This window comes from Tyto alba, unplaced genomic scaffold (genome assembly GCF_018691265.1).
Source record: "Tyto alba isolate M040663 unplaced genomic scaffold, T.alba_DEE_v4.0 Super-Scaffold_16, whole genome shotgun sequence".
Taxonomy (NCBI): Eukaryota; Metazoa; Chordata; class Aves; order Strigiformes; family Tytonidae; genus Tyto; species Tyto alba.
The window spans coordinates 26177181-26248068 of NW_024881278.1; the positions used below are offsets into that span (position 1 = coordinate 26177181).

Here is a 70888-nt window from a genome sequence, read left to right on the forward strand (position 1 = left end):
TTAGGGAGGACAAGAAGAGAGAGATTTGGCTGCCCAGCTGCCTCGTGTTTTGCCGCTTCATATGGCCAGCTCATAACCCAGCAGCCTGCTCTGCTCTGCTCAGATGGCAAACATACCTCCTGCCCAGGACAGCTGCCAGTTTGGGAGACAACCCTTTGGATTGACTCCTGGCAGAGGGAAGCACACAGCCTACAGACACAGGCTGGGCCTGGAGTTAAACCAGGCAACACTGGATTTAGCCAGAGATACTGACCACTTGGTTCTGTACCTGAAGGACCCACAAAAAAGGCTCCCAAAGAAAAGGGGCAGCAGGAAGACAGGTGCCCAACAACAAAAATAAAGATTGGTTCAGGTTCCACTGGAACTGGAAGCCCCACTCAAAACTTTGAAATACAGATTCAGATTCAGTTTCTGCTTGGGGGAAGGAGAAAATTGTGGTTCAGGCTGGTTTCTGGTTAAGTTCAACTCCCAGCAGAACCACTTGTGCAACTCAGGAGCGGGACAAAAGTTTGAAGAGGATGCTTTGGGGTACAGGTAAGGTGGACGTGGGCTTGAGGATGAAGATGGACAGAGGAAGAGGCTCATCACAAGGATGTTCTGCCCCATGGGGAACAATGAAGCTTGAACTGGACTCAACATACAGGAGAAGCAATGGCAGAACAGAGGAGTGCCAGCAGCATCAAAACAGACCCAACCAAGTCTGGTGGGAGAAAATATACAAGATCAAATTAAAGCGGGAAAAGCTACTGTTAAGGGACGTCTTCAAAAGGGGTCTGCTAGTCCCTGGCTTCTGCATGAAGAGAAAATAATCAATTGCCAAACAGAAGAAAGCGTAAGAAGCTGTTGGGTAAACTTTTCCATTTTGTAACTGCCCTTTTGAAGCAGCCTCTGCTCTGCTTGTATTATGTACATCAGCTCTTAAAAATTTCCTTATGTATGAAGATTTTTGCAGTTCACATGAACATCGATTTTTGTCAGAGTCCGTGTGTTGCATTTAAACCAAAGCACTGCACACATTTCATGCTGACCATATGGTCAAGACTTCAGCAGGTATATCTGTGTATTCAGGGGTATAAACATGATCCCTACAAAAAAGGGGGCTTAGTGACTTTGCCTCGAGTCTGGGGGAGCTCGTGAGCCTTCTGCGGTGTGTCCAAGCCCTCTCACCACTTGGGCCAGCACAGGTGAGATCTGATCTGCTCTTCCATGAGCCTAATCTCAGTTGGACTTCCCTTGAGCAATCACCTGCAGGTGGATTCATATCATATGCTATTCTTAGCCTGCATATCTCATTTCTAGGTGTTACAAGAAACTGGATTTGAAATAGGTACTCAGCATAAACAGTCAAGTCGCTCAAAATGCGCTAAGACTGACGTTTCAGCAGACTGCAGCCAGCAAAAGCATAAACTTGAGTTTCAAGTGCTTTAACAGGTCAAAGCAGAGAAACAAAGCAATATATTCATGGTTGAAAGTGTGCCTACACCTGCATATACATCCACACAGCTGCACAACCAACAAAACACTTCCACAATTTAAAAGCATAATTAAGCAAATTGGGCTGATATATAGACCTTTCCTTTAACTTAAAGAATGTTTTTCACATCTTACCTCACATTCACTTTGAAAATGAAACTCAGAGCTCCTAAGACAGCACTTTGTTTTCAGAATATAAAAAATAAACCTAAAAATGCACCCCCCATATCATGTCTACAGCTAAGCTGAGTGTGTAAGTATAATTCTGTGCCCCAGAACAGCAGAATGTGTTGCTATACAGGTATCAAAATATATATTGCTTTATGCATAGAACTGCAAACCAAAATATCTCGCATCCAGCTGCCCAAATATTAGGTGCTTATGGGCCTTAAGGCATTGATGCCCCATAAATTTAAGAGTATTTATTAGGTGAATACAGAACTGGAAGTTTTGTAGCAGTGGAAAGTAAGTATGATAATGAGGTAAACATATGTTGCAAAGAAAATACCAACTAATCATGTGCTCTGTGCAGGAAATAGCAGCTTTAAACAATCACTTCTTGAATGCTGGAGCAAGGCGACAGGATGGTCTACTTGTTAATTGACATCTCTCTGTGTCCTGCAGCTTTTTACAGTGCTGTAAACCCAGTTCGACAAGTAGGTAACCAAATAGATGTTAGGCTCTTTTGAATGCTTTGAAGGACCTTATGAATGCTCCTTTCCATTCCAGAAAAGTGAAGTGTTACACGTGGCTTCAGTTTTCCTTAGATAAGCAAGAGGAAGCATTCTTCAGGGGACAGTACCCACAGATACAGCTGGGATTCCCTCCTTGCAGTTGGAGGCTTAAGGTACGGTGAGGTCTGTGCATCATGAGCTCCATCTGGAGGCTGTTCACTCCGATCTGTGGTTTGAAAGAAGTGAAGAGAAAATGCAGTAGTACCGGGTCAAAATCCCCAAGCCCCAGGGGCATCTGGAAAAAAATTACCTTGCAAACCAGAAGAGCTGGCTGATGTGGAGGTGTCATACAGAGAATGGTGGGTGGTGGGATGAGCAACATTTGCACATGTTGGTGGGGAACCCAGCTACACTGGAGATGCAGCCCTTGCTGTATACTTTTTTTTTATCCATTGGTCAGTACATCAGAGGCAGAAAACCCAGCACGCAGTCAAGATTGTCCTGTTAGACAGCTTATGGTGGAGGCAGCTCCCCTCCCAAGTCCCCAGGGTGTGTATTTGAAAGTCTGTCTTTACCTGCACCCTTTAGATGTAAGGGGGGTGGTGGAGGGGACATCAGCCCAACCCATGACTTCCACAGAGCACACACAGCAGTAGGATCCAGAGGTTCAGGGCTAGGCAGGATGTGGAAAAGTACAGGTTTGTTAATTTGGATGAGGTACTGCTGCATGAAGCTCACAAACCACTTGTCTGGGGTGAAGAGTAAGTTTCTGATGGCTTATGCCAGATGTTCGATCCTGGTGATTTTGCTCAGCTCTGTCTTGAAGTGGTCTGCATGCACAGCTTCAACTGGAGTCTTCCACTGGTAATTTAAGCACTATGAATTCAGAAAAAAATTTCAGACTGGGGCAGTACGCTCGTAAAAAATCAGAGAGAGCTGAGATGTGATCAGGCTCTCCGCCTGGCTACTCTTATTGTAAAAGCTGTTGGGAGTGGGGTACGTAAGACCCTGCAACCTGTCTCTGTTCTAATGTTACAGGCAAAAAGTGGTGCTGTATGATTGAGCTAAAACCTACCAGTGATGGTTTCCTCTGTTTTGCTGGAGGTGTCACAGCACTTACAGCAGCAGCAAGGGGCCTGACTGATGCAGAACTGTTGAGCAGAGCAAGAGTTCCATGAAAAACTGGAGTGGTCTGGGCATAGGAAGGGCGTGCTGAGTGGGATCCCCTTGTTCAAGGACCTGCTGCATGTTAATATACTCATTGTCCTTTTACCTGCGTGGAAAAAAATGCTGGGGTATTCTTAAGCCAAGCAACAGTCCTAGATAGCCCAAGACCCCTTTCCTCTGACACAGTGAACATCATTATGGTGTTAAGGAGGTCAGGAAAGGTATCTAGGGTAAGAAATCTTTGTGAGCTTGGTCATACATACTATAATCACACCCACAGCTGTAAATATTATTGCTGGCTCTGCTCGCTGCGTGACTGTGCACTTACCACCACCATGAGAAGAAGGTGCCCCAGCTGCAGACTGCTGCGCAGGTCTGGGGAGCCCAGATTGTTTGGCTCTGATTTTATGTGAAAAAGTGCAAGATCTGTGTGAAAAAGCATCTCAAACGTAGAGGCTGGAAGTGCAGTCTGTGCCATGAGCAGACCCGTAACATGAGCCAGCGGCAGCGCTCCGTGCCCATGATCAAATCCCCAGACGCAGGGCAGGGCTCTCCCCTCCGAGGTGGGACACATGCAGGAAACTGGGCGAACGGCCCAAATTACATTTTTGCTATGGAGTTAGTGCCAGATGCCCTGTGGGATGAAGGAGTGGAAAGGAAAACTGAAGAACAGGAGCTTAAGGGAACATGTGGACTTTGGTCAGCTCCTTAATGACCCAAAGTTTCAGAGCTACGCTTCTCTAATGCTGAAGGCTACAATGGCTGCTCAGTTGTCAGTCAGCTTCTGAAAGAAAAAAATGGGTGTGTAATTAATCACCCAGGGTGCTAAACTAGAGTTTTTGTGTTCATAGACTCCTTACATTTTTTACCCATTAAACTAAGCAGTCTTCCCTAAGTGCTGGGTATCAAGTGCTGCAAAAGTGATTTCCTCATTTTTTTTTCAATGCTGCTGAGAATCAGTTACGTAGGCTCTTTTCCACAACAGGATTATGACTGGGTACACATCATGGTGCTTACAGAAAAAAAAAAAAAAGCAATTCTTGACATGTACACAGACCATCAGATCTTTGGTGTGCATTAAGAAATGAGTTACTATTGCCATCAAGATGTAAAAGTTTTGAGAGAGGCCTGCAGGTCATACAGAAATGATTATGGTGATGGCCCTTCACAGAGCAGATGAGAGAGAGAGCGATGAACAGCTGAAGGTTTATTGCTGTGTAGCTCCCTTTCTGTGTAATATGGTGACCTCTACTTGCATGCCCACATACTGGTTTATGGCTATCATTGGAGGAAAAAATAGATATTTGACCAACGACATATATACCTGGCCAAAAAGGAAAAATATTCAAACCTGTCATGTGTTACATGGCTGTGATTATCAAGTGGGAACCTACTTCAGGGATGGCTAAGTGACCATTGATGGGATGACAACAACTTTCAAATATAATAGGTGCTTTTTCCACAGTTGTATTGAATGCTACCATGAAAATGACTGGAACCATCCAGTGGGGACCACCTCTGGGAATTCATATTACACAATGCAACATGATGGGCCGCTTAGCGAGCAGGTTTTACCATCAGATCTGTATGGGAGCACAAGTGAGCCACTAGAAAAAGAAACAGATGGCGAGCTCATGGTCTTAGCCAGGACCAAACAGCCCAGTCCCTGATCCCCATAGATGTGCTTTTTGGCAGCAGGACAAATACCATTTGTCTGTACTACAAAGCAGCCCCTGATGAAAAGATACATTGCTATGATTTTGCTAACCTCTATCCTTTCATCAGCAAAATTAAAAAATACTGTCTTGGGAACCCAGAAGTCCTTTTTTTTTTGAGAATTTTGACACACTGACCACCTACTTTGGGATGGTCAAAGTAAAGGTTTACTCACCTTGTGGGCTCTTTTTCCCTGTGCTTCCCACGAGCATAAATGGCCAACTGTTGTCTCCCTTGTGCTGTACTTTGAAACCTTCCAGGCTCTCTGCACCCACAGCAATGAACACAAGTCCCTTGCAGATGCCTGGTGCACCCTGGAACTGAACAAGGCTCTGGAGAAAGGCTACAGTCTGTGAAAGCTAGGAGGTCTGGCACTTTGAATGGAGGGGCAACAGCCTTTCCTGGGATTATGTAAAGATATGCCTCTGCCAGAAGCAGGAAGCTTCAGGCTGCCCAGCCTGGTGCACAGATGCTGACAAAAAAAAAAAAAAAAAAGCTAAATATGTTGAAGATTTCAGGCAGAAAGAAGATATTGTTTTGCAGCTTGAGCATATTAAGTAAAACCCTACAAAATGCCAAGCTGCCGAACTGTTTTATATTCTCTGTGGGGTAAAACTGGAGTGAGCTCCATTGTTCCAACACCACCATTGTGAGAACCAGAGGATTTGTATGGTTATCCCTTCTCTCCAGCTTCTGACGTGCCCTCCTGCCATTTATCCACGAGGATGTGGCCACTGTCTGGTGGAAGCGTGCCAAAGGACGTGTGACCTTGGAGTGCAACGGTAGCATTTCTACAGCTTTCCTCGTCCCCATATGCTCCTACCTAGAGCTTTACAATCCCTCAGATGTCCTGTGTGACCCTTGCCTTTACCACAACACAGACTGTGGGACATCTGTGAGTCATCCAGGGGACAGGATTCCGCCAGGCGGTGACTATTTAGGTAATCTGAGGAGTGATGACCACACTACGAGTTGGTCTTCAGGTCCCAAATCCTACCACTACTTGCAGTTTGGAGGAAAGTACTGCTTAAAAGTTAAAGGCATGACTCCAAGTGCAACAAAAAGATCCATTTTTCTCCAAGAGCTCAGGGGTGCAGGGACAGGGACACCTGGCAGTGACCCAATGGCCCCGGCAGGCCCTTGGCAGCCTCCTTGGAAGGGTCCATAGCCCTGGGGCTGTGGTCCAGCTTAAATCACACTCCCCTGCCCTCTTTAACTTCCCCCACAAACCAAACAGGGCTTGATCTTCAGCCTCAGAAAATAGGGGGCATGAACCTGCCCTTTGCTTTTGTTTAATTACTTCCATTCACATTTAAACTTCCATTGTTCATAGCATTAGCTCTTATGAAAGAGTGTTTATCCAATTTATACCCACGCTTTTATGGATGTATATTTAAATTATAGACTTTTTAAATATATAGCCTATATTAAAAAAACAGGCACATATATAAATATATGTAGGAAGTGGATCCACAAATAAATAACAAATATTTATAAATATTTGTTCCTCCTTCAGATATATATATTCATATATGAGACAGAAAAGCCTATACTGTTATACTTGAGCACTTCCTGGTACAAAGGAAGTGGGCAGCCAATCAGAGGGTGTTCTGGGATCATGTGAGTAGGACCGTCTCAGAAATCAAGTGGCAAGCAGCCAATCACAGAGCAGCATGAAAAGAGGTGGGGCCTGGCCTTGTGCTATGGGACTGACACGGCTATGGCAGGAAGGGGTTTCCTGCACTGGTGTACTCTGGAGTATGGGGGAAAATATTAGGTCCTTCCAATAAACCATTGCAGCACAGTCACTGCTTTATAAAAAGATGCCGGTTTGCTCTTTAAGCCTTAGTTTAGTCGTAGCTTGAACAACCTTTGATGGCAAAGAAGATCATAGCCCAATTATACAGACATTCAAAACTATATTAGTGATAAGTTAACAGCATTAAAATGCACTAAGATGGTGCTTTGCTCTTGAGTTGTGACAGAAGAACAGGCTTCATTATAAGCTTACCCAGGATATCCTTTCATTGTTTTGTTGCCCTCTGATTCAAGATATGCAGCACCAGCCCTTCCCTTCTTTGGTGTTTCTACACCTTTATAACACTGTACGCTCACCCTTTCCACTCCACTCCATACCAAGTACTACAGCAACTACATGAGGAGAAGTAAAAAAAGTTTTCTTTTCAAAGTAGAAGTTTTTTTCCATAGGAAAGTAAAAAAAAACAAAACCCAAACCCAACCTCAACTTTTAGGTTGTATTTACCATGACAGTATTTTCAAACAGCAGCCACAGAAGCAAACCAGTAGTGTTTCTCATTTTAATTGCATAAAACCAACATGAATAAATTTTATCAAGCCTGTAAGTATACAAAGGTGTATTTTTTTTTTTAAATAGTTTTTGTATACTTTTATTTACAAAAGGAAAAATAACCCTACAGTTTCAAGCCAAATAAAACTGACAAGGCTAAATGTGAAAGACAGGGCAAAAGAATGCAGGGGCTTTTACTTTTAAAAAAGTATCTGGAAGACAAACAGAGGACACACAGGGAGAGCTAACTGACAGAATGACTGCTGATGCCCTAGAATTTGGAACAGCATCTGAAAAACTAACTCTTTTAACCCTCACTTAACATATGGTGAAAGAGTCCGAAGTAGAGCAGTCCTTCAAACCTCAGGTGTACTCTGGGGCACTTGAAGCTTAGTAGCCATATTTTTCATTGAGATGAGTCTTGCCATCACCACTTTGACCTAGTGGACAAAGAAGAAGAGCTGAATTATTTTCCTGCCCTCATCCAAGATAAACGTGTATCCAAGTATGAAACAGTCTCTAGGCGCCACCAGCCAGACAAGCACAAAAAGGATAAAGTCAGACTGAATATTACAATTCAAATCATCTTTTGATTTATCCTTATAATTCCTCTTAACCTTACTAATAGTGTCAAGATTACATCATTTATTCCTGGTTTTTGTTTTTTGTTGTTTTTTTCTGGTGTTCTCATTCTGCCAGCTCAGAAAGTATATCTGATTATTGGCAGGCAGAGACAGAAAAAGGAGCTCCCTCTTATGGACACAGCTCGCTTGGCCATCCCAGATCAGACCTCTGAGAGTTACTGAGTTGGGTATTTTGTTCCAGAGGATTAATATGGCAGAGAAGTGCTGTCTTTTCATTGAAGGATGATTCACCAGATTATAGTTTTCTTCACTGAAATTTATTCTCATTTTTCTTATAATATAGATAGGCTCCAAAGTGAATAAGCCTTATAAAAATTACGGTAATGAATCAACCAAACGAAAGCTAAGCTTTGAACTTACTATGAAAACCTCAATGCATGAAAATGAATTTTCCATTTCAGAGAAACTGAAAATTAATTACACTGTTTAAGAATAACCTCACTTAGCTAAAAACACTCTGGAACTAAAGTAAAAAAAATTGTTCAACTTTAACATATATTAGATGCATGCGTCGATTATTCAGTGCCTTCAGCAAAGCATTACCAAGACTTCTCGCCAAATCACATGACACAAAGTTTGTATTCCAATGATTTTTCCAAAAATCTGTGAAGATTTTCAGATTTCACAGACTTCTATGAAAACTGAGAATAGTAAGATTGCTGGAGCATTTATCCCTAGTGAAGGTTTGAGCTTATCTTTCAACTAGATCATCATATCACTATGTGTGAATGGAGTTAGCGCTCTCAGGTGTTACAAAAGTGAAAAACTTCAGGTGTATTTGTCCACTGAGATAAATCTACTACAGACATGGCCTGTACTTCACTGCAAGACTTGCATGGCAAGTACAACAAATATGGGGCATAACATAACAGAAAACATCAGGTTCTGGGTAAAGTGTTCCTGGATTACTTTTTTCCTCAAGATGTTACAAGGACACCCTGACTACTTATTAGGTAGATTCTTGAGTTATAAGACTAAAAATGGTAAGGAAATAGTTGATACCTGCAGGAGGAATCCATATGCAGTAATCTGGGTCATCATCTGGGTACTGTGAGGAAAAAAAAGGTTGTTGGACCTGCAAAAGGAGATAAGATTTTTAAGGTGCTGCACTCCTCCAGCAATGTGTCACTCTCATTAATTTAGAGACAAATATTGAAAGGTGAGGGTTATTTCTACAGGAGTCAGGGATGAAAACAGTAATACAGAGAAAGAAGAAATGCAAAACCCTCAAATAGATCCAGCTTATTCCCAGTACAGTCACAGAATAATAGAAATGCTGGTTAAATGGGACTCTGCAGGTCATGGAGTCCAATCGCCCCCTTAAAACAGAACCATTGCCAGCTGTCCGCTTCTGGACAGTTTAATCTTGTCATGCTACTGTTTGGTAGTGTCGTTTGACACAATTCCTTTATGTAGGGTAAAGCTTTAGAGTAAGATTTTCAATAAGTGCTTTACTGGTTTCAACACACAATCCCATTAGAAACTTTCAGTTAAGGTGACTTTCAAACTGGAGCATATAAAAGTTCAGCTCTTATATAAGGAAACCCGTTTTTAAAAAGAGAAGAAACCCCAATTTTTTCAGGTCTCACTGGCATCACTGAAATGTTTAAAGCAAACCAAAACAGGTCACTTGCAATTTAAATGTTGACACAGCAATGTGTTTCTGTCCCTAGATTTTTAAGTTTTGCCATATCAGCATAATTTTCTCAATAAACTTTTGTTTTCAACAATTGCAGGTAGCTATAAAAAAAAATTAATACAACTGCAGAGCGCAAGACTTAAGAGCTCAAAATGTAGCCAAGTTACTCAGCACTGATTTGCATTACTCCATAGTGTCATGACACAGTCTTAAGTTATGCAGTTGAAGCAATGTTTCATTCCCTCAAACTTCCCTTCTCCAAATTAACCTCTAAAACAGTTCTTTTGGAAGACTAAAGTTTTCCAAAACATCAGACTGCAGAGTTGAACAGTTCTTAAATATGGCTTGTGAACAGTCATTTTAGAATTGTTTTTCCAGTTTTACATGATTCAAAGTTATTCCTCAAATATTAAGATAGTTAAAAAAAAAAAAAATAGAAGCTGACTTCTGGTTGATATTTTCCATGCAAGATCTGAGCCCAAAGGCAGAGACAGCATGTGGAAAAAAGTGATTTGTGATAGGAGAGAGAATATAGCTAAGCCATCTGGCATTTGGAGAATGCTCAGTGTTAGAGCGAGCTCTGTGCTGATGAGAGGCACTGACTTGACTGCCTCAGCATGAGAAGCTGCCTTGTTCTCCCATATTCATAGAAATGGTATAACTTGGACTTTAAGAGTATAAATTTACTCTTGCTTTCTTTATAGGCCAGCAACAAAGGAGAATTCTAAAGGCTGTGCCTACCCAATCCTTAGGTCCTTTGCCAGGACTAACAATGCAGCAGTTAGCACACACAGGCTGCAGGGAGTTAAGTTTCTTTAAGTAAGTGGTGCAGGACTAAAATTAGATGGTCACCACAAAGAAATCGTCATAATGGTCAGATCTCATGGCCTACCAAGTACAGTAATCTTTGATGGCAGTCAGCAGAAGGGTGGGATGCACTCTAAAGGGAAGAGCCTCACAATAATCATTAGGCTAAGAGCATGCTGTTCCTCTCCAGCTCCAGGAAGGCAACAGTTGCCTGTGTCCCAAGATGTGCAATGCTCATATACTCTACATTTTATTACAAACCTTATGCACAGTAGGAACATCATCTGGTACATCCACTCAAATTTAGTAATAATTTGGTTGCATAAACAATAATCTCTTAGATTTACCTCTTTCCACATCTTACAGAGAAGGATGAGGTTTGATAATGGCAATACAGACTAGCTACAACTTTAGTGCAGCATGTTCTGTGTCAGACAGTGCATGCTTCCCAAGCTGCTTTCTCCAAGGAAAGTTTTGCAATGCTATCCCACAGCCCAGAGAGCACCTATGTTCTACAACACTTGTGATACAGGAGAAGCAGCAATTAGCAGAGGCTAACTGCCAAGTGAAAAGGTGAAAAAAAAAAAAAATTGTGATGGAATTGAGAGCCTTTATTGTGCTCGAAATGCTGTGCTTTACCTTTTTGTAGGAGACTCCAAAATCTGTGTCCAATGGCAGTGTGTGGTTCTACATTTGTGTCTTAGCAGAAAATCACTAAGCACCAAGTTGTACTCAATCAAATTGATACCATTTCACTAAAAAAAGAGCCTGCTAAATGATTTCCTGAAACTCTTAAGCTGAAGGAATCATGGTGTCATAACTCAGGCTGAAAGAGTTGGGGCCTGGAGAAGAGAAGGCTCCAGGGAGACCTTATAGTGGCTTTCCAGTACTTAAAGGGGGCTACAGAAAAGATGGAAAGGGACTCCTTATCACGGAAGGTAGGGATAGAACAAAGGGTAATGCTTTTAAACTGAAAGAAGAGAGATTTAGATTAGATGTAAGGGAGAAGTTCTCTACTGCAAGGGTGTTGAGACACTGGCACAAGTTGCCCAGAGCAGCTGTGGCTGCCCCCTCCCTGGAAGGGTTCAAAGCCAGGTTGGACAGGGCTTTGAGCAACCTGGTTTAGTGGAAGGTGACCCTGCCCGGGTCAGGGGGGTTGGAACTGGATGATCAATAAGGTCTCTTCCAACCCAAACCATTCTATGATTCTATAACTGACCTTGCTTGAGCTATTGATTTTCTTGACTTTCTCAGATGTCTCTTCAGGTTCCTTATATACTGCCTCAGATTCTGGGAAGAAATAAGATTTGTTTTATAACATCACAAATGACCAATTCTATCAGAAGTAAGCTTACAAGAAGTTGACATAAAAAGGGATATATCCAGAAAGAAATCCAAGACAGCTCAGTGCAACAAAATTCATACTTAAGACTGATGAGCATCTTTTTGTTTTTCTTAGATTTACTAATTTATGTTTAATACACTGTCAGTCACCAACCTGAATGCAGTTTAATAAGGCTATCTATTTGAGATTCTGTAACACACTTCAGTTAATGGGAGATGTTTATCTTCTAGAAGATATTCTCTAACTGTAATCACTGCAGTGATTGATTTAGAAGGAAACGGTAGGAAATGCACAGGACCAACATGCTTTTTTTCTTAAAAAAACCCAACTTCATGGTAACATAGGTGAGACGGATGCAGAAGAGAGAAGTATGTCTTGTTTTTCTGCCACTTAAACTTCAAAATATTGAGACTCTTGTGGCTTAAGTCTATAGTTGAGATGATGAGGACAGGACAATATTCTTAAGTGTGAGTAATGAAAAAATAGAAAATTCATGCAGATGTCCTCCATGTTCAGTACACCAAACAGTCTTCATTTTGAAGGTCTGATTTTTTTTTTTTTATTGATTTTGTTGTGCAAGTAGAGGGGATGTCTGGGTCCTTAACTGATTATTAGCTAACATTATGTAGTATTTGTCACTTTCTTTTATAAAGTTCTGTCCTCCTTTAGTGGTAGGAGCTACTGCAAGAGAATAACAGGGAAAAAAGCATTATGTTTATGCTCCCGAATTAAAATAATTTTTCTTCTTCTCATGCAATTTTCTAAAAACAAAAGATCTCAAGGCAGTTAATGACTATGAAAAGCAAGAACTGAAACACTGTCGAAGTGACCTGTCTTCACCATACACTTACCAAGCAAAACACAATCCTTCATTCTAGATTAGGTTTAGTTTCCGTCTACTGACAGAAGACAATAAGTCCTTTAGATAGTTTCTAAACCTACATGCCACTGCACAATAGAGTCTAAGTTGTACTGCTCACCTTGAGATTTGTCTTGTGAGGATCCCATCTGAGATTTCTTTCTCAGTATCTTTGGCTCAGGCAGAAAATGAATCCCTTTAAAACAAAAAATAAAGGGCTAGGTGAGCTATCTGCTGTAACTCTGATGAGTAGAGTGCTAACATCCCTGAGACAAAATACAAAAGGGAACTCTTAGCTACATTTGTCTCAGGAAGAATTCTCTCAAAAGTCCTCCAAATTATTTCATTCACCAAGTCCATCACAGTACAATATTAAAGAAAAACTTGTGATCAGTTAAAGCATACTTTTCAAGAGCAACCTGTCCAGCATTAAGACAAAAATTTAGAATTAGGTTTCTCTCATCAAACACATCATTTACTGAGAAACATCATTACCGAGTTTTCAAATGCATAAAGCTGATATAGAAAAGGAGGAACTGGATCTAAACTACACAGGTACAAGGAAGATACCTCTCCATTACCACTTTAAAAATTATTTTTCCTCCTTATAAGTAGATCTGAAGCTTTACACAGACATTGGTTTTCTTAAGTCACTTTCCCTGCCACCAACACATTGTAGCCATTTTCATATGGACAGTCAATCTAATGAAAGCTTATCAAAAGGCTTATTAAAATAGAACCTTTCTCGAGTCCAAGAGATTTCTTCTAATTCACCAAAAGCATGAAAACTGACTGCCAACCAGATCTTCAATTAGAACTACATGAAACTCAGCAGCTGACACAAAGACTCTGGATTCATGGCAAAAATCTATGGAAAAGAAATCTGCTGGAGAACCTGTGACCCAAACCTTACAAGATTCACATAGCTCTGAAAAATGCAGCAGTAACAGACTCAGCTTCATACTGGAAAAATCAAAACCAACGGTTTACCATCCTGAAGGGATTCCTGATTCCTGTTATTGCAAGGAGAACCACTGGGAGCATTAGTTTCTTCCTCTGTTGTCATTTTAAGTTCCTGATTGGAGGCTTTGCTGTTTATTGCATCTACTTCTTGCTTCTCTTCCACTTCTTCCTCCTCCTCCTCCTCCTCCTCCTCTTCTGGTCCATCATCTTTCATTTTTAACAAGCTTTCAGGGATGTCCGGACGCTTAACAGGCAACTTCTGTGGGCAAAAGACTTGTGCATCAGTGCCAAGATAAATGGAGGCAGAGGTCACAGATATTCATTACAGGAGAAAGCACACATATTACTGTCAGAGACAGCTGGTAGGGAAACGCTCTCAGGATGAAGAATAGTTAGGTTTTAAGGAAAAGTTATTTTTTCATCTTCCATCACTACAAATATGTCCAGTCCACAGATAAAGAGTGCAGTCTTTCCATAAGAGGGACACTGGAAACTGAATCAATCCTGGATATGATCTTAGCTATATCAAGTAAAACAAAAGCAAGTGAAGGACCAGCTGCTGAGGTACAGCAGTGGCTCAGGCTGATGTCTCCAGACTGCCTCTACTTCATCCACTGCCTTTTGACCACAGCTGTGCCCCAGGAGACTGGCTGTACAAGGGCAGAGAATGGCAACTGCTGGCAGCAAACAACATCCAACCGCCACTGCTTGCCACTCTGTGCGCCCTCCACTGCCACAGGCTTGTGCCTCCGTGCTGCTTCTATGCATGTGAGGAGACATGGCTGCCACGTACAGTCTTCATAGGCTGAGAAGGTATCTGAGAAATTGCCTCCGACTCGCAGCACTTACGAGTCCAACTTACCCCTAGGCTTCCAGTTTTCAGCTTGAATTTGCTCCCCCCTTTCATTGCACCAAAGAGAGGCAGGGTAATCTTTTTAGGCTTGCTCTCTGCTTCCAGACTGTAACTCCCACTCCTAATAAAAATTAGACACAAAGGAAAACAGTGTACAAAGTGTCAAACAAGTCTTATATGTACAATGCAAAAAAAAAAATCTGCAAATTAGAAGTGGATATATAAAATTACTTTTATTTCTGTCTCGCAGCATCCAAAGAGGAAGAAGAGGAAGCTGCAGGAGATGACTCCTCCATCCTACATACATATTGTAGGATTCATAACAGGAAGCAAAAAAAAAAAAAAAAAAAAAAATTTATATCGCACAGACTCCTCAAATTCAATTGCACACATATACTTACATATGTTTATAATATATATATATGAAAAAACCCACACTTGGAGGCTAAACCTCAATTTAAGTAAATTAACTAATTAAACCTCTAATCAAGCTACGACTCACAAATGATGAATCCAGCACACACCCTCTTGAACTGCAGTAGTGCTGCTAGGCAGCAGTTGAACAGCCACTACACTTGACTTCCAGGTACACCTCACGGAGTGAAAGCGGCTTTTGTGTTGTACATAATATCTGCAAAATTCTTCAGTTCCTATTGCGTGCAAGTTGGGGAAAAAAAATTTAAAAAGCTGTCAACCATGCTTCCAATCCCTTTTCCCTCTCATCCTCCCAGTGTGGGCTTATCTTACTCCAGGGTTGTGGTGCGTCTGCCTCAACCATCGATGCTGAACAGCCAAGAGGCACGGCAGCTCCTTAGAGAGGCAAGCCAGGTAGTTTGGAAGGGAGGGCTGTCCTGCTTCTGTGTTTGGAAAGCTCTCTGTTTTTACTGGGCTTGCACAACTGCCCACAGATAACATCAATGGTAAAAAGTAATTGTTTTACACTTTAGCCAGAGACTTACTGGGGCTTCAGCTCAGGCAGTTCTGCAGGCTTGACAAGCTTTATCAACCCTTTCAGTCTCTGCTGCTCTTTCTTCAGTTCAAAGGACCGTAAATGAAGCTTCTTCCGTGCCACACTGTCTAAGGTGCATCCTGATTTTATTTCGGTCATGAATTCATCCAAGGAATCTTGAGCTGCTGGCTGGGATGGGACTAGGCAAGATAACGGGAAGATACATAGTGTTACCAGTGGGGAGATGAGAGCTGTATTCATCAAGTTCTACCTTTAACGAATAAGATATATAGCAACAACTACCCTCCCTGCAAGTTTCTGTTGAACGGTGAAATAATGGAGGTTGTTAGCCCTGAAAGACAAAAGCATTTCTCCTAACAAAGCCCATCAGTAAACTTTAATCCATGTACATAACAAAGCTTCTCTTAAAACTGAATGTTTCTTTATGAAAAAGCATCTCTATTCTAGGTTGCTCATCTCACTTCAAGATCTGCTGTCCCTAAAAAAAGTGGCTTATGGGCTGTTTTTGTAATCATGGACTAAAATAAACACAGCTACAAAGAATCCCACACCACTGCATGGGGAATCCCATTTTGGCTTTCCTGGAATGTATATACAGTTACATTTGCAAAGCTCAAAATGAATCAACACATGATGCTGCCTCCTACCCTTGGATGACTGAGTGCATACAAGAATAGTTTCATGTTAGGCCAATCACAAACAATTTACCTTTGTTTTGACTGAATTTTCTAATAAGAAAACACTGTTCTGTACTTGAGAAAGAGTAACGACAGTCCTCCTACTCCAACTGATTTAAAATGTTAATAATTCTGTGCATAGTTGACTAATTAAAATAAAACTCAGGAGGAAAAGCTAAAGCTCTAATGGGTAAGAAAAATAACTACAGAGTTCTAACACATGGATTTCAAATAACCAAACAAAAAAAAAACCAGGAAAACCCTTTCTTGGGCTTGAACAATGCTTTAGAAGTTTTTAATATGGTGTTTAAAAATAACTTGGAGGCAAACAAAGAATAATATTGTTGCTAGAATTTTAACAAGCCTTTTGCCAGGCAGTCTTCTGCCTTTTAATATTATATGAAAAGTAGCAAATCTGATATTTATTTGCTTCATTTTGCTTGTGCATGTATACATAAATGCTTATAATTATGTGACCAATGAGTTATTTTCAATTCAGCTTGAGCTAATTAAGTAGCACTTGAAATTTTAAATGTGTACAAATAAAACAGTGTAAGTTATTGTTAAGAGTACATATTCAAGAAGTTTTACATGACTTAAATATTTAGAGAAAATTCTAGTAGGACTCATGTTTACAAATGGGCTCAACTGAAAAGGAAATTTCTGATGTAGAACAAAATAATTTACAATTTGCAAATATATGAAAGCCACAACAGTAACTGTTCAAAGAGATACGGAAACTTAGTGGCTTCAAAAGATACAGTTGTAGCGTCCACCTCCACACAAATACAGATGATGACAAAATGTCATAAGAGAAATTCAGATAGAAATACTTTTCTTTTTCCTTGTAACTATTTATATGAACCAAGAGAAAAAATATCAAAAAGGTACTATTAACAAACACTCTGAAACTCCTAGCAAGCAGGAGCAGTGCAGAATGACCATTTAATTTAAACACCAAATTTCAAAGATATGGTTTAGTGTCTAGTCAGATAATTCAGAATAACTAAATTAAAGCTCTCCTTTAGCTGCAGGACAGTGTAAATGCTTCAGTCAGTGAGTGATCTTCAGCAAGTCAGATCAGCCCTCCTTGCGAAGAGGATTCTCTGCTTGATTCCACCAGCAGTGCCTAAGATTGGGTAATTCAGCTTACAGGGCTACTGTTAGCATTTGGTAGCTGTTGCAGCAGTTTTCTACACTACTGAAGTAAACTTTGACATTGGTAGGAGGCGAATCAGCCATGGCTATTATACTTTATATTCCAGTGAAAAAACTATTGGGCTGTTTACTGCCCCATCGACTTACTGATACTTTTCTTCTGAACAGGCAACCAAAGATGGGACTGAAGAGCTCTAGATACTTGCTTTTCATTCAGATGCATCAGTAAATGAAAGATACCAAGTCAGACCATCAGTAATAAGTTCTGAAGAAGTCCAGAGAACAATTTGTGAACTTATATGATTTTTTTTTTTTTTAACACAACCACTTCATTTCTCCAAGTGCTTGGTAAGTGTAATTTAGCCTGTCATTCACGCATTGGTCTCTACACTCTTGCCCTTAGGCTACAAATAATCATTTAGAGCAAGCAAAAGTGTGTTAAGGTTTCAGAACTGTATGGAATGCAGCAGCTTTGCCAGACAGCTCATGACAGTGATAAGAATCACCCATGATCAATATGCATGCTCCTGGCTTACACCTGTACTCAACATCAGTAATTAACCTGAAGCATCCAAAGAAATGAGAAAACACAGGTATCTAGACACACACATATAAAGTAACTGATGATGCAATATTTGCTACCTTTTATCCTGGTCTAGTTCTAGGAAACTCCCATTCAATACTGAATTATTCTGTATTGCAGTAAGTGCTGAGACTGCAATTTTTCTAAGGCTCTAAACTAGCCTTGTAGCCAGTTACAATTTACCAAATCATAATAACATGGATCAGAATTATATGTTGTTAGAAGGAGTCTATAAATGAACTGATTCTTCCTTCTTCCTGCCTCTACTACAATGTGATTTAACAGCCTTGTGGAGAAACAGTATCAGCAGAAACAAAGTTATCATAACATACAAAAGCTTAGAATTACATGTCTCAGACAATATGAAGCATTAGCTTCTCTCGCTAGTCAATCATTAGCTACTTATCAGAACAGTCACGCTGAAAACAATTCCTTCAAACGTGCTGAACCAACCCATCAGTTAGAACACTCAGTGGAACAGTACTGTTTTCTGAACAGTGATCTGATATAATCAATCACGAACAAAAATGTTGATACAAATGAGTTTTGGTGTGAAGCTGAATTACTAGGAAGAAACATACCCCTATAATGCACAAAAGGTAGCCCAGCTGTCAGATTGCTGCTAGGCTTCTTAAAGAGAAACTCTTCTGACAAACTGATGTTGCAATCTTTATTAATGCCAACTCTGTTAAAAAGGTTTCTGTATGAAGAATCAGCCTAAACACATTTCTTTTGTGCCCTCCTTTTATTCCACAAGACATCACCACTAACAGAAAGCAAAATGCAGCTGTTTGTATAGTATGCTTTTAAATCTAACTCACTAACAGATACAATCACTGCTTTGAAAAGGCTCTGCCTTTGTGCACAAAGGCATAATCCTAGAACCTAAGCGGCACCCTCGTAAGCTAGCAAGTTCAGTGAACATACACACTAAGCATCAGCTGCTTTGACTCCACATTTCTCTTTTCCCACCTTTAATTTTTCAGATGCATTTACAGTGAGAAGAGTGAAATAAAAGATACCGTCTTTTCTGTCAGTTGCTTGCTCTTCCCATATAAATGGTTTTGTAGGGAGTAGAGAAAAACTGTTCCTCAAATTGGGTCAGTTTCACTAATATGGGCAGATAAAGAGTAATAATGATCACCTTCTTAAGCTCCAGGAGCTTGTATGCTCACCTCCTTACATTAACTTAGATGGTGCTTGCTTTGGAAAAAGTTGCATTCATTAGCAAGAGACTATATACACAGAGTACATAAACTATGGGATGAAGAGCGTAAGTATCCTCTCCAGCTAACTCAGTGATCTGCAAATCTTCCTACCCCTTTGTATAAAGTGGACATTAAAAACAAAGACACTTAAGATAGAAATCCATAAGATATGTTTTCATCTCTTTATTGTTCTTTATGGAAAGCACTACGATCAAATAAACTTCATGCCTTACCCTTCCCTGAAGCCTTCAGCTTCTCTGTTATCTCTGAAAGCTCATTTTCAGCTTCATTTAGCTTTGTGACCTATGAAAGAACAACATGCTTAGAAGATCTTTTTATCTTCTTAAAATCCCCTTTTAAGTTTTACTCAAATATACTACCAAATTACTTCCATTTTTCTACTTCTGATCTTTGACCAGGAGTTTCTGGACTGAAAAAATTATAGTTTAGATTGCTCCTAAAGAACTTAGCAGTTCTTTCACGTACTGTTGAAATAATTTTCTTTCTGTAACACAGAAACATGTACAATGCTTCTGCAACAATGTTAAACCATCACTGTGATCCGCCAACCCTCCCTACCCCTGCTCCTCCACACCCTATTGTCTGCAGAGGGCTTTTAGTTGTCGTATGACTGCCAGTCCAGGCTGCTTATTCTTTGAAGCAGAATGAGATCCTTCTTTGGGATGTGCCCTGTGCACTTGAAAGCTTGCAATTATTTTCTGATGCATTAAAACTATTTTAAGAGTATCCTGTTCTGGTATTTCATTCATCCACTATCATGATCCACCAAGTAGAAGGCAACACTACACAGGCAAAAGCAATGTAGTATGCTTCCACTAGAACAAAGTAAGCAATATTTTCAGGTATTTATAGATATTTATAGATATTGTCCACAAAACAAAAACCCACTATTTTATTCTAACTTGGACAGTTGAGAGCTAGAGGTCTGAAATGACAGCAGAGTTCAAGCTAACAGAGAAAGATCGGGAAATATTTTTAACTTTCTTTCTTAGTAATAATACATGCATGAGAGAATAAATCAGGCATGTCATAATAATTCTTCTTACCAGGGAGTCATAAGTCTCTGGTTTTTCTTCTATTTTACCAGCTTTTTTCATTCTGTTCAGTCGCTTCTTTTCTACAGCACCAGTTCGATCAAGGAAGGTGTCATCATCACTGTCATAAAAATCCTCATCTTCCCAGTTCTTTGATTTCCTTTTTCGGGATACTGGGAAAGGTAAGGGAAAAAGCAATAAACAAAACGATTTGCATACCACTGAGCAATAAACCAAATTCAAGATAGCACTCTCTAATCCCCAATTTAAGACTGTTGGAATGATCACAGCATATGACTAGTTATTCACCTGCTTCTTGCCTCAGTACTCCTCGAGCATCGAGTAGCCTGCAAGCTTCCAGCGCGCACTGTATCATTGCTTCCTTCTTCTTTCCTGAATGGAGAACCTCTGCCACCAGCTGCTTCCCTGACGCATCATCCACAGGCAACCTGTTTGGTTTGAGGTATCAGAGAACAGCTCAGATACAAAGAGCTTTTCACAGATGCTGCTCAGATATTTTATTTATCACATTGTCATTGTTCCTTCCATTTCACTCTAATCTTTTTTTCAGTTAAATATTTTCACTTTTCATTCCATACAGTACCAAACAGAACACAAGCATGGATTTCTTAAAGCAAGCAAGTCAATTTTTATTTCACTAGTCCAAACAATAATTCTTCCTATATTCATTCAATTGGGCATACAAGATGTTAAAAGGTTAAACGTTAATTCCTGAATCATTTTAAGCACCAGTATCTTTGCATACATGCAACACCAGTAACAAGCAGTTTCTACGCTGAAGCAAAGGTTTCTTAAGCAGTACAACCATTGCAATGTTGTACTTATCCATTTGAGACCCATCCTGTTGACTTAATTTGCACCTCACCTTCTCCTGTCTTATAAAAGAATGATGTTAGTGCTCTCTTGCAGGAAACCATCAAAAACTGGCTTATACCATAAAGAACTGAAATGGGGTAACATGGTAGAATTAATGGGGTTTCTCTCCTCCATTAGGAAGTGAAAGATACTGTTTCCTAGTTTCTTCTCCTGTATTTCAGTTTTGTGTATTTCTCAAAGCAAGAGGAACTGAAAGAACCTAGACTTTTGCTTTCCTGATTTTCATCTCTAAGGAAAACCAAATGCTGCCAGACCAGAAGGGAGCACAGACACTGAACTAGGCACTGATCCTTGAACTTCTGTCTACGTATCAGAGCTAGGTCTAATTCCACTTGGCCTCCCTGCCAAGTGTGACAAGACGAGTAATTTCTTCAGCTTTTGCTCATGAATTCAATGAAGTAAGCTTTTATGTACAAAAGTGAATGGAGATATACATACTTGATCCTGCATAGCCAGCTATTGTGCCCACGATCATCATATTCATATTCTAGCTCTTCTCCTAGAGAGGAACAGAAAGTTGATGTAGTAACCAAAATTGAAATAAGCAGGAATAATCAATTGTTGCAGCAGAGAAGAATGTCATGGTTAAACAAAAGAGATGAAACGCCCTTGTTACGTATCAAAGGACTGAATTGGCCCCCCTCCCTTTTTTTTTTTTTTTAAGTCATGGGATCTTCAGTTGGTATTATGCCCATTTGGTTGTTTTTCATAATCAAGATTTTTTTGATCTGAAAAAGTCTAAGTGGCCTGTTCAGGAATGTGTAGTTCAAAGAAAAAAAATGCCTCTGTACATATTAAAGTAATGTCATTGAAATAGTGACAGTTTGCAATCTAGATTCACAGACATTGTTTATCTTGAAGATTAATTTTTCACGTTAGCAAATAAATGAGTCATCTATAAGTTTTGCTAGCAACCACTCAAAGTCTAGACCAATTCATTATTGCCTTTTGTCTCTTTATACCTTCCAATTCTATCTCACAATTAGAGCCATCTCCAAACAGAACAGTCTGGAATTTGATGGGTTTGGACTTTTCAGCATAGCTCCAAAGCATAGCTGTGGTTTGAGTGTCACTCCAGAGGAATATAAGGTACTCTCTGTAACTCCCAGTTTAGGAATTAGTAACTAAGCCTCAGATATATAATGGTGAGCTAAGTTTTAATAAAATAAAATAAATAAAAAAAACCCCAAACCCAGACCACCCCCAACTCCCCCACCCCCAAAATTTGACCAAACAAAAAACCTTAACCACAATGTAATAGAAAAGCTAGCTCCCAGACCTTAATTCCCAAAGAAAAACATAAGCACAAATGTCACACTTTGTTAAATAGAAAAAATTACATTTAATTAAGAGAAAGAAAAAAAGTACCTTCTCTGTCAAAAAAGCCCTGTAAAGCCTTCCTAGGATCCTTCATATAGAAGGCATCTTGTACGTCCTGAAAATCAATAGCAATAGGGTTTTCTTCAACCTCATCCTCCTCAGCATCCTCCCCTAGAAGAAGAAGTGCAAAAAAAATGGTGAAATGTTAGAAAGAGAATGCCAGTATATTTCAACTTTTGTCAGTTTGAAAGTAGCAGCTACATCATCCTAAAATTACTTCCCTTTACTTGAATATTATTTCTGCATCCAATAAAAAAAAAACAAAAACAAAAACAAGCCCTGCTTCTTTTTTTGCTATCAGTTATTCCATCATAAGATACAGTTTTGCAAATGAACGCATCTGCAGTTTCAGCACTGTCAAGGGGTTTTGTGCTTATACGTTTCCTTTCAAAAAAACAACTAATTTTTTACTGAAAAGCTCATTAATTACAGTTTATCTAGGTTTAAGATGTGGACTTCCTGTTTAAAGACAACTATACTGCACAGAAGTCTCAAGCAATTAAATTTCCCCTTTTGGACAGAAGTGTGGATATCATCACAGGAAAAAACACTATATAGCACTAACCTAATCTTTCAGTTTCATGGCCTTTCGTAGGCATAGGCAAATTACCTTCTCCCTTTTAAAAGGAGCTCTAGCATACTTCTCATCAGATGTAAGCTTGCCTTGTCACAGCACTCTTTTTAAAAGGAAAAGGATTAATTTGTACTCAAGAACTTCCACTGGATTGTGACACCTGGCATTTATCTGGAATTCCAACCCTAGTATTCACTGAAAACTGGCTTAAAGACCTTCCAAGGTGTATCAGCTGATTTATGCATCATCACTTACCCATTCCCCACGAGCAGCTCATATCACTGTTCTGACTCTTCTCACTTCTCTCCTCTTTTTCATCTTCCTCATCAGAGTCCTCTCCCAACATTGTCTTTTCTAATTTTGCTTGCTGCTGCTTACGCAGTGCCTTCAGCTGAGTCACAGTTAGTTCCGATTCAGACTCCTGGTCCTCTTTGGGTCCCTGCATCACAAACAGTAATGTAGCAAAAGTGGGTTTTAAAAGATGATAAAAAAAAAGAAATAGCTTCAACACTCATGCAGATTATGTACAACAACATAAATAAATCATTATTGTGCTCTTCAAAAAGTCGTATTATTAGACCATTTGTTATGGTTTGCATCCCCAAACATGTTAGTTTAAATGCCCTTTTCAAAGGGGGAAAAAAAGAAACAAGCGTTACTGTGTACTTGTTGTCAGATATAACTCAAATATACCTGTATCTTAAAGGCAGAAGGCAAAAATTTCCATCAGTGCTACATGGGAGAATTTGAGAATCGAACAGGTTCTGAAGTATGTGTAGGACATGCCGAGTGCTCTCTAAGTTACTACTAACAAAACCTCCCTTGTTCGGGAAGAAATATTAGCACTTTATTTTCTCGATGCAACATACTGTTGGAGAGACCTTCCCGATACATCACTCTGCCGGAGAGAAACACCTTCTGCACATCGGCAGAAGCTGCCATGCCTGTCCTTGTGCTGAGCCCTCAGCAGAGCTGCCCTGTGCCCAGCGCCCCGGGGTGATGTGGCAGCTTTGGGGGACCCAACAGTCCTGCTCCGTCCTTCAGTCCCAAACCTCACCACAGAGCTGGCAGCAGGTGCCTACAGCTGACTACTTTTCCCCAGTAAAACCACCAAGGCAGCGCTGGGCTGCTCCCAAGGCATCCGCACCGCCTCCTGCCTCACAAGCGGCTTTCACCCCCGAGGCGCCAGGGAGATGTAGATGGAGCCGGGCGAATTCCCGAGCTCGGTCCGGGGAAGCCTCTACCACCCGAGACACCCGTCCCACGCTCCGGGGCGCGCGGCGGGGCCGCCCGGGGCCCCGACCCACCTGCAGGAGGAAGAGGCGGGAGCTGCCGCCGAAACGGAGCCCGTGGCCCACCCGCACCCGGCAGTAGGTGCGGGGCGGCACCCGCGTCTTGTTGAGGAAGGTGCCGTGGGTGCTGCCCAGGTCGTACACGTAGAAGCCGGCGGCATCGGCGCCGTCGGGGCCGCGGTACTGCAGCACGGCGTGGTGCCGCGACACCGAGGGGTGCTCCAGGGCCAGGGCGCAGCCGGGCAGCCGCCCCACCAGGAACCAGCTGCCACCTTCCAGCCGCACTGAGCCCAGCGCCACGCCGCCCTTCAGCACCTCCAGCCCGTAGCCGGCGCCGGCCGGCGGGCGGCTGCCCCACGGCGGCTCCTCGTAGCGCGGCGCCGGCGGCGCGGCGGCGGGGCGGGCGGGCGGCAGGCTGGGCCCCGGCTCGCCGCCCTCAGCGGCGCGGGGCGCGGCGGGCAGCGGGCGGCTCGGGCGCTTGAAGGCGGCGGGCTCGGCGGCGGCCTCCCCCGCCTCCCCGGCCTCCGCCATCTTCCCGAGTCCGCTCCCAAACAGCGTCCTCCGGGGACGAGCACCGTCTGCGGCTTGCAGTACCGGGGGTAGGGCTCAGCCCCAGAGGGCCGCACCACCGCCTCAGCGCCGGTGCAGAGTAGAGTTCAGGGGTGAGACGGGGAGGGGAGGCAGCGGCGGCCAAGGCGGGAGCGGCGGTGGCGACCGCTTCTCTCCTGCCGGCGCGAAGGGAGCGCTGGTAGCGGGGGGAGCCGCTTCTGGTGGCGGACCGGGGCCGACTTCCGGCTGGGCGGCCGGGAGCAGAGCGGTGCGGGTGCGGCGGGGGGGGCTCCGCGCCGCGAGTGGGGGCTCCGCGCCTCGGGGAGGGGTGGGCTCCGCGCCGCCGTGGCGACCCGCGGCCGGGGTGAGGTGCCGGGGTGCGGGGCGGCCGCGGGGCCGGAGGGTGGGGGGCGGCGGGCGAGCCCAGCGCGGCCCCCAGAGTTTTCTCCGCGCAAATCCAGGCGCGCCGTGGGTGCCGCTCAGCGAGGTGCCGGCGTGGCCCAGGTGGAGCCACGCCAGCCCCTGCTGCAAGCAGAAATAATTACTGTCTCACGGGTGCGTTTCTTTCTTATTTCTCACCCACCCCCCCCCCCCAGGAGAAGCGGCGATGCGGTCTGTTAAACGCCAGCGTTGCGCCCTGATGCCGTCGTGGAAACTGCGCTGTTCGGTGGGGCACTGAGCGGCAGCTTTCTTGACAATCATCCTTCACTTTATATTCAGGCCGTCTTCCCAGCTCCAGCTTCAGTTGCTGCCCCAAAACTAGCGCTTCTCCCCGTGACAAGACTCCTCGGTTTCACAGCAGTTGGCAGCTTTCTTCTGGGCTCCGAGGACAACACGGGGCCACTGTGAAAATGCTGCGATACTGGGGTGAGATTCCGGTTTCATCTAACCAGGCCAACCGCAGCTCCTTTGACCTGCTTCAGCGTGAGTTTCGCACTGTGGAAGTCCAGGATCCTCCGTTGCACCAGCCATCTGCGAACAAACCCCGGCCGACCACCATGCTGGACATCCCCTCGGAGCCCTGCAGCCTCACGATTCACACCATTCAGCTCATCCAGCACAACAGGCGGCTGCGCAGCCTGATTGCCATGGCTCAGGCTCAAAACCAGCAGCAAGCGGAGGGCATAAAGACTGAAGACAACGAACCTCTGCCATCTTGTCCGGCCTCCCCACCTCTCCCTGATGACCTGCTTCCTCTGGATAGCAAAACCCCCAAAATGCCATTTCAGCTGAGGCACAGTGACCCAGAGAGTGATTTCTACAGGTGTGTTGGTATTTATTTGGGTTAGTTCTGGGCTGAAGGAAAGCTGAGTGGTTTTAAATGTATATGTAGTTATGTCGATTCCCTTAGGCCGAAGAGTCAAACAGTTGCACATAAAGTATAAAACAGGCTTTCAAAAGTAAAGATTTAGATTTCTCCTGTGTGGATAACACACACACTGTTTAAAATAAATTTGCTTTTGTTTCCTGTCTATAAAATGTGGCTGTGTAGTGCTGATTTCTCTGCTGTTAGTGCTATGCTAAATGTTTTTGAATGGTTTTGCTATCTTCAGTGGAATTTTGACAAGTTTATTTGTTGGATGTGAAGACTTTTCTACTTAGGGCAGTTACTCACAGCTAAACTTGCTTTACTGTAACTGAAAATCCAGAAGATGCTTGACTAGGTTTTGACTGTTTAGTTGTAGGTTCTGAAAGAAGATTTGATAATATATTTGTAAGATTTTAGTGGCCAAAGTCCTGTGACATAATAACTATCACATTTCACCCTGTTTGTTGGTGTTATTCTGGTCAGAGGGGGCAGTGAGTATGGGTGAAGGGAATTCTTGTCTCTGATGCTGGCTCCATCAGCCAAGGAGTGGGGAAGGTGTAAAGGAAGGTTGCATTGCTTGTGCCTCTGCAGCTAATCTTTCATTAAATAGTATTGCCACCACCTTCCTGTCTACCCCTCTGACAAGCACTAAATTCACAAGGAGGTGTTGCGTTTCTTGCAGGATCTCACAATGCTTTGTAGATTATGTACATTTAAATTTAGGGATTAATCTTCCCTACTGTAACCTGCTGTTCTTAGATTAAAGACTGCACCAATGAACATGATGTGAGAGATGATAATACATTTTAGTTTTTAAAATGGGGAAGATGTGCATCAACGACATATAATTTATCAGTTAAATTCCACTGAGATCTTTAATGGCCTGAGGTTGTATAAAATACATTTTATTGAAAGGTGTTGCTTTTGTTAGTCTCTCAGAACAGTAGAGTGATTCTGTAGTGCTGTTGGTGAAGGTCAGTACAGTTCTGTGAGAATTAAGTCTGAGCCCTGTGACTCCTGCTCTTTCTGGCCCTGTGGTTTGTAGAACTGAGCAGCGTTCTGCTCTGTCCTCCCTGGTGGCTTCAGCTGTTAAGTTCAGTTTTCTGTGGCTCTGTCCATATTTTGGGGGCTGCTTTGTGTTTTTGTTGGCCCCTGTGAGTTTCTGGGGTCCGAGTAAAGAAATGTTATTTAGCAGTCAACCACATGGGGGAGTTTAAGGACTAGATTATGAAAACTGGATATACAATTCTGAAATGTTTTGTGGCTGATAGAGGGTGGATTTATAATGAGCTGCAGCGTAGACTAGAATTTAATTGTGTGCTTGCTAAGCCAAACACATTTATGCGTTTCCAGGAAGAAAGCTTTGAGTTTGTTGTTGCATGTTTGTTCTTAACTGTTTTAAAACACTTGAATTAAAAATAGCAGGTGCTGATACAGTCATAAAAATAAAGTTATATGATTTGCCGATGCTTGTTCTTAGTGTGTAAAAGCAAATTAGAGAAAGACTGTTTTTCCTCTTGATAAAACATGGTAGTGAGTAATTTTATGCTGCCTTCTGAAGTGCCATTACCAGAGTTACAGTATTCAACTGCATGCGTCTTTTGATTCCATTTTCTTTGGCAGTAACCTGAGTCTGAGAAGCAGTGTATAGGTTATATGTAGACATAGGAAGAAAGGAAGGTAAGAGCAACCAGCCTGAATCAGACCACAAGTTTCTTTAACATAGACATGTCCTCTTTTGTTTCCTTGTTATTCATTTTCATCCTCTGACCCCACACTCTTGTCTTCCACTTTGTTATCCTCTGGATTAATTTTGTTTTTCCTCCACTCTGCCTGCCCTGCCTTGTACCTGTAAGCCCTACTTTCTTGTCCCTTTTGAGATGAGGAAGAGACAGAACCTAATCTATTGCTGTTTTTCAGTTGTTTCAGTCATTTTGATCCCACAAAATCTGTACCACCAGCAGTTTTAATCAGGAGGCTATTCTTCTCCTCCACTTTTCCAGGCTGTTTATAGATATGTTGAAACAAACCTTGATTCTGGCACAGATCCCTGAGGGAAGACCTGGACTCCACAGTGGAGATCTCTTACATACTTGCTTGTTGATGGATTTGGAGGACTCTAGTAGGTTTGTGAAGCAGGTTTTCTATTTACAAAAGCTGTCTGGACTCTTTCTGAGTGTAACATATTTACCAATGTCTCCTCTAATTCTGTTCTTACATTTTTTTAAATTTCCCCAATGCACTGGGTTATATCAGGCTTCCTGGCCTGCAATTCTTCACATGTTTTGTGAAACTATTAAAAGAAAATGTTTTCATGTTTTCTGGTCCTCATGGGCCAAGGCAGTTTAAAGCAAGAGTTGACTCACCACAGCTATTCAGCTATTTCATCCTTGTATTTCTGTAGTATTCCTGGATGAATTACCATCTGGTTCTAGTGATTTGCAACTGTTGATGTTACAGTTCTTGGAATACACAATAAGGGATTAACGTTTGGTTTTGGTTGGTATAGAGACAGAATGTAAGCTTAAAGCATAATCAATAAAGAATGAGTAAGGAACTATAGACTTGAAACTACCATTTGAACAGGAGGCTTTTACCATAATATGACTGCTAGCTTTTCCTTCTTTTGTGTGCAGCTTCCTCTGATTAGAGTGGATCACTCTTTAAAAGAAACCTAACCTACTCATTATGTGCCTGTTCAGATGCTTTTTCTTGTGTGTGCATGGTTGGTTTCTTAACAGATTTCTCTGCCATTCTCTGACGTGCGTTCCTGAACACATCGGATGTATGCTTTGCATTGAAAGACAGTCAGTGAATGAAACTGGGAGCTTGCAATGGGAAGACAGTTCACAACAGAAGGGCTTGTAGTTAAGAAATGTCTGTGTAGTAGGGAATCATGTGTCGGTGGGATAGCAGGTTTTGGAGCAGTGGAGTTTAGACCAGGCAGAATGTACTTCCCCTGATGGACTAAGCACTTCAGTTTAGCCCCTAAACTGTCGGGTCATCTGAGTTGGGCCACTGAGGCCCAATTTACTTTCCAAACATTGTCTGTTACCTTTTGCCATTATCTGTTGAGCAGCTTTTTTATATACCTGTGCTGCCTTGTGTGGACATAGCAGAGAAGTTTAAAAAGAGGCTTACTCAGGATGAAGTGGAAAGAGGCCCTTTTCCAAAAGGAAACAGCCTTCTGCTTTGAGTTAACGTGCTGTGTTCTTTGATGCACTCTTTGACCAGTATAATCTAATTTTTCCAATATTCTCCTTTATTTTATTGGTTTGGGGAAAATGTCTCTGAAGTGACCCTGTTGCACCTCATTTGGTAGAAATTCAACTCCACAATGTAATGTTTCATAAATTTGATGTGTTCATAGGAAAAACAATCCCTCCTCCCTCCATCTGCTGCTAGCTTATGCTCACCTAGGAGGGAGCAGAGCGCTTCAATCTGTTACTGCAGTTGAGTGAACCTCGGCTGTCAATCCTTGTACTGACTTAGCCCAAACACTTTCCCCTGGAGATAGTTGCATGGCAAATGAACCACAAGATCTCCTTCCCGGTAAGAAAAACAGCCTTACAGGAGAGGAGCTTGGGTGAATGGATTGTGATGCCTTTGGGGGATAGCTTGTTGTCATGTTAACTGACTGACACAGACAATGGGCCTTTTGTGAGTTTTGAAACCTTATTAATTCTGAAAATAAGTCTGGTTGGTACAAACAGACACTTTTTTGTGTGTGTTCTGTTGTGAAGTTCTGCATGTTACAGATTTGCTGGTAGCAGTGGGAGAAGGCTGGGCTTTGGGTATGATGAATTCATGGCTTGGTGTCCTGGTTGGGGCTGGCCTAGAGCTCCCGTTGGTCTGGCAGCTGGAGGAGCTGCAGCCCCCTGAGACCCCAGGGGCTCCCCAGGTCCCAGTGCCCTCACCTGTGTGCGGGGGTGGGGGGAGCACAGCTGGAGGGCTGGGCCCCGATTGGCCGATGGTCCATGTCACGTGACACTGTGCTCACTATATAAAGGCAGGAGTGGGCCAGGAGGGGCTCTCACTTCTGGGAGTGTGGCTGTGGGGCCTTTGTGTTCGAGATTGCTGGCCGGGAGCAGGAGGGTGTTGGTCGGCGGGAGGTGAGCAGCTGTATTGTACATTACCTACTGATATTGCTGTCAGTGTATTATTCTGTTACTATTATTAAACTGTTTTTATCTCAACCCACGAGTCTCCCTTTGCCCCTCCGATTCCCTCCCCATTCCCAAGTTGGGGGGAGGGTGGGTGAGCGGCTGTGTGGCATTTAGCTGCTGAGTAGGCTCAAACCACAACACTTGGCTGGTAAATTTCTGTCTGGAACATCATCTAGTGTTTGTGGCCCGTATGTGAAAATATAGAACTCAATTGGAAAGACAAGACTGAAGAGCGACAAGTTGGCTGGTATTTGTGATAAATTTCATACTATATATTCTGTAGAGATGATTACCTCCAAGTCACAGGCCTAATTGCCAGTCTCAATCTCTGGTGATGGAATTTTAGGGATTAAAGTGATCTTGTTTACTTGCAGCTATTTGACTCTGGTAATAGGTTAAGTAGGTTTGGCTTTAGATAGTTGCTGGATGGGAAGAGTTTCAGGAAAGCTGTAAGTGCTACAGAGGGTGGCATTCTCCATGATAGTACCTGTTGTAGATGCTGAGTATCTGGATGAGATCTAAGACCAAGGTTCTTTAGCTGTTATCATCAGGGAAAAGAAGTTTCCTAGTTCTTTTTGGGAAGCCTTGACATTAGATAGCTGCTCTTGACTTAAATGTGTCTATATGACTGTTTTTGTTTATGTGCGTTCTTACCAGAAAGTACCTGAAAGTTAAAGGAGATGAAGAAAAAAAGATATTTTCTCATTTATTGGTTTCTATTAACATCTACAATAACATTTCAATTTTTACTGTCTAATCAGGCTTTTATTCATCTTCCTTTGTTGTTTATTGTGGGAAGCAGGAAAACAAGAGAAGAAAGCCTAAGAAAAACAAACCAAAATTGATTTACCTTACCAAGAACAAGATGAAGGGATTTGGATTTGAGTACAGTACCTGAAATTTCTTTCTCTCTGTCTTTAACTGATTAGATTTCAAGTTGATTATATGCCTTTCAGCATAGTGACCTAGGTGCATTTTAATGCTGGCAATTAGTTTCTTTTCCTCTAGGAGTTTAAAAGAGATATAACATTCTCTGCTTCTGAGCAGTGATATGCATTGCTAAGTGGTTGCTGTGCTTTGCTTTACAAGTGGCTGAGTATCCTGCTTGGGCTTGCCAAAATCCGTGTCTGGTTTAAATTTGCCCATAGTGTTTTGAGTGAATGTCAGAGCATCAATAATGGCTCTTTATTTGTCTCTGTATTAGTAGTAGTCTGGTGTTTGGTGGTTTTGGTAGCATAAGATGCTCTCAGCTGCTAAACAGGTAGGTATGTCCTTTATATGTGCTGAAAAGAGATTCTTTTTTCTAGGCATAAATTTTGATGGTTGTTTTCTGGTTGGTTTTGTTTGATGGTTGTTTTTTTCTGTTGTAACCTCCTGATCCCAGTGTTGTGTGAGACATATGGCTGTTTGTGAACTTAAGAAATCTGTCGCTGGGAGGTGGAGGGGGGGGAGTAAGGGAGATGTAAAAACAGTATGGGTGACACTTGGTTTATAAGGCAACTGATGATGTTTTAATTCATCTTGTCAGAGCACCTGCTGTCTTGTCTACAGAGTAGTTACATAACTGAGTTGGAATTGGGATGTGAGTCATTTTCCAGCAATTAATAGGGATGAATCCATGACCTGAGATCCACTTGCTGTTCTTAATATCCACTTAGAAATATCATCATCTGCAGCTCTTAATATAGTGTGATCCCCCCGTTATTTGAATAACCAGAAAATGCTGAGCTGGTGTTCTTGAAAATACATGGTTTTGGTCCTGATAGCTCTAAGTTTAACCTTCCATTTTTATTCCCCTGAAATGCTACCATTTTTTGCTGCTGTGTTCCAGTGGTTTTCTGCAGGTCAGTTCTGAGGACTGGGGGAGCTGAGGCTCTGTGATCCAGCCTCTCACTGAGAGTGAAGGGAACCTAAGGCACTCATTGGAGAAACAAGAGCAGTGAGAATTTTATCAAGGCATTGGTGATGTCTGTGTGCTGTTTAATCAGGTCTTGTTACTGGAAAGAGTGTGTGGTGATACACAAGTAATGTACGGTGAGGGTGAGGCAAAACTCCGGGTGGGCTGCAGAAGGTGTTGGGAGAAGTTGGTCAGAAACAAATGGGTGAAATTGCTAGCTTAATTCTGCCATTGGTGCTGAATGAAGTGTAAAAAAAGTATATAAATACCATACTTAGCAGAAAGGAAATTTGATTTTTTGACACCAGCATTTGAAGACCATGTTACTGATACAGGCAAATACATCGCATGCATTTAATTATCAGCTGAGAAATCTGGTAGAAATACGTTTACCTTTCAGAGGCCTTGCCTTATCTCATCTTCTCTTTTTCCTATGTGGAATTGCTATTTTAGCTCATCTTGATGAAAAATTTGTTTGCCTGACTGTAAATGAATGTTGTTTGAAGTGCTCATGTGAGTTGTTCTTCATCTCCTCCATCCTACATGGTCACTCCTTCCTGCTTAGCAACACTGAGACAAGAGGTCTCAGCCCCAGGGCTGGGGAATGCTGCTCTATGGCAGAACCTCTCCAGGCCTGCTGTTCACTTCTTAGCTTGCATAGGGGGATACCTCTTGCAGTGCCGTGCTTAATGACTACTGGAAATGAGGGCAGGGAAATGGTCTTTTTGGCTACAGTGTGCCTTTGTGAAATGTATGTGTAAACCGCTTCTTGCTTTTCATGTGTCTTTGGCATTAGAAATTCAGATCTTGTCTATCCCAGAAGCCTTTGTATCTGACTATTAGGCCTGTGACATCAGAGATAATAAGGAAGAGAAATGTAATTAACTGAGAGGGGAAATGATTTGCATTCGTGTTATTTAAAATGCCTTTTTTTGTTTGTGTCAAGGACCCATTTAATTCACATCTCCAGGAGAAAAGCTCTTGGGTGGGAAGGGAGTTGCTTAAGCGTTCAGAAGATTTGCATCCCATATTCATGAATCACCCAAGGAATCTTCTGACAGTAGAAGGGAAAATGAGAATTGACAGTGCTGATTTGGAGCCAGGGGAAGAAGGGAAAGCAGATAAACCCTTACTGGGCAGTGTTCATATGTAATGAAGAAGCTGTGGAGACACCCGAACATTCTGCTTTCCCTTTGTCATCACCTTATTATTGACAATATCTCTTCAACTGGTACATTCCTTTCAGTTTTTAGAAGTGTGCTATTTTTGTCTTTTCTGTTTTTTTAGAGGAAAAGGGGAGCCAGTGACTGAGCTGAGTTGGTCCTCCTGCCGGCAGCTTCTCTACCAGTCAATGGCCACCATCCTGGCTCACACAGGCTTTGAGTGTGCCAATGAGAGTGTCCTGGAGACCCTGACAGACATTGCCCACGAGTACTGCTTGAAGTTCACCAAACTGCTGCGCTTTGCTGTGGATCGAGAAGCTCGACTTGGGCACACCCCCTTCCCTGATGTCATGGAGCAGGTCTTCCATGAAGTGGGCATTGGCAGTGTGCTCTCGCTGCAGAAGTTCTGGCAACACCGCATTAAGGATTATCACAGCTACATGCTTCAGGTGAGGAGAGCAGTAGACATCTAATGACACCAACAAATGTACCTCCAGTACAACTGCTTACTGTTATAGCAAGTCCTGGGTCTTCCTGAAGTAAAATCCAATTAGAAAACCTGTTGAGTGTGGAGGGGAGTCATCAAGGAAAAGATAAATAGGTTTTTTTTTGACTGGAAGACAGAGCCTCTTATTTCTGTCCCTGCTGAGGCTAAGAATGCTCTATTGATGGTTTGTCTGGGTTTAAGAGGAGGCCCCCAGCTCTTGAGTGGCCCAGACAAAAATAGCAAGTAAAGGTAAAATCAGTACTGATTTAACTGAATTTTCTGCTTTAATGGGATATTTGGCTGCTTGCCATTTCAAAAAACAAGGAAGCAGATGAACAAAAATTACTTGGCTGTATAGTGGCTTGTGTTCACTTAAGCAGAGGGTGACTTGCTTAAGGTTTAAGAGTATAAGGTCATATTGTGCTGAACTGAGTTGTCACACAGATGCTACCTTCCACTCTAGAGGGGACTGTGCTTCTGTTGAGAAAGAAGAGGAATTGTTACATTCCTTGGAATAAGAGGTGCTGTGTCAACATAGGGTATAAGAATAAGGGTATGGTTTCTCTCGGTTCAGGTATTCTGTGAAATTAAACATATGCATTTTATTGTAACGATACAAGAATGTCTGCCTGTTGTAGGCTTACAAAAAGGCAAGGATTTGAAGTGGCAATTTTACTTCTCATCAAAAAATAAGACTTAAATCAAGTAGATAGTCCGTGACCAACAGCAAAACCTGCTATCCCTTCTTCCTTGTCACATTATCTGAGTGCCCGTTGACTTGTCTTGGAGCAGCTACCTTGTGCTGCTTCTTTTCCCAGGGTTGGCACCTTGTGGCTTGCAGAGGCAGCATAAATCAGAAACACCTGTAAGCACATGTAGTATGTAAATTGTGATGGACTGAGGTTTATGTATTAAAATAACTTCATCAAGATCTGTCTTCATCAAAAATATTTTTGTTCAAAAAAGCAGTTCATTTTGTTCAAATGTTTTTGTTCAGATATATGCTTTTGGAATTTGGGAATTTTGGAATTTTGGAATTTTCTGCATCATTCTGCTGATGCAGTTCACTCTCATCCTGCAAGTGGTCATTGTCTTATTTGTTGTGTTCTCTGTGCAGAGCTGAAGTCCGCAGTAGTCTCCGTATTTGGAGATATATCTAGAAGGGGGAAAAAGGATTTGTTGTTATTTTTCCTTCTTGCTTCTGCTGTTAAAAAGCCTTGGACTTTCCCTGAGCACAATTCACTGGCTGTTGGGACTCTGGTATAAACAAGTATTCATTAGAAGCAGATGAAATCTGAAATTTTTAATTTAGTTGCTTACAGTTGTTAAGCAATTGTTGCTAAGTTTCTAGAAGTACAGGGTAGTTTTAAGTTTTATTCCTGTATGTGTTTCACTTCACTGACTGGAGAAAACTTGTGGGTTTTTTGCTGTGAATATGACAGAAGGTACCCAGGCTTTGCCCAGTGGTGATTACAGAGATGATGAATATCTTAACTGCTTGTTTTTCAGTGCTGGAGTAAATTTGTTACTTGCGGATGAGGCATAGTCTTACAGGTAAAATTAGAAAGTAAGGCTGAGACACTTTGCTTTTTTTTCGCGCTCTGTTTAAGTCTCTGGGCCTCATCACTGTCTGTGAAATAAGGGTGCTCATATTTATCAAGCAGATGTGTTAATGGATTAAACCTATTATTAAAAGTCCCTTGTTACAGGACAGAAAGTGTTCTTAGAGCGGAAAAAAAAAATCCCTCCTGTGTAGCTGATAACCTGTTTACTTGTTCATGGAGGTCAGATGTTAATAATATTCTGGAAACAGAGCACTCTGTGATGTAATTGCCATCAGAGCCTCTGAAGTCACTCTGACCTTTCTGGCCTCTTTTTTCACCCCCACTGATCTTTGACAGGTTAGCAAACAGCTCTCTGAAGAGTATGAGAAGATTGTCAACCCTGAAAAGGCAGCAGAAGACACAAAGCCTGTGAAGATTAAGGAGGAACCTGTTAGTGATATTACTTTCCCCATAAGTGAGGAGCTGGAAGGAGATCTGGCATCTGGTGACCAGTCTTTGCCTGTTGGAGTCCTTGGAGCTCAAAGCGAGCGCTTCTCTGCCAACTTGGAAGTAGAAGCTTCCCCACAGACTTCAGGTAGGGGTTTCTTGCTACTGCCGGAAACAGTCTGTCAGCTGTTCCATGTGATCTTGTTTCCATTTTTAATAGCAGATCCCAGTGTGAGGAAGCAGAGGGAGAAAAAATTTTTAGGTTTTAATAAAAAGATTTGGATGGGAGAGAAAACTTTGCTTGCTTTCTAAATATAAAACCAAAGAATCAAAAGTATAATTTACAAGGATTGGTTAGATATTTACTCCATTCAAGGACCCTGTAGAACACAAAATGCTTTAGATGGTGTTTATTTTTAGGGAATCACTGAAGTTCTTGTCTTTGTTATTGGCGTGAGGTAGACTGATTTTCTACAGTGATGGCCCAAGGGCTTTATTGTTGTTTTGTGAACTAGGGTATTTGCTGCAGATGTGAGGACTGAGTGTTTTTTTTTTTCTTTTTCCAGTCTGACATAACAAGGACAAAAATAACTTTTGGCTTTATATATATATATATATACTTGTATATATTTTAGTTTAAAGGAGACTAGAGTTTTATCCTTATTTCTAGAGTACTGGATTTTTTTTTTTTTTCCCTTCTTTTTTTCCTTGGTAGTTTTGGATTCTTGTCCAGAGATTCATGCTACTGAAAAGTTGAAGGCCGTGTTCCTTGTGAATGGAGTAAATTCAATATCCTTTATAGTTTAGCCACTGAATGAGTTAGGGAAATACTAATGATATTTGGTGCAGTCCTCCATATTCAGAAGTCACCCTGGTGGTGACAGTCATTGTTTTATTAAAGCTTATCAGTAAGTTGTGTGAAATGGGCTCGTGGGAGTCTCTCCTGTTCTAGGATTTCTACCCCAAAGCCTCCTGTAGTTAGCTGAGACCATGGAAAATGAAAAAGTGAGTAAAGTAGTGGGGTTATGGAGACTGCACTCTTTTCCCCAAAGTGTTGTCCCTTGATGTTGGTGTTGGAGCACACTGGTGGCCAGCATGGAAGAAACTGCTACTGCTGTGCCTTTTCTATATCTATACAAGTTTTATTCTATGCACTGTTTAGTAGTGCTAAGTTTTCTGGAAAATGAAAAAGACATTCTTCTCCCAAAGAAATCCAGTTTTGATTTTTGTATATAACCTTCTGAACTCTGGAAATCTCTGCAATAGTAACTGTTTCACTTAAAAATCTGGTTAAAAACCAATTAAGCCTGTGCTCCTACTAACCCTAAACTAAGTAGCATATATATTGAGGTTAGAGTATACCTCTGAGTCTATTAATTGTTTTTTGTTTTTTTTTAAATAGCACATTCTACCAAGTTTTAAAAAAAGCACAGGTCCATCTGATGTTTTCCTGGAAGCTTCTGTTGTTTTCCATAGTACCTCTGAAATGTGAAGTGCTCACATTTTGTGGGAGAGGGAACAGCAGACTCCTCTGGCCCATCTGGGGTTGTGAGTGATTCATCCGGAAAGCTTTGTATTAGCATCTACCACTTGAGACCCAGAGGTTAGCATGCTAGCTGTATATTAAATGCCTCTTGCCTCTCTGATACCGAATTGATGTTTTCTAATTAAGAATACAAGTGCTCTGTTCCTCCCTGAAAATCCCTCTTCACTTCAGAAGGGCCTTTGGAAATCTCATCACTGTGAGAAGTCCCAGTCTAGAGCTGGGCAGGCTGGAGAGCATAATATCATAAGGAGCAAGAAAAAGCGACTGCAATTAGGACACTACCATCTTGAAAATACAAGTGTGAGGCATGTAGGAGAGGGCAGCAAGGCTTCAGTGTCTGAGGGCAAAACTCCCATTACAGCCTTCTGTGTTTTGCTTGTGTTTCTGCTTACGCCCGATGTTGCGGCTGTGGGCTAGCTGCTTAATGTCGCTGCATTTGGGGAAGTGGAGGCAAATTTGGGGACCTTGTTCCTCTACCCAGCAGGATAGCATGAGGATTATCTCATTTGTAAAGAACTTTGAAGTTAAAGTGCTTTGAAGATGAAATGTCCTGTGTCGATGCTTAAGGAGTTAGTCATTAGTGACACTGTCAGTGACAGGTGATAGAGCTGAAAGGAATAAGGCTGAGCAATGAAGAGCAATTGATGAAAGATGTAGTAAGTTTGGTGAGCATCTTTGCTTATTGTGTAGACTGAAGCTGCAACTCTGTGGAACTGATAGTGTTTTAATGATGTGCTCATTGTTGTTGAGAAGAACACATTTGCTTATAATTAACATAAAAAGGACAATTCATTAAGGCAACTGGACACCAGCAAGCACTTTCATTCTGGCTTGCTGTCTAACTGCTGAGCTAATACAGGCTGTGTTACTGCAGAAGTCTCCTAAACCCTGGTTTGGGCTAAGCTTCTCTGGAGAAAATTCCCATCTCCTTTGTAAGGGAGAATTCTCAGTACAAACATGTGGTGGGAGATGTGTTCTCTGTGTAATTGCTAGTAAAAAGGGACTATTGTTTGTAGTATATTGATAATAGGGAATAGTAGTAGGTTTGGCTCAGTACAAGAGGTTTGATTGTTCTTTCAAATTGTAACCAAGCTTCTTGAGACACAAGGTTTAGAGAACTTAGTAAAATTGGTTTCCTAGTTTTTTTTGTTTTCCATGTGAATTTAACTCCACACAAGAGGGACCACGTTTAAAAGTGAGAAGATTTCAGGCTTTGGTTAGGTCTGGGCGGTTTATGCCCATCTCAGCGAGTGGCCCAGTTTGTGTATTTTTAATAGGATTTTTGTCTCTCTTAAAACTGTAAATAAGGAGAAATAATGCAGTTTGAAATTACTGTTCTTGAGGAGGAAAACATTTGCTGTTATCAAGAAATATGGTTTCATAATCTTGTACAGAACATCCTCAATCTGCTCAGATCGCATACTAGTCCAAAAGGATTAAAAAAAAAAAAAAAAAAGAAAAAAAGAGGGAGGAAGGGTAAGGAGGAGGTATATCTCAGGAGGGTGTCTGTGAGGTTGAGCCAAGAGAATTTCTTTCCATTCTGCTGAAGGATGGGATGAGACCTGTGGGTGTTGATGACAAGGAGGCAGGCAGTTGGGTGGCTGACTGCAGCTCTGATGTCCCTGAGTTTCAGTGCTGGAAGTGGTATTTGAGACTGTTCATCTGCCCACTCCTCTGCCCTCTCACTTCACCTCCCTTGCAGAAGTCCAGTCTATGACAGCTTAAAGGAGGTTGCTGACATTGCAAGGATCTCATCATCATGAATGACTTCTGGACTGCTAATGCAGGGTCTAGTCCATGTGCTGGACTTATTAGTGTACTCATTGCTGCTGAGACACTCCTTCTGGAGCGTGGTGTGGGCTCTTTAAATTGTTGTTTCTCATGGAGAAAGCCACTGTGGAAGGATAGCGTTGTATTTTTAGAGTGGCAATTACTGGGCTGTTAAAAGAAATAAAGCTAACAGATTTTTTTATTTATTACTTCACAGTACTTGGTGTGTTTTGTTTGTTTTTCCCACAGCCTAGTTCACCTGTAGCTTTGCTTTTGCTCCTTCTTTACCAGTGCTGCTGTCCCCTGCATCTGTAGGCCATTTGTGATTTGTCTTTTTTCTTTCTCTAGGGGCTGAGGTGAATGCTTCCCCACTCTGGAACTTGGCACAGGTAAAAATGGAGCCACAGGAAAATGAGGAGGCTAATGTACATGGCCACGGGGTCTTAGGCAGTGATGTCTTTGAGGAACCGATGTCAGGCATGAGTGAAGCTGGGATGCCACAGAGCCCCAATGGTTCTGAGAGCAGCTATGGTTCTCATTCTGCTGACAGTCTGATGGGATCCTCGCCTGTCTTCAACCAGCGTTGCAAGAAAAAGATGAAGAAGATGTGAAAAGAGACAGTCTTTTTATTTAATCCTGATGGTATGTAATAGACTTGAAATGAACTAAGAGAGCACTATGATGGCTATGATTCATAAACAGGGCTGGCCCTGGTGTACGAGGGACTTTGAATAAAATTATTATGAGACATTTGATGTGTAGTGCACTTCAGCTCCCTTCTTTGCTGGCTTTTGTACTCCATCCTGACTCAGGGTATTGAAGATCACTCTATACATTTGATGGTGTCATGGCTTGCTTTGGCAGGTTAATGAGAAAGTTGCTGGTGGAAATTAGTTGTGAGGAGATTTGCTAAGCCATGGAATCATTGAATAACTTAGGTTGGAGGGATGTCTTGAGGTTTCTAATCTCTAGTTCAGCCCCCTGCTTGAAGCACAGCCAATTAGATCAGGTTGCTCAGGGCCTTTTCCAGTTGAGTTTTGAATATCTCCAAGGATGGTGGTGCCAAACCTCTTTGGGTGTTTTTCCCATATTTGACTACCCTCATAGTAAGAAAAAATATATTCTTGCATCCAGTTGGAATTTCCCATGTTCTAACTTGTGTGCATTGCCTCTGTTCTGTCATTGCTCATCTCTGAGAAGAGTCTGACTCTGTCTTCTCTAACCTGCCCGTTAAGTGGTTGTATACAATGAAATCTCTCTTTAGCCTTTTCTCTTAAGTCTGAAGAAACCAAGCTCCCTCAGCCTCTCCTTGTCCTGTGTTCCAGCCTCCTAACCAGCTTCGTGGCCTTCCACTGAAATTGCTGCAGTGCCCTTCTTGTAAGGGGGAGCACAAAGTGGATGCAATCCTCCAGATACAGCCTCACAGGTGCTGAATAGAGAAATAATTTCCCTCAATGTGATGGCTACATTCTTGCTAACTGTTGTGGGCAACAAGACAGTCTGAAGTCAGGGTATTTCACTGGTTGGGGAGCTGTTGCTGCTGCTGCTGACCTTGCAAAGATGCTGTGAAGTGGCCTCACAATGCCATCAGCCATCTCCTTTAGTGCCTTCAGATGTATCCTGTCTGGTTCTGTGGACTTAGGTATGTCCAATTGGCTTAAGTTCTTGCTAACTCGATCTTCCTTGGCTGTAGGCAATACTCTGCTAGTAGACCAAGGAACCTGGCAGGCCTGAAGGCAGACCTAACCAGTGAAAATGGGCGAAAAAGGGGTTGAGTACATCAGCCTCAAAATGTGTCTTTTGTCACCAGATTACCTGCTGAACAGTAAACCCATGCTTTCTTTAACCTTTCTTTTGCTTTGAGTGTACTTAAAAAAGCCCTTCACATTTCACCAATTTCAAGTCCAATTGAGCCTTGGCTTTCCTAACTGTCCCTGCATGCTTGGGCTGTGTCTGTATAACCCTCCTGCCCAGCCCATCCTCACTCCCACTCCCATGTACTTTTTTCTGTGTGTTTGAGCTCAGTCAGGAGTTTCTTGTTTGTACTGGCCTTCTGTCATGCCTGCTTTACCTTCTGCTCGTCAGAAACAACTGTTCTACTTTGAGCTGTCTTTGAAGATAATGCAGCACTTTTGGGCCCCTTTGGGAGGCTAGGGCAGTCCCCCGTGAGATCCCGCCAAGGCGTTCCTTAAATAAACCAAAGGTCCAGGACTCTGTTTGCCTTGTACACATTTCTCAGGATTTTACATGCCACAATTCCATGTCTGCTGCAGCCAAGACCTTCACGTTCTGCACCAATTCTTCCTTGTTAGTAACAAAGCCAGTAGAGCTTCTTCTCTAGTTGATTGTCTAGTCAGGGAAGTTGATGTGGTTTTCTGGAGAGAATGAAGTGGCTTTTACTGCTGGTGTGAGCCAGTACTGCCAATGCAAACTTTTTCTTTGCTCTTATTGGATTGAGTGCAGCAACTTCAGGCTGGCTGAGGTTTCCTATTAAAGTTGTTATCTTGACAACTTAGTCTGAAAGAGAATCTATTTTGCTGCTTGCTTTTATGGCTCAGCTGACTGATGGCATTTTTTTTTTTTGTTCTGCACAATCCTCGGTTGATCAACTCAGTCTTTAACTTGATTCAGTGAGTATCTCTCTCAAAAAAGCTAGAATGAACATGAATCAAGAATGAACAGCCACTTAAACTGGCTTTATACCTGTAACCCATTGGGATGTTTGAGGGAGATTTACCAAACCTCCCATTTGTCCTTACAATTGCAAGTTTATCTTTTGAAAGAATGAGCTCCAGGCATAGTATTTTCAGTTTTGTATAACATGCCTAGCCTTAATTCTTTTTTCCTAACTGTATTTCTCTTCCACTTTATAGAAGTGGAAGCCAAACATAAAATTCCTCAATGTCTAGTAAGAATGTGTGACCACAGGCTTTTATGGACATTGGAGTTAAAATTGTCCATCACAGTTCTAAAGGTTTCTCCTGGGGGGTAAATTCTAGCTATTTGAAGCCTAGTCAGTAGTAGAACAGTGGACCAGTGTATCAGGAAATCTTTATTTTTATTCCCTTTGAGTCACCATTAGGCATGCTACGATGTTCCTGTTTTCTCAGCTGTAAAAAAAGAGAATAGTAGTATTTGCCTCTTAAAAGTATGTTAGAGATTTAGTTACTATTCAGAAAAGGCACCATGATTCTTCAGAGTGTTTTGTGAGATTTGGGAGCTTTTCTTCCATTTGGGTAGGACTGTTGCTGGCTGGAGAATGCTTAGATGGACACATAATGTTACTGATCTATGTGTTACTGGTTTTAAGCAAAAACTACTTATGAAGAAATACAGCAGTTGTGCTGTTCAACTGCCCAGGTACAAGGAAGGTGTTTGGGGCGATATCTTCTCACTCAGCTTTAGATGTCTGCAGCTAAATTTGTTCCTCTGGGCCCTGTTTGCAGCTGAAGAGGAATGAAATAGTCATTCTTAAGTCACTGTTCACCTGGCCTTGAAGTAGGAGCAGGTCAGATGAACAGCATTTTTAGAAATGTCTATTTTTCCTTTGTGTGCCCATAAAGTGAGTTTAACTTGACTACCTCAGCTGAAGACATCCACACCATCAGTGTCTGAGTTAAGTGACCTGACTTTAGCCCTTCCTGTCTGGGAATCAGAGGAGACTTCCTCCTGCTAGGCCGGTGCTTTTTCTTTTCTACGCATTTTGTTGAGCTTGCCACTGAAATGGTAGTACTGGACTAAAAGCAGACTGCCCATCTTACCTAAACCAGAAGATCTTACTTAAACCAGCAGATCCAGTGTTCTCCACAACACAGAATGTGCTAGGCCAGGGCCTCAAGACTGAGCTTGATTTGGCCTTTGTGTCTTTGGGTGTGAGAACACCTGTCACTGGGCCTTTCTCCGCAGATGCCTTGCAAACCTGTTGTAGTAAAGTATTCTTGAGGACAGGGCACTTGAGTAAAGTCCCTTGTATGCTATTCTCAGGAGCTGGAGGACAGAGTGGCTGCTGCCAGCATCACTTCCTCATTTGCAAGATTTCAAGTGGGCTAAAAATGAAAATCTGCTGTGTTCCAGGACGTTTAAGACTCCAAAGCATCAATCTTAAGTGATTTCTTTGTATTGCTGTTGTACAGATGTTATATTTTACTTGTAATGGTGTTTTTGTATTTCACATCCCTTTTCCACACCCATTTCACCCTGTAACACACACTTAGCCAGAAGTCAGACCTGAGTGCTTCAAGTATATTTAAATACAGTGGAAATTCACCCTCCATTGATTTCAGCTGTGTCGTTGCAGTGTAGGAGAGAAGTGTTATTGATTCTTTTTAGGATGCATGTTTATGCAGAGATGGGAAATGCATCAGAATTGCTTGTACATTTAAAAATGATGGCAGAGTAAAATCTGTACCTCCTGTTCCCCCTGTTACGCCAGGTGTTGCTTCTGACATTTGTGTGCTTGACGGTTCCTTTTATACATGTGGAAGCTTTACCTCCTGGGTGAGCCCTTCCCCTCTTAACGTTTACTGTCCTTAGAATTACAGTGGTGTTCATCATGCATGAAATAGTGACATTTCAAGTCTAGCTCACGAAGTCAGGTACAGACAATATGCTTTTCTGAGGAATCAAATAAGATTTTGCTATGTGTTAATGCAGCCTTGGGCAACTAGTGAGGAGTTCATTGACCATGTAATCCCCAAATTTCAAGCCACAGATTACGCAGTAGGTTGGAATAAAGCTCATCTCTCGCAGTTGTAAATTTTTGCTGATCGCTAGTAAAGTGTTCTGCTGACCCACCTGCTTCAGTAGTCTGCAATTTTGTTGGTACTTTCATCTTTCTCTGTTCTCTTCCCAAAGCTGGGTAGATGGCAAATTAGAATATTGGGTATTGACCATGTCCATATCCAGTAGCATTGATGTCTTTAGTGATTTATTTTGCCATGATTGAAATTGGTGGAAACTTTGATATCAATTTGGAGAGCAAGATCTGTGAATTACTTGGCTTTTGAAGTGTTTTGCATGAGAATCATACAGGATTGTAGTTGAGAGCGTGCTGTGTATCATACTCCTTTTTCCCTCTAGCAATACCTTTTTATTCCTTTTGAAGAGTTTTGCCTGCTATCCAACAAAGTTCACTCTATAAATGGCAGTGTAGCAGCTTTAGTATACAGTTGTATGTCAGACTGTGCTACCTAGTGATTTAATTCCAAGACCATCCATACTAATTTGAATATGCATAATGCTGTGCAGAAAAAGATATGTTTCCTGCATAGAAATTTACAATTTAAAAAGAAAATGGGAAAATAAGATTAGGTAGGGTAGGTGAAGCCAATCTGATTATGTGCTCAATTCTGAGACTAATGTACATGTTATGCGTGAGGGATGTTTTACTTAAAATGTTTTTGTACATGTGTGTGAATGAAATATGTAACTTTGCTTGTGTTTACATGGAACAAAATTGTTTGGAAATATTTCAGGATTGTTTTTTTTGCCTTTCTCTCCTGGAGAGAGTTTCTGTGTAAATTCTAACAAAATAAAATTAAAAAATTATTCAGAAATAAAAATCCTAAAGGTATTGTGTGGATTTTTGTGTTTATTTTGAAGAACGGTGTGAATGCAAAACTCAGTCTTGGGTTTGTGTTTACCCTTACATGGGATCTGGAGTAGACCTTTTACGGGACTCAGTGAGGTACTGAGATGATACCAGTGTTAATGTCACAACTAGGGAGACAAGAGATGTTATTCCAGAATGTGGCCAGAGAAAATGGAAGTCTGATCTTTCACAGATGCCAGTGCTAGTGAGCCCCAGAAGTGATAATGGTACCAGAGTGCTGGTATTGCTATTCATCTAGCATACACAGGTTGCTATTTCTGAAGCGACTACTTAATATATACTTCTACTTATATTACCAGACTACCTGGGAGCCCTGCTCGAAGCCTTGTGCTTTGCTCTTTTATGTGCTGGTCTACTTGTTCTACATACTACTTTTTTTTCTCAGGGACTGTGTTAGACTGCAGTGAATGAAGCACAGTGTACTTCCCCCTCTGCTCTGCCCATCATGGTAGAGCTGAGGGAGGATGGTTGATACTTGATAGCCCTGCTAAGCAATTGCAAATAGCACACCATGAATTAGGGTATAGGCCTGTGTTGCAGCTCGGGGGAGAGGGAATAATAATCATAATGCTTCCCGTCATGCCTATACGTGAGAACAGTCTGTCCCCATGACTGCTGTCCTCTGAAGCGTGTACTACTGAATTAATCCCCCAGTCTGGGGGTGTGCTTTCCAGTTCCCCAGCAGGGCCTGGCAGAAGAGGACAGCAACCACCTGTTCGGGTTGCCCCCCACCAGATGAAACCACTGAGCCCACCTGCATCCCAGTTTTATCTTCCACCTCCTCCAGCAACGCGAAGGGCCTGTGCGGCGGCAGCCTTGAACGCACAGGCTGCCGGGAGGCTCCATGACTGAGACCGTTTTGGGGGTGGGGGGGGGGGACACCCCGATTCCCTCGCTGGCCCGTGGGCTCGCCTCTGACCCCGACTGTTGCCCCCTGCCCTGCTGCGGATGCGGCTGGGGCCAGTGGTCCGCCGGGTGGCCGTGGCCGCGTGGTGGTGCTGGCCCCACGCCGCTGACGGGGGGGCTGCCCGCTGCGGGGTGGGGGGGGATGCTACAACCCCGGGGAGCACTGCTCGCAGCTGCGACCACAACCTGTCCCCTGTCCAAAAAACTCCATGTCATTTTCGCTGCATCTTTTATTTTGGAGATTAAAATCGCCTCTTTGTTGCTATGGAAACGCTTTCATGAAAGAAGACGACCTCATTAGGAGTTACGATGAAATCTTTGGGGTGGGCTCGGTGCCCAGCACCGTTGCAGGGGGGAGAGTGGGGCTGCGGGATCTGTGGCAGGGGGGTGGTGGGGCAGTCACCCCTTTGCACTGATGCTCGGCGGTTTGCAGAGCTCGTAGGTTTTTCTTTTGGGGCTCAGCAGGCCAGAAACAGCCCCTGCTCTTGGACGAGCCCTTCCCCTTGCGAATTGTCTTGGGAGTCATGGCTGCGTCACTTCTGTGCTCTTGCTTCAGAGTGTGTATGGGGTGTCATTGCAACAGGCAGCAGGGCCCTGGCAGCGAGCTGGATGAAAGACTTGGGCGTTGTGAGGGGTTTTATGGTGTCTGTCAGGGCCCTGGCATTCACTCTGGGTGCTTTTTCCTCAAATCTGAGCCTCTGAACCCAAGCTTTCCTTGTGGCTGTGCCTTCCCTCTCAGCTTTGTGCCCCAACCAAGCACCCCGCTGCCTCCGCTCGCCCTGTGCCACTCCTGGTTCTTCACGCAGGTTTCCCCCCACTCCCCCCGCCCTTCCTTCCTTCACCTGCATTGCTCATTCTCTTCTTGAGCTCCTGCCAGTGTTTCTGTGCCCTCGCTGCCCAGCTTCTCGTGTCACGCTGTTGCTGCCTGTCTTGAATTGCAAAGCAGACTTAGGAAGCAACTTTTTTCTTCCAAGTGAAAAAAAAATCTGATAAGATTATTTATCTGAGTTTTGGACAAAGTTTTCTTTTTCTTTGGTGGAGGAAAGGAAGTTGGAACTTGGATATGCTTTGAAGGAAGGCCAAACTTGGTTGTCATGAGATTTTGGGGAGGTGACCCTCTGTCCCTTTACTAAGAGCATTATACAATCCTCTGGTCTAACCTGTACACTTGCTTATGGACTCCCATCTGACTGGGAGGCAAGGCAGAGGTGGGATGCTGCATTGTGGGAAAACTATGGATTTCCAGGTCATCAGCTAAGAAAATCTGTGCTGTTATTAATGCAGAGTGAGTGCTAATGACTTTATGTTCTTCTGAGAAGCTGTGGAGGTTGGTGATAAATAAACCTCTTGTCTCTGGTGTAAATGCTGATGGCTCTTCTCAGCTGCTCTATCTTGTTGCTGCTGGACAAACTAGTGGCCCAGCATGGAAGGTGTGCTGGATTTCAGCTCTGACATAAAGCTCCTCCATCCCCGATGGGTTTGGGCTGAAGGAGGGGGAGGCAGGAGGGGATCAGGCAGGGTTGCTGCAGCAGCCTGGGCCGGGCATGGAGCATGCCCTGGGGGCTGTGCTGCTCTGCTTCACCAGAGCTGGGCTTCCTTAAAAAGTAACCCTGTGAAAGATTTTGTGAATTACAGAAGCTTACCCTTTCTGGGTGTCAATTTCAGAGTATTTTGAGAAAGGCTGGAAAAATGATAGTGCTTGCCAAAATAAACACGAAAAGCAGGCCCTTTTTTTTTTTCCTTTTCATTACACTTTCCAAGTGTGGAGCAGCCACAGTGTTGGTTTTGGTGTTGCTGATTTTGCTGAAGGAAGTTTAGCGTGCTTGGTAAATGTGACGTGTCTGTTGCTGCTGCAGCTCCTTTGAAGACAATGATGCTAAATGTTTAGCAAAACCATTCTTCATCTGCAGTGCCCAGTAATGAATGGACTTAAATAAGTGTAACCAGACCAGTTTGGCACTCTCCATCTTCCTCCACTGTCATTCTCTTGACTCTTGCAATACCATAATTTTGCTATTATTCAAGTTGATATAAACTCTTTTACTGTACAGCTGTCCTGGATTTCTCTAGTAAAGAAAAGAAGCAAGGAAGCAAATTGCTGGTAACTCTTAATTCCTAAAGAAAATTACATGAAACAATTCTAATCTAAAAAGCTTTAGCATCTAAAACCCTCCTAAGACTTCCTCATACCCTCTAAAGAAACAAAGGCACACCTCCACTTCCCAGCTTCTTTGATGGTCACATTGAAAGCAAAGTAGTTGCATTTATACTGTGGTATCTGAATTAAATTTGTCTGATAAGGCTGAGATGACACAGCCCTATTAACTACAGATGCCCTACAATACAGTGTATTTTTAAACAGGCAGGTAGGTTAAAATATAATTGTCTACTGAATGGATTTTTCTATGGGAAAGAGTGAGCAAACCAGTTATATCTCCGTATACCCAAATCTTCCACAATGACTTCAAAGAAATCAAAGAAATTAAATTAGTAAGAAGACACTGTCCTTCATGTTCTCAGATCCTCTAGCCCAAAGCTCAGAGAGCTTTCTGCACTCACTTCCAGTCTTTAAAAAAATGAGCTTTGCACAACAGATCAAGGGGGAGCTCTACAGCTCTCAGCAGTGATGTCTGTTCCTCTTCTCTCTGTGTCTTGCAATTCTGTTTGCATACTCAGTTTTGATAGGCTGTGTGCTTCTCGGGTTGGGTGCAAAACGTACTTCTATAATGAATGAATGTACCTCTCCTTATATAGCATCTATCAAAATACCCTATAAGATGCCTATCCAGTAGGGCATTAATTAGACAGAATCACTCCTTGAAAAGGTACTAACTAATGGCCCGGTCCTACTGAGTACTTCTGAAGCAAGTGGGAATTAAAGATGCCTGGTCTTGAAATTGCAGGCTAGAAAGGAGATTGCTTGCTGACCTGGCACAGACCCTTATGCATAGACTGTTTATTTCATAAATTCTTCATGAATCTGGCATCTTTCAGAGTTTTAAGCAATTTCAGAACACACAGACACGGACTCTGGTGCTGTTCGTGGGAGTTTCTAGGGACCTTTAATGAGGCACAGAGGTGATTTTGCAGAGTCATGCTGCAAGTAGATGTGTACCCATGAGCACCAGTGTGGGACTGTGAAGGAAGTGAAGTTTCCTTTTGGAAAGACAGATGGAAGAGACAGTGACAGTCTTCTCAGAAAATCTGTGAGCAGCCTCACCCGGAGGGAAAGTGTGAGTTTGTGGGGTGTCTACTGGAAATTTTTACTGGGGTGAAGGATCTAAAAGTGAAAGAAAAAGCAGAGAACAGAGAAAGATGAGACAAATTCTTCTAGGAAGTGCAAAAGTTAAAAATTACAAGTCTTGACTCCTCCCTCTCTCCCTGCCCTGAATCCTGCTGCATTCATGAGATTTCAGTGATTCAAAGTGACCTAGGAAAGGCTGAAGAGACAGAGAGGGCAATCTGTGTAGAAATATTTGGGAAATACTGATGTGGTTAGTATTTGTAGATATGTTTATCTATGCAGAGATGTACAGAACAGTTATATATGTGGCTATGCAGTTACCATCATAGCATTTACATTTCCCAAAGGATTGTGAGTGCTTCCCATACTACTACTATCAGCATCTTGGCGTCGTCAGATGTATTACCAGAAGAGTTTTGGGTGCTTGAGATAACCATGTAACGCTCCTAGTCTTTCATCTAGCAATTCAGATAAGCACATCTGTAATTTTAAGTATATGAACAACAGGGTGTGGATGTGCTTTGAATTATGCATATACCTCAGTGCTTTGCTGGATAAGAACAGTACAGCAGAGTAATGAGCAAACTTAAAAAAAAAAAAGGCTCATCAGGCTAAATTAGGTCAGGATCTGCAGTTCATCTCTCTGGACACTTGATGCCTCTAGCTAACTGGCATGACTGGGTTGCTCCAGGAATGATTTTTTATTCCACTGATCTGACAGCACCCGTCGTTTTCTTATACACAAGTGTCCATATCACTAAATCATCTCTGCTGTCGTTAGTGCTAATTGGCTCCCTTGCTGTACCCTTGGAGGAGCATGAAAAGTCTGAATGGAAGCTGAAGGCCCATTTCCCTGCAGAACAGCACTGGGACAACCTGCAAATGTATAACAACTTCTGCTTTCACAGTCTGCTCCCTGGTCTCGCTACGCTACAGGGCTTTCAAAATCCAGGGCTGTTAGTCTCACCATTTTCTGTCAGGGCTGAGTTTGCCCACACAGAAGTTAAAGCACACTAGCTACTAGTAATTGTTTGCTTTCAATCATATTTTTCTGCTAGTGGATTCCTGTGTGTGCAGTCTGGTGATCTGGCCGGGCTCCAGCCTGTGGTAGACAAGAGAAACAAAACTGGGACGTTAGCAGAGTGGGAATGCAGATGGGTGTTGGCATGAGGTCAGTTGCTTTTACAAAATACCCTTCATTTAAGCTGTGTCATGCTTTCTGATGTATCGTATCCTATGATGGATAAGACAAAGCTAGTCATTTTTTGTCAGACTGAACAAATTTCATGCAAGAGTAGGTCTTTTTGCAAAAATTTCCCTTTCAGGACCCTTCTGAGAAACCCTTAATTGTCCTGGGAACTCTCTGTTACATGTAGATGTTCAATGTGTAATCCTGAAAAAAGTCTTCATTTTTGAGCAATAATCCTTTGAAGACTAAGTAAAAATACATCCTTTGTCTTGTGAATAAATTTTTCTATCCTTTTCCAAATGGAGCGATGAGATTCTCACCTTAATAAGGACAAGAGAGAGGGAGAAGGGGAGAGGCAGAGCTGACATCTGAGTTGCGTTCCATTATTTATTTTATATAACCACAAAATCTTGAAAACTGCTTCTGAGAAATGAGAAATGGAGCGGGCTGTGGAGAATGGAAGTGTGATGATTTTGTTCCAGGGAAAACAAGGGAGGAAAACCAAGAGTCCTGCCAGCAGAAAACCAGTGCTCTTTGTACTCTGTCACTTCGGATGCTGTCCCACCAACTACGGTGGAGTCCCTAAGGAAAACAGAAGTAACCAGAAGGCACAGAAATAATTTCAAAGCTATTTACATTTTCTCTTTATCTTGTCAGTTCTAGATCCTGAGGGTCTTCCTGTCCTTTTCCTTTCAATGTGTGTGAGTGAATTGTGTTGCCCTTTCTGCCCTCTTCCATCTTCTTTAAGGTCTCCACTTGGATTCCTGATAAGATGCACATAGATTTCTTATCTGGCTGGCAAAACGCATCATCACTATTCCATACTCTGCTCTAAGTTTTGTGTCAATCTCCTTCCAGCTTTGCAGGTTTTGTTTGCATAAATGAGCGGAGTGCTACCAAAAGAATCTGGATTGGCAGCTCTGAAGACTTCAATCCTCTTCTCATCCACAAAGCAAAAATAACGCAGCAGCAATGTGACTGGGGTGACACCAATGCTGGCTAACACCAGGGACTGAAATGGGGAACTTCCAGAGCTTAAAAGCGTGACTCCTTTTATAACCCAAGCTGAAGGTAGGAGGTCTGTCAGAGATCTGTAAACTTTAGGGACTGGACACAGAGAGGGAGAGCTAGATCCCAGACTGGTTGCTGTTACGTGAGGTTACTCTGAAAAATGTACCTTTTCCAAGTGTCTGGGATTTACAGCATTGCAAGTCCTGTGCAAGTCACTACCTAAGTGATGGCAGTCATTTTACCGGCCATACCAGAAACTCTGATTCAGTCCTAAACTAGAGGAAAAATAATCCTTAGGTGAAGTTAGTTTTAGTTTTTCTGCAGACCTTACTGCAAATTCAAGGCTCTTGTTCTATAGTAATGATTCTGTTGTGGTTACAAGGCAAACTGTGCCCCTGGCTGTCCCAAATCTCAAGCCCCTGGCCATCTCCAGGCCTTGGATGAACTGGGTACTCCTCCTTCTCCCGTACCCTGGCTGGAATCCCCTGTGCAGCAACAGAGCAGTCCTGCAACAGGTCTAATCTCCCTAGAAATATACAGCTGGAAGAGGTGTAGAAGGGTCTTGTAGTTTATTGTCTTATCTAGGATAACTGCTATGCAAATCATTCCTGACTGATATTTATCCAAATCTCTTCTTGAAGCTCTTGTGTGATGGGACACTCCACTGGTGGGAGACTCCCAGGCAAAGTATGTGACCGTGCTGCTTTCCTTACTTTTTAAAATGTATTTTCTAATGAGCAGCCTGTATGCTTCTTGCTGCAGGTTGAGGTATCATAGGATCTGTTGCTGATTTTATGTAAAACGCCTACCTCACCCATACCTTTCCATCCTGTTTTTGTGCTGCTGCTGATTCAACAGTGTAAAATCTCACTCATACCCCTTCTCTAACCTGTTTCTTCCCCAGACCATTTCTACAGCCTCTTAAGGTCATTCTGAATCCTGACCCTGTTCTCCACTGTACATGCAGTCGCTTGCAGTTTAGTGCTAGCAAATCTCATTAGCATAATCTCTCTTCCATCATCCAATCTGTAGTGAAAAAAATGGATACAAGCAAACTGAGGACAAGACATGAAGAACAGTTTGGGAAAAAAAAAATATGTCAGATAACTGAAGGCAGGTCATATGATTCTCAAAGCTTTTTGTTTTTTCCAGTAAGTGTCAGGATGTCTTTATCTGGGAAAACCCTGTTTGAATTAAAGATATTTATTACTAGCAATAGTTTCACCAGCTGTCATACCACTTGGATCTCAATCACTAGGTTACATTTCACTATTCTTAAATAATTGCACAGGACAGCATGGCTCAACTCCTAGCCTGGATCAGAATCAATTCCACCCCGGTTCCTTATCTCTCCCTGAAGTATGCTGCATCTCTCTGCGGGAGGCATTGCACTGGCTCCAGGTCAGCCCTGCCTTCACCAGCCACAACTGGGACAGCACGTGGCAGCTGCTCTTCAAGGAATGGAAGACACAAGGTCTTCCCAGGAAGGCGGGAAGCATGCCACGGTGTAAACCTTGGTGGAGTTCATCCCCAAGATATCAAATCTGGTCTGGATGGGAGATTCCACTTTGAGGAGCTCTGGCACATAAGTTTCACAGCCATAGCTGATACCTGCTCATTCAGAGAATAAATAAAGTTGGATTTAAGAATTAGTAAATTCACAAGGCATATTTTTTTTTCCCTGGGTGCTGATGTCATTCACTCAGGCCTTAAGGAAGGTACATGAAATAACTACTTGTAGAAAATTACAGGTAGGTATACAGCTTCCTCCTTTGTCCTACTCCCAGGTTGATGTGGGAGAAAATATGCAGCTTGGGACCCTTGGGGAAGCTGCTACAAAGCAGGAATCAGACCTTCTGGTTTCTCCTTTACCTGGGCCATTAATTCACTCCGTGACTATAAGCAAATGTCTTATGAGTCCTGAGCCACAGTAGTAAAACAAGGGTAAAGATCCATTCAGCCCTCAATAAATTACTTGAGATATCTTCGGTATTCTGGATGTTTTTACAGTCTCCTGAGAGGTTCAGGACGTCCCACAAGATTGACAGCTTGACAAAACACAGACCTTGTCCCCAGGCTGTGTCCAATGGTTTTGTCAGTCCAAAAAGTAACACTGGCGACCAGGCCCTTCTTTAGCTGGTAGGAGGAAAAAGATGCCAGTGACGTACATCTCAGCCCAGATATGTGTGAGCTGTCATGCTTATCATTGCCATTGTTCGTTTGCTGCAAAGCAGGTGTTAGCTCAGAAAAAAACATAAAAGCTGCATTCTGGATTGTTTGTTCCTCGTTAAAATGATCTGGGTCCCTGTGGGCATGTGTTGTCTTAATATTCTGGTGCTGAGAAGTGCCGCATTTTCATAATGAAAGCTGTTGCAGGAAAGCAATTCCGACCTCAGATAAAAGGAGAAGATTACACTTGCCACTCGAGTTATGGTATTAGAACAACTGATTTTATTTGTTTTCATTTCATTTTCCCTGTCAGCTGCTGCTGAACCTCTGTGCAATGTTCTTTAGAGATGTTAATTGTATTTTGTGTGTCTGGATCCCCCTAAGAAATGACAAACGTTTTCACTCACAAATTAGATGTCTCTTTTCATTTAAACACCAACAAGGAAAGCTAATTTAAGAATGGTGGAGCCATTGTTCCAGCAAGGGCCCTGATGTGTGATAAAAGCTGACAGATAGATTTAGGGATATAGAGCAACAAACTCTGTGTTGGGAATGTAGATCTATAAGACACTCACATAATTTTTCCCTCAGCTGGTTCACAAGTGAGAAAAAAAAGGCCACATTTATGCAGTAGGACACAGTAATAAAGTAACTTAATTCAGTTTTCAGGGGTACAGTCTCATAATTTATGTCCAGCATTGAAGCGGACACAGCAACCTTCAGACAAAGCTCCTGGGGACATCTGCAGGTGCTTCACCTGAAGGAAGACTAGAAGTCTTGAATGAATGAAAAGGAGGAAAGAATTTGTAAATAACATGCAAAGATATGGGGAGAATGTTGAGTACATGGATCTGTGCAAAGTGGGATTTAGGAAATATATTGGTGGTACTCCAAACAGCTGAGCTGCTGAATGGAAATGGATGGCCAGAACAGACCTTGCTCTTCTGGCAGAGGTACCTAGGGAAATTCACCCAACATGACCAAAGTCATACTAGAGTTGCACCTGAGTATAGTTATTTAGCTCTGGGAACTGAAGCCCAAACTTGAGTCTGACATCAACATAAACAGGTATTTCAAGAACAGCTTCCCTCCCCATGCTAGTTACTAAGACTTCACAGTGGCTGAGCAGAGAAGCAACACAGGTGCTCAGCAGGTGTTAATGACTCTCTCAATCATCCTGGAGAAGGAAAGACACTGGCACAACACACATCCCTCTTTCAGGCAGGTCTCCCTTCCTACTATCTGATTCTTCATGACCAGATTGTGTGTGGAAAAAGAGCATGCAAACATTGGGAAGGCAGTGGAATATCTTCCCCTCCTTTGCAGATCAGTGTCCAACACAGGTGTCAGAGCTGGAGTTCTCCTCCCATGTGTTCAGGGTCTATGGCTCGTGGTTCTCAGTTTTTCCAAGATAATTTGGGAGTGCTCCAAGCAGAGGCAGCTTTGCAGCAGTTAGGCAGCAGATGCTTTCTGATGGGCTTTGTGCTCACCTGTGAAAAGTGCAATAATCCTTGACTAGGGCTGGTCACTGTGTTGATCAGTAAATGCTTGAAGGGGATTCAAGCTACATTTTTCTTGCCTTGGTGCTCAAGAGAAAAGAAGGCATCCTGTAGTTACTGGAGGAGATCTGTCAGCAGCTGTGGATCCTGTGGGACTGTGGCCTCAGCTTATTCATTGCGGAATGGGCTGTCTTATCTGCAGGTTGGCCAAAGCAAGTTTTCAACTTCATAACTCCTTTGTCGTTCCCTGTGGCTCCAATAACCTGTCAAACAGGAAGTTCAAATGAATTTAAAGCAACCTTGGTCACCTTTTTTGACATGTGCCAAGCATAGCACAGACTCTTGTGGAGAATGATGGCCTTTTAACATGGAAATTAATTAGCCACCAAGCACCTTATGCTAGTGATCAGCCAGGAGGCTGAGGGGACACAGACCATGACACTGTGAAGTAGTAGTAGTAGTCCGTAGCAGCTGCATGTTCAGCCTATGACATGAGAGAGTCACTGAGAGCTCCCCTATTTATTTTCTAATGCCATTGGGCAATAGGCAGAGCTGCAGGAAAGCTAGTTCCCAAGGGAGATGGCTCTGCTGCCTGCATCCCTCAGGGTGTACCTTCTCAGGCACTGAAAGTACAGAGCATCTCCCAGCACAGCCTATGGACTGTAAACTGGGTTCTGGCAATTTTACCCATGCTAACTAGCATCTTCTTCCATAACTGGTCCTACTGAAATCAACAGAGAAAGTTCTACCTGAGTGAGGAAGTCAGGCAACAGCTGGTCCTCAAGAGTTGTAAGTTAAAAGTCTAGCAAGCAAGCTGATTTCCATAAAAATGGAAATGAGTCAGAGAGGGGAGAACCATATTTGAGTGCAAATGCAAGCAATTAGCTCAAAGCCATTACTGTAATGGCGAGAAAGACTTTTTTTATTATCATTACTGAAATGCATTAGCGATATCTTTTTTAAAAATGTAAATATACAGAGTACAATCTCATCTATCTGCCAAAACATGAAGTAACCCCATTTCAGTGGTACGTGCAGAGGAGTCTGTGCAGGCTCTTAACCACAGACACAGAGCAGTACAGAGGAATATGAATGAAGGCATTACCAGGGAGCACTTGAGAAGGGCAGCTGTGATTACGTACCAGCACAAATATTTACTCAAACCAAAAACTGGGCTTTCGGAACAGTCCATAGGAATACCTGCCTGGAACTACCTGCCTTCCTGGGCTTGACCTGTGCTGATATCCCTCTTCCCCAGAGTACTGCTTTTCTTTCCTTCCCCAGCAAGCCCTTCGGAGGATGTCTGGCTCAGGTACATGACTCACAGGTCCCATCCTAGGGCACGGTAGCACTGGGGACTTCCAGGGTCCTGGTGGTGTGGGGAATGGATGTTGAATGCAATGGAAGTAATCTATCAGTCTGAGAGTACTCTTGGATAGCCTTGGATATTTGTTTAAAGAAAATGTTAAGTCCTATCTTTCCACGTCATCTAATCTTGTTGCATTTGCAACTACTTGATTAAAATAGATGGTTGATGATTTAAAACTCTTTTCTATGAAAAATGTGAAAAGGTTGAAAGTGAAAAAATGTTGAAAGTGAAAAGGTTTGGTTTTGTTCAAACTGGGAGTACATGGAGGACTTCTGACTGTGAGTGGAAGTGGGTTGATTCTTAAGTTACTTTTCTCTCCATCTTCTTTTTGCCCTTTAAACAAGAAAATAAAGATTAAAAAAGAAGAAAATGCCCAGTTACATACTATAACAGTTGTTCTGGCTGGATTCAAAGAGTGCAGCTCAAGATTTTGGAACCCTGTCACCCACCTACAAGGTGGGCAGTGCAATCTAATCCCCTACAAACCACTTTCACACCTCCATTGTGTTTCTTTGAAGGGAACTGTAGCATCAGACTGAGATAACTGCATGAAGCATTACCTGTATGAACCCTACCTTAGACACACAGGAGGTTCTCAAGTATAAATCAGAGATGTTCACTCCTTTGAGGGAGACACATTGTCCTGATGTAAAGAAGATCAACTAGCCATGTAACTCAATCCAAGAAGCATGATTACAGTCATTCACATTTTTTCAGTGCTAGCAGAGCCTGGGACATCCAGGAGAAATGTTCTTTTGGTGAGCTGGGGAATGTATCCATGCTTTCTATCTGAGCATCAATTCTTCAGTTATAAATTTGAGACCTAAACTGTGCCTTCCTTGACAAATATTTGCATTTGTAGGGTTTTGCTTGTGTGGCTACAGTGGTTGGTGCTGTAGGGATATGGAGCTGTGCCCTCACAGCTCTGAAGACCCACTGCAGTTCTGGAAGAACTGCCCTATTCCTGCCATAATTTGGTAGAAAAATACCTAGAAAAGCATAGTGTTATCAATAGGTGCATCTTCCCTGGCAGTGCCTTGTCTGTGCAGAGACACTGAATGGCTCTTCTGGCAGTCACTGTGTACAAGTCTAGTTCTATTCACACCAGTAGCTCTGCAAGTGTCTGAGTTGTGAGCATGATGAGAAAGCAATGCCGTGTGACAGCCGGCTTGTTTGAAAATGTAGGTTTTGGCTTCGTTAGACAGGTAAGGTGGAGACTTATAGGCCAACCTATATGTGAGTACATGTCTATGGCTCTCACTGAAGGCAGCAAAAAGAAATAGGCAGAAGTAGGGTGGGACAAGCTATTTAATCCTCTGTGCAGTAGTTTTCCCTACTGGCAGGTGGTGAAGTCACCATGTTTGGTGCTCATGGAATTACTCCTGTGCATATGTGTGCATGTAATTTATACCTTCCTTCAGGGGCCTGAACCTTCAGGGACCTGAACCTCCTCAGTGGGTCTGAACCTGGCCTGCAGGTGATATGGAAGACACTGTCTGCTGGAGAAAGATGTATCATATTTTATATTTGTTGTTTTGGATTCAATGAGGTGACAAATGTAAGCCTGTTTCTTATTACCATGTGGCTGCTGTATTTCTCACAACTGTTTATCAAGGGCTTTCTGACAGAGACAGAAAGTCCTGGGTTGTGCGCTTCTGTTATTAATATGCACGGCCACTCTCTGTAATATTTTCAGAGAGATGACTGACACCCTTGGCCCCACTAGCTCAGCCTGGCACTCATTTCTCTGCACAAGGTGCTTCCATCCCTCAAAAGAGTGAGGGATTAGGGTGTTTTCAGCTGGGGCACTCCCCATGTCTTGCAGGCCCTTGATCCAATGGCACTTCGAATCATGTGCTGAATTTTAGATGTGCAAATAGCCCCACCAGTTTGGGGTTCAGTTGATGGATGTGGCCATTTCCACTGAACGCACGTTGTAGACCATCAGAAGACCTTCAGACAGCTACAGTGTGTAGCCCTGTGCAAAGCCAGTTCATGCCGATGCTGTTGTTGTTCAAGCACCTGTCGGACCCACTGGCTGTAAATGCAGAGGTCATCCTGTGGCCTGTCATGAGCCTGACAGTTGCTGCCCCCCAATCATAATTTCTGGTGATGGAAATTTTGGGATGCTGTCCCAGAAGGATCCAACAACAACAAGGGAAGGTGTGTTCCCCTCTTTGCCTGTGGAAGCTTTACTGGGACGTTCCCAATCAATTTGGTCTCATCCCTGGGATCGGGAAATGGGGGTTGGTTTCTGGGATGGTTCCCAGAGAGACAGTGTCTGGGGCACTGGCTGGGTTTCTGGATGTCATCTGTTGTCCTCTCTCTGATTTACCTTTGTGAGAGGCATCTTCCACTCCTGGCATGTTTTCTGTGTGAGTGGGAAAGGTAGCAGGAGGGGGTTGTCACCTCCCTGTGCTTTCCCAGGAAAAAGCTTCTGAATGAGCATGGATCACTCTTGAGCCTCTGGCTGGTGGTGGCTGCCCTGTGCTGTTTAAATGGGATAAGGAGTCCATGTCAGATGAAGGAATTGCATCTGCTTATTGCATGCACTGCAGCCCTTTGGGGCAGAAAAATTCTTCCAGACCCATCTCGCAGGGCTCTCCTCACTTTGAGAGAGGAGCCCTGTGCAGGGGGTCTGGAAGGATTTCATGAGTCAGTATGTGGACCAGTGCCAGAGCAGGGAACACCAATGTCAAACAAGCAGAGAAGGAGGCAGTTCATTTCAGCTCAGGATGGACATCGTTTACTGACACAGTCCATTAGTGGAGCTGTTTGTTATACCAACTTAATTGTCTTTTCAGAAAGAATAGGGAAAAATAATCAATATGCCCAGTTCATTTTAAAACGATAAATAACCACAGGTCTCTCTCCTGCCTCATTTACAGGCTGGAGAGTGAAAGGTGCTGTGCTGTGCTGTTTGGCCAGCAGAATCAGGCACCACAGCACTCCCTGAACTCTTTTCCTGCCTCCAGGCACTGGAAAGAGATCACGTTTCTCAAAGGTGATGCAGGGAGCAGCTGCAATACTGTTCATTGGCCTGAGCTTTCACATCCATCATTAGTCCTTGCTGCAAGCTGCTTTCTCTGCTCCAGACATTTTAGCATAGCAGGTCCCAACACTCACTGCCCCAGTCCACAGCCATGGAAATTATTTCCTCAATTCATTATGTCTAAGTGCCTGAATCAGAAACTCCAATGCTTGGTGCAAGGACTGCGAAGGCAATAAGTGAAAATGTCTCCTAGTGAGCCCAGTCCTTGCCTCAAAGCTTAGATCATTTCTTGCTTTGCAGTGCATAGGGACTACATGTGCTCTGAGATCCCACAGTCAGATGGAGAGGGTGGGCAGGATAGACACCGAATCCAGACCCCCAGATCAGAGGCAACCCAGCAGATACACAAACTGTCCAATGTAGTCTGGAAGAGGTCAAAGAGTATTTCTTCTGTATACCATCACGTAGGACAAGCCACAGTATAAGAAACATGATCACATGTATGAAACATGGGGTATTTCCTTTTGCTGTGTTTGAAGAGTGTAATTTTACTAATATTGGCTTTCTTTGGGTTTTCTTATGAGTCTTCTGTAGTTCTTGAAAAATTAGCTGAGAAAACATATGATTAATAAGAAAATACTGAAGGTGTTTGTTTTTTTTTTGTTTTTTTTTTTTTTTAAGACCTGTTAGGTTTCTAAATCTGTTTTATCTCATTGCAAACAGAAGGAGAAGAAATGCCTTTAAAAATAAAAAGAAAGCTGAAGCTCTAGGTGGTAGGCCTTTAAGACATACTGTAAATATTGCAGAAATTATGATGAGCTCATAGCAGTTTGTGAGAAAAATCTGTCTACTTAAAATACAGCCTCTCAAAGATCGGGACCATAATTTAGTCTTGTGTGTGAAGAAATATGCTGCAAGTGCTTAACAAATTATAAAAATAATAATAACAATTAATAATAGATGAAACCTGAAAAAAGATGAATCACCACATTAGAGAACTCAGTAAAAATCTTTTGTTTCTTGTCAAGAATCCTATGCTGACAACCACATCTACTACAGCAGCATACGCTGGAAAAATGCTCTGAGATAGGGCTTGGTTACACAGATTTACAAACTGGGTGATAGGAATCTGGCCCGCAGCATGACAGTCTCATGAATCAGTGATAAACCTCGCTCTGCACAGCTTGCTGAGCCATGAAGCAAGTGCCATTTTTACAGGGGTAGGTCATGGCTTGGCTACATGGTGATGGTGTGTCTGGTCCTGGGATAGATGAAGCAAGGTGAGTGGGAAGGATTTTGGAAAGACTGGTGTTACAAAGGGGACCCTGTTATGACCAGGATTGTCAGTCATGGAAAAGACCAACTCCTCATCACCAGATCTGCCCAGGTAATCGAACAGAGAAATGTTTTCCCAATGTTTTCCATGGGAAAATGAATGGGCTGCTGGTGGGCTTGCCAGCAGCTATAGGTGAGGGTCTACATGCCTGCCTCCTCCGGCTGGCTGCGAGAGCTGTGCAGAGCCAACCACACATCTCCCAGGGTGTACAAGTAGACATCATCCTGTGTGCTCACATTAGGATGCGTTTGTTCTCAGTTTATTGTCCACATGGGAGCCCGCAGCCCACAGCAGGTTGCATGCATAATGCAGATTGTTCCTGTGCCTGGAGCTTGAGCTCTCTGTGTGCTGATCCCAGAGAGACTAACATAGAGTGCAGATGCTGAGCAGAGAGGGCATGTATTGGCTTTGCCAGAAAATCCCTGCTAAATGGCTAGAAAGTCTGTCCACAGCACACCTGAACGCAGAAAAAGCCAAAAGTGTGTGGAAACACTGGATCATAGAATGGTTTGGGTTGGAAGGGACCTTAAAGATCATCTAGTTCCAACCCCCCTGCCATGGGCAGGGACACCTTCCACTGGACCATGTTGTTCAAAACCCCGTCCCACCTGGCCTTGAGCCCTTCCAGGGAGGGGGCAGCCACAGCTTCTCTGGGCAACCTGTTCCAGTGTCTCACCACCCTCACAGGAAAGAATTTCTTCCTTACATCTAATCTAAATCTACCCTCTTTCAGTTTAAAGCCATTACCCGTTGTCCTACCACTACATGCCCTTGTAAAAAGTCCCTCTCCAGCTTTCTTGAAAGCCCCATTTAGTTACTAGAAGGCTGCTAGAAGTTGTCCCCAGAGCCTTCTCTTCTCTAGGCTGAAAAACCCCAACTCTTTCAGCCTGTCTTCATAGAAGAGCTGCTTCAGCCCCCTGATCAACTGCATAGCCCTCCTCTGGACCAATTTGAGCAGGTCCATGTCCTTCTTATGTTGAGGGCCCTAGAGCTGAATACAGTATTCCAGGTGGGGTCTCATGAGAGAAGAGTAGAGGGGGAGAATCACCTCCCTCAACCTGCTGGTCATGCTTCTCTTGATGCAACCCAAGTTATGGCTGGCTTTCTGGGCTGTGAGCGCACATTGCTGAGTCATGTTGAGCTTCTCGTCATCCAACACCTCCAAGTACTTCTCCTCAGGGCTGCTCTCAATCCACTCATCACCCAGCCTGTATTTGTGCTTGGGATTGCCCTGACCCATGTGCAGGACCTTGCACTTCATGAGGTTTGCATGGTCCCACCTCTCAAGCTTGTCAAGGTCCCTCTGGATGGCATCCCTTCCCTCCAGAGTGTTGACTGCATCACACAGCTTGGTGTCATCACCAAACTTGTTGAGGGTGCTCTCAATCCCAGTGTCTGCGTTTTCAACAAAGATGTTAAACATTTCTGGTCCCAATACTGACCCTTGAGGAACACTACTCATCACTGCTCTCCATGTATGTAGCATTTCCTGTAGCGTTGACGTATGGTAGCATTGTCCTTCCCACTTTTAACATCCTTTTAGAGACATATTTCTGATGAGTTGTTTACTCTGAACAGATCTGTACATTGGAGATTGACTTTTAGTTTTAGAAGGGTTCTTTTTGCTATCTTGAAAATATAAAGGAGACATAAAATAATAATAAATTGCATTTTTTACTATGTGAAGTCCTCTTTACATTGCCAAAGTGATGAAAATTGGCCTGAGTGTAAAATGAGCCTTAAAACCTAAATTGCAAATTGTTGTTCTTCTCTTAACCTCTGTCATTTTCTCTCAGAATATGAGATCTTGAGATCTGTCTCCATTCTTCTTCAGTGTTTGTAAACTGCTCAGCACACGTGGCAAGCTGCGGTAAACGTGATAAATAATTACAGCATGACGGGTTACAGCTTGGGTTTGGAACTGGTTTGCAGAGACAATGGACACAATGTCCAGATCTGGGCTCCTTTTTTTCAAGAAGACAGAACTTTTAATAAGAAATTATCAATACAAAAGTACTGGAGAAGATTTCTAAGCAGGCTAGTGATGCAGAGAGATTTCCTCACTTCCCCTCTCTTGTATCTTGATGAAACTCTCACAATTTTTTTCCCATTAGAAAATTCTGCACTATTGCATAATGCCTTCCTCATTTCCACAATGCAATCCTTATGCTACATTTCATCTCTGTAGAAAAAACATGTTTAAATATTTCCACTGCTCTTCCACCACAGCTAGACAGAAAGATCTTCTGCCTCAGTTATTGATGATGTTTGCGTGTAACACGGTGTTTAAGCCCAAATTGAATATTTTTATCATAGCACTGGAAACTTCTCCTACACCTTTGTTTCTGCTTCATCTTTTCCTTCTTTTTACCCGGGAAAATTTCTTTGCCATCCCACTCCTCAGGCTGACCTTTCCATTAGGATGCACTCCAGGCTCCACTTTTGCTCTTTTTTTCTACTCACAGCCTTGGAGACTTTTAGAACAAGGTGGTGAAACCAGTAAAAGAAGTAATATCAAATATCCATCACTTATTAATAGTTACTGCAATTCCTCAGGATGACGAAATACAGCTTTTAGTGGAGCAAGAGCATCCAGGAGACCCTGTCTGTGGCTAAAGTCACTGCAGCCAAGCTTTGCACAGACATAGGGCAAAATGGCAGTTATTGCTCCCAGATGCAAAAATATCTGAGTTTATACTATGTGGTATAACATAGAGAAGGGTGGCACTATAAAGCAGATAAGGTCAGTGTGGTTTCAGCATGGCAGGAAGGAGAGAATCTGCTATGGAAGGACATTTCTTCTTCTTAGCTGAAACCTGGAGCAGAATCAGCCCATAGTGGAGTGGAAGAGAAAATCAGCTGCATATAAAATCACATGGATTTAAAATTACATCGCAGTCGATGAGACCATCTGTGTCTACCTACCACCACTGTGCCACTTACTGGTGACTGGTCCCACTTACTCAGGGCTTTTAATGCAACATCTTTATCAGCTCTTAACTGTACTTGAAGGAAGAGAGAGAAAGGGAAAAAATTCTAGATAATTTCCATAGCTATATCTCCTTTCCCATAACCTGAATGACAATTTGACACTGAAGTTTCTATTGTCAGCTGTTCCTGAGAGGGGATGAGGGAAAAAAAAAATTTGAGGTTTCCAATTACAAATGTAATGATCTCCACAGAACAGAAAGCAGTATCTGTCTGTAATGCAGACAGGTTGAAACAGAAGATGTAGAAGAAGAATAATAGAAAAGAGAGTGTGACACACACAGAGATGCTTCTGACATCTATCTCCCAATGCTCCTCTGTCATTATTTGCTGAAAAACTCAATTTACTTGTTTGGGGATGAAAAAAAAGAAAAGAAACCCAAAGCCCAGAAACAACCGTGTGGCTGAAGAAGAGGAATGTTCTTGCCTCCCACCATCTCCAAGGTTTTTGGAAAGCTGATCCCTTTCACAAAGCTGGACATCCTTGCGGGTATCTAATAACATATAACTCTTAAAGACAGTTTGAAGTTGACATTTTTTCATTTTATCAGAATGTTGATATTATTGGCTTTGTCAGCTCTTGGTCCCGAATCCTGCCTCAGTTACACCAGTGAAGTCAGGCCCTTGCTCTGCATCTTCTTCAGGGCTGCCAAGGACACAGCGTGGTTCACTTTGGTCAATCAGGTCATGTATCATCTTTCCAGTTTCTCTGATTGCAGAAAACATTTGCCCATCACTGGAGGGAATATGATCAGTCTGGTAAAATTAGTGCTGTGCAGAAGATTGGAAGTTCCTTGTCTGGTCACCTGCGTCATTTTTGGGTTCATGTTTTAAAAACAAACAAAATCAGCAACCTTTTCCCCCTCTACTCATTTAGACTTACCCTGTTTGTTTTCCTGCTTCCTGAGGTATTTTGTAACCAAGCCTTACAGGCTGTTTGACTTATCAGATGAAGTTGTAGGTGATAAGCTGATGACTTATAAGAACAATTAGTGCAACCAGCAGAGACACAAGGCACAGCTTGGTTTTGCCAGAGTAGTTTATGGAGGAATGTTATCTACTTAGACCCTGTTTTTTCTTGAGCTTGTAATAACATTTATTATTTTGAATCTGTTTTTTTTTTTTTTGTTTGTTTGTTTGTTTGTTTTGCTTTGTTTGTTTGGTTGGTTGTTTTGTTTTGTTTTGCTTTGTTTTACCTAAAATCCCTGATCCTGGTGTCTTTCTGTGGAGGGGCCGTCCCTACCTGCTGTGCTGAGTGTCAGTGCTGTACATGTGCCCAGGAACAAGGGCAACAGAAATCTTTCAGTAAAATCCATAAAGCAACCCCAACTCCACTTCTTGGATGAGAAATATGAGCCAAATATTGTGTCAGGTGTCCCAGAGCTGAGTGTCTCAGCGAGCAGTGGGCACTTCGCAGAGCTCGTTGCCCAGAGCTGCTGGCTAGGTCTCTCTGCACTGGCAGCCTGGGTACAGCCTTGGTACTTTACAAACAGTGGGTGATGTCTACACAGTTGGCTCCAAGAAGTAAACCACCCATGCACAGATACGTCCAGCCCCAAGGAAGAGGGAGGCTAGGGTGACCATCGGTTACGCAGATATGTTATATTTTTTGGACTTCTTGGGGTAGATAAAGGCTCTGGCACAAAGTAAAACAATTCCCTGTTCTTTGGTTGACTTGGTCCTGCTTGGTTTTTCTTCTTGCCTCCATAAAATATATCCATGGCACTATAAAGTGTCAGGATTCACATCCCAATATGGGTCCACCTTCAGTAGCAGTCTTGTAAGGTGGCCTGTCCTGCGGCAGCTGGAAATGCAAAGGAAGGGCACCACTTAGTTTACTTTCTCAGTCAAGTTTATTCCTGCTTTGAAGATTTTTTCCAGCTTGTTTCCTGAAGTATGGGGGATTCCAGGCATATTCATCCTTTTTCATCACCTCACAGGGACCTGATCTTTGACTCTGGCCTTGAAGCCAAATGGTTTGGGTGAATCAAGCCAATGACACTGGTCTACCAGTTAAAAAAGTTGTTTTGTGGACTTTGTCTCTTATTTTAGTTTAGGAGCTGCTCTGAGCCAGGTTGGCAACAACAAAGATAATCTGTATTTCTATCAGGAAGACCTGCTGGGATAATTACAGCTCTGTGCTTATACTGACCAGCCCCTTTCACTGCAAATGCAACTTTCAAACATGTGGAGTGACAGCTTCTTTGGGCTCTAGCCAAAGGACTGGGAGGCACTTTTCACCCACATTTTAGGTAAGTGGAAAAGAACAGCCTTTTCTGCACATAGAATGGCATGAAGCCTGTATTGCAGGAACTATAAAATCCAGGGTCTGGGGTCTGTCTCTGCAGGAATGTTTCAAATGCTGATCTGGAATATACATAAATCTACAGTAGAGCCCTAACAGTGTGACTATCAGTCAGGTTGTATTCAGGCAGGTTGTGGGTGCCAGGGCTCAGGTATGGTGCACAGAGACAGGTGGATGGGTTTGGCAGCAAGGAAGGAGCTGCCCAGCCACAGGGTTCACAGGAGAGCCTGACCTGTTTTTTTTTTGCTTAGACAAGGTCATGCACCGTCTAAATTGGTTAAAATTCTGTTTACTGCAACTGAGGAAAGTGCAGCCTAAATACTCTGATCTCTAAGGATGGCATTTCAGCTCCAGCACATAGCCTTGGTTAAAATGCATAGACTTCTGGGCTGGTAGGCTGCTGCTGGGAATGAATTTGTGTCAGACTTTGTTCTGTACTGCCGCGAGCTCAGTGCAGCCACATTGTGCAGTGCCAGAAAACTGGGGAGGATTAATGGGAAGTGAAAGTGATTCAACCCTAGGGCCTGAGAAATTCTTCTCTAATGCCAGTTTTCCAGCTGAGCAGTACCTTGATTTTAGTGGAATTACCCCTGATTCATATCAGTGTACATAAAGGTCCTAGAAACAGACCAAACCAGGGCGGGTTTTGTGTCTGACTTAGCTTGCTGCTCACATTTTAATTTTCCAATATCAGGGGTGATTTGGATGTCAATCCTATTTTCTCTCAAATCCAAGAATAAAGGTCCATGGAAATATGGTTTAGATTTGGGCCCCATCTTTGTCAGCCAGTCCTGTCTAACTTCACTATACATCTTAAAGAAAGCATAAGCCTGAACAGACAGTGTCATCAAGGAAAACAAATGAAATTTGAAGAATGTGTTAGGTTTAAGATCAGAGATGGAGACTGGAATGGTAAGAGGTTTACAAGCCCAGCTCACTTTATTAATAGCTCAAGAGAGGACACATCAACTCTTTTAACGTGATTTCTGCCCTGGTAATGTTCCTTTAAGAAGAGCAAGGCATAGTGAGATACTGTAGGCTTTCATTCCCGCTGATGTGGTCTTTGCTGTGAGAGTTGTTATTCTGATCAGCTTTGACATCGTATAAAATGGCACTTATTCTCCAAGTAATCCGAGAAGCTCTTCAGAATTCATGAGGTTTAAGTCCAAATAATTACATTTATTGATCTCTGCTATGTGAAGAAAATTTCCAATTTATTGCGGACCTGTTTGGTGTTAGACCTCAAATTAGGCCATGTCAGGAATTTCTCTTTTTTTGTCTCTATTTTTTGATGCTTTTGTTAGGCATGAGATTGTTCACCTGATAATAAATGTTGTCAAAACCATTGTTGCTGAGCAGGTAAACTAGGATGCCCGGTGCTGGCAGCAAGCCCCATGCCAGGCAGATCCTGTGTCAGTCCAAGGGGAGAAGGAAGGGGTTCAGGTCCATAGCTCACATTTCTGATGCTCTGCTCCCCACCCTGCCATGTCCTCGTGTCAGGAGGCTGGGTGCTAATTACTCTGGTCTCCTCTGGAGAATAAAACAAGGATAGTGCTACCTCCAGTAGAGTGAAGTTAAAGCCCAAGCACTTGGAGATCCCCAAATGCACCGTCTGCCCAGAGGCTGCCTCTCTAAGAAAAGGAGGCTGGTGTTTCTGCTGGTTGTGCCAGAACTAAAGGGGAATCACCAGTATGGCCTAGTGGTGGCTAGAAGATCCATCCATGCTATATCTTCATCTAGATTAATTCTCAAATGTAGCAGATCTTAATTTTTGCTGATCTGGGGCTTCTGTAAAACACAAGTGGCTTAAAGGTGTTTGCAGGTAGTCCTCATCCCCATTTGCCCACTGCTAAAGGACCCCACAACCACAGTGGGGGAGAGGAAGATTCCATACCTGAAAAGCCTGGAAGACATGAAGTCAGGCAGCAACAAACTCATCTGGGCATCACAGTGCTGTCAGGACCAAACTTTGGTTTTGGAGTCAAAAGATCTGTCCAGAGCCTACTTGGGGCTCAGGTTGGATGGTAGGGTCTGTCTGGAACACTCAGCTTCTGGACATACACATTTCTGCTTCTGAAGGTAAGTCAGAAGGTCCCTGACACAGCAAAACACTTACTGTGAGCTTTGCCTTAAGCATGGAAATTGTCCAGGTGTTTAAAACAAGCATGTTTTACAGAGTTTGCTAGCTCAGAAGTTCAGAAGCCAAAGCTGGTGCATATAAAAGCCATGGCAAAAGTCAGAGGGATGTCTTAATATACACTGCATCATGTATTGGCTTTCTGTTGGGGGAAGCAAGGACTTCACAGGTTGCTGGTCACTGTCTCCCTTGCTGCTGGGCTCTTCACCAATCCCTTGGCCAGGGAGGCTCAGCAAGGGCTCCCTGTTCTGGGGGCACTGGTCTGATCTGGCAGTGGCCATGGGAAGACCATCACAGTGACCCAGGGCCATGTAGCTCCCTGCTCTTCTGCCTCAGTAGGGCGGTGGGGGCTTTGCTGAGGGTGGGGAGCAATCCAGCAGGTCAGGAAGGGGATATTTGTGCTGCAGGCTTCCTGTGAGAATAGAAGGTGCTGGCAACAGTTTAGTAAGTGATGCCTTTCCCCAAATAAGCCTTTAAATTTAGATCTCAGTTTAATAAGGCAGTTCTCACATGTTCTTTCAGGGCACATGTATTATTTAAAAAACATTTATAAAGGATTAATGTACTCCAGAGCCCCACTGACACAAGTTTCTGTCATCTCCAGTACCAAAATCCAAAACAGGCCAGCTTATTCTAAGAAACCTTTTTCATTTGTGTCTTTATTTGTAAATCTGGCATTGGGAAAAGTGCTAGGCTCACAGTCTTTTGTTTATCTACAGGAGTCCTTTGTTTATCCAGTAAACAGGGACAACACAAGCAATGGTAATGCCGTTTCTTCCCGTCCTCAGTCTATCTTTTCTGGTTTGCACATGGTTAGTATATTTGCACAGATGATCTCAAACCTTCTACTTTCTTTGACCATGCAGGTTAGTTGCCTGTACCTGCAGCGTCCTGAGTAATGATTTGTAAATTGGGAAATGTCTCTGTCTGTCTTTTGCAAAGCCCTTGTGTATCTGCAGATGTTGACAGCTAGAGGGCTGCCATTACTATATGGAGCCGTTTTTATTTTTATGTGGCAGAGAGCTGTGCAACAGGGAGCAACAGCATTGTCTCCCCTTGTGACTCTCCTGTGTGCTTCTGGTAGCTGCCAGCTCTGTCCTGACAACTGCAAACTGTTGGGCAGTTCTGTTGTTTGTTTAACCGGAGCAGGTGGCATTTCCAAGTGCAGCTCAGTTTTCACATCCTTAATACGTGGAAGGGGTGACTGAAGTCAGCAATGCTGGAGATAAGCTTTTGTGGGGAACAGCAACTCTTATCAGGAGGGGAACAGGAGGTTTTCATGGGGCCTTAAATATTGCTGTGCTCCTGGCATACTTCTGGAGGATGGACTTGTGTCAAAACCACCATCTTCAGCTCTTCAGTGTCAGCAGCAACCTTGCTGGGCAGTGGGAGGGTGGTGGAGCCAGCTATCCTCTCCAGTCCCACCTGAGCACCCCTCATGCAGCCCTGTTTTGCTGCCATAGACATGCAGCTGGTGCTGGGTTGCACCAAGGCTCCCTCCCCTTGGGCTGACCTTGCTCTCTCTGACTAGTGGAGCTGCTTTATTAGGCAGAAGGGGGAAGTGGCAGGAGGGGTGGGTGGTCAGTAGCTTTCCCACGCAGCTGAGCAGAGAGGTGGGATGAGAGGGACAGCCAGCTGGGCTGTGCCTGTGGTCTCACCCTGCAGAGAGAGGTCGTGGTGGGACGGGCAATAGCCCAGCCTTGCTGGGTCCGGGGGGTGCACCTTACCGGGGGGTGTCTGTATCTGCACATGGGGAGTGGCAATCCTTGAGCTGCTGGCTGGGCTACACGTCAGCTGCCTGTCTGGATCCACGTGCCAGGGGAAGCTGTAGGTCCAGGAGAGATTCCTTCTCACTATTTGCATTGCAGAAAGCAGCCAGTCATTAACAATCAAGGTTTTTCTGGCACTGAAGATCATTGCAAATTATTGTTGTGCACTACTCCTCTCCTGCCCTTTCCTTTCTCTGTGCTCCTTCCCCCTGGCCTTTGATTCAATAAATCAAAGCTTAGTGCCAAATCTTGTTAAATTCCAGCTTCCCTATTATTCCCTCTCTGCCCTTTGGGAGATGAAAGTTTGGAAATGTGTATAATAATGAGGGTTGTGAGATGTGAATAAAAGACGTGAGAAATGTAAACTAGGAGGATGATCAAAGATGATGTATTAGCTCTGATGAGGAACTATGTTGTTGCTAATAGGGTGGCCAAACCAGTGCAGAACGACAGAAAAAAATCCCTACTGTGGTACTGCCTGTAAAGACTCAGCCTGCATTGAGAGTAAGCCAAGAGGAGAGCGTCATGGAGAGGGACCTGTGATATCTGCACTTGTCTTTGGCAGCAGAGTTGGATAATCTCAGCTCTTGAGGCAGCTGGAGGGCTAAAACATCCAGATTTGGTGGAAAATATCCAGTTATGCTTTTACAGAAAATAATAGGAAGTATTCCTATTTCTTCCATGTTTTATTTAATGAAAGAGGAAATAAAATAAATTATTTTGATTTTATCTTTTTTTGTTTAACTGTCATCTTTGAAAATTGACAAGATAACAAAGTTTTAGTTCTAACTTTTTGACTTTTCTCTCTTGTTCACCTGCTCTTTTCATTTTCAGAATCCTTTTTTTTTTTTTTTTTTTCACAGTAGAATGAATGGAAAACAATAAAATAGTGAATCCAACCATCCACTAATCTGTAAAACATGTGATGAAAGAATGTGTAATTTTATAATTTGTTGTTTGAACATAAAAACTCCCCAAAAGGAAAAAACGGTTAATTTCCATTGGAAACCTTTTTCTAACAACTTTTATTGAAAAATACCTTTCCTGTTTTCCAGGCCAAATAACTCTGTGTCCTGCACCATCTCCTCCGGTGGCCATGCTTCCTTAGCTTTTGTCTTGCAACTGTCTTCTACATTTTTATCTGCTTTGATCTTCTCATCTGGTGCACAACCCTGGATACCAGACACCAGCCCAGCCCTTATTGGGGTGGGATAGCTCAGAGAGATTTCCTCATGATTTTTGC

General features: G+C 42.9%; 2 protein-coding genes across 5 annotated transcripts; one reads left to right on the plus strand and one right to left on the minus strand.

Moving 5' to 3' along the window:
- Positions 1-7271: 7271 nt before the first annotated feature.
- On the minus strand, positions 7272-24795 carry LOC104369585 (solute carrier family 4 member 1 adaptor protein). Its single transcript, XM_032985278.2, has 14 exons — positions 24258-24795; positions 23206-23389; positions 22365-22487; positions 21435-21495; positions 20409-20548; positions 20112-20272; positions 19278-19347; positions 15408-15597; positions 14458-14569; positions 13623-13854; positions 12754-12828; positions 11648-11718; positions 8985-9057; positions 7272-7778 (listed from the first exon to the last, which is right to left on the minus strand). Exons 1-14 carry the CDS (start codon positions 24771-24773, stop codon positions 7729-7731), a joined length of 2058 nt encoding a protein of 685 aa, XP_032841169.2. The 5' UTR covers positions 24774-24795; the 3' UTR covers positions 7272-7728.
- A 20-nt stretch (positions 24796-24815) lies between these two features.
- On the plus strand, positions 24816-44688 carry SUPT7L (SPT7 like, STAGA complex subunit gamma). 4 transcript variants are annotated; one of them, XM_032985265.2, is made up of 5 exons: positions 24816-24904; positions 25388-26055; positions 33451-33775; positions 35715-35952; positions 39469-44688. In XM_032985265.2, the coding sequence occupies exons 2-5, from the start codon at positions 25643-25645 to the stop codon at positions 39729-39731; spliced, it is 1239 nt and encodes a 412-aa protein (XP_032841156.1). In that variant the 5' UTR covers positions 24816-24904; positions 25388-25642; the 3' UTR covers positions 39732-44688. The 4 variants fall into 4 exon arrangements, with proteins under 4 accessions (XP_032841156.1, XP_032841152.1, XP_032841153.1 ...); XM_032985261.2 differs by lacking the exon at positions 24816-24904 and adding an exon at positions 25005-25065; XM_032985262.2 differs by lacking the exon at positions 24816-24904 and adding an exon at positions 25008-25059.
- Positions 44689-70888: the final 26200 nt, after the last annotated feature.

Excerpts from the sequence above, each read along its gene's own strand:
- LOC104369585 (XM_032985278.2), bottom strand. The coding sequence starts at position 24,773 with ATGGCGGAGGCCGGGGAGGCGGGGGAGGCCGCCGCCGAGCCCGCCGCC. Across the intron at positions 11,719-12,753 it reads CTCACAAGACAAATCTCAAG|AATCTGAGGCAGTATATAAG; the intron begins GTGAGCAGTACA and ends ATTTCTTCCCAG. Across the intron at positions 9,058-11,647 it reads AAATCAATAGCTCAAGCAAG|GTCCAACAACCTTTTTTTTC; the intron begins GTCAGTTATAGA and ends CTCCTTTTGCAG.
- SUPT7L (XM_032985265.2), top strand. The coding sequence starts at position 25,643 with ATGCTGCGATACTGGGGTGAGATTCCGGTTTCATCTAACCAGGCCAAC. Across the intron at positions 26,056-33,450 it reads CCAGAGAGTGATTTCTACAG|AGGAAAAGGGGAGCCAGTGA; the intron begins GTGTGTTGGTAT and ends CTGTTTTTTTAG. Across the intron at positions 33,776-35,714 it reads ATCACAGCTACATGCTTCAG|GTTAGCAAACAGCTCTCTGA; the intron begins GTGAGGAGAGCA and ends GATCTTTGACAG.